This window comes from Mustelus asterias, chromosome 4, assembly GCF_964213995.1.
Source record: "Mustelus asterias chromosome 4, sMusAst1.hap1.1, whole genome shotgun sequence".
NCBI classification, from domain to species: domain Eukaryota; kingdom Metazoa; phylum Chordata; class Chondrichthyes; order Carcharhiniformes; family Triakidae; genus Mustelus; species Mustelus asterias.
This window is the reverse complement of record NC_135804.1, coordinates 142,703,604-142,775,692: the sequence shown is the minus strand read 5'-3', so window position 1 is coordinate 142,775,692 and position 72,089 is coordinate 142,703,604. Positions and strand designations below refer to the sequence as shown.

Here is a 72,089-nt window from a genome sequence, read left to right as displayed (position 1 = left end):
CTATTCGGCCCTGTTATGAGCACATTCCCTTACACTAGCTTCTTTCCATGCTGCTTTCTCCGAGACGTTCCGAACACATGAGCATATCTCACTTTCTTCTGTGACATCAACCAACCTGAAGAACAAGGATAACGCCACAAACTGCAAGTTCCTCTCCAAGTTGCATACCATCTTAATTTGGAAATCCATCATTGTTGCCTCATCGTCACTGGTTCAAAATCCTCGAGCTCTTTGTCGAACAAGGCCGTTTACCTATACAAGATGGTTTCCATTAATTCAAGAAGGTGGTGGTGTAAATAGGGACAGGCAAGAAATGCAAGCCTTACCAGCGATGCTTACATCCCATGAATGAGTAAAACTGGATGTCACTCCATTGAGTGATCTGAATCAATCATAAATACACTGAGAACTTGAAGTCCCAGCTGAGATCCTTGTAGGAATCCATTAGTCAATTCCATCAAATCTGAGTTCCCTGCAAAGAAACGTCTATGCTCCGAGCAACTCTACTTCTCTGCTCCCGAGATTGACTTTGCTTTGTAACCATTAATTGTGTGGGAAAATATCAGCTATCTTTCCCACTTCAAATGGGAACTAACTTATCTCTCCATGCTCTGTTCAAGTTACACCCCAGACACTAATCGCAGTTTATCTGAAGATGCCTTTCACTTCCCATGTGCAACGCAGCAGGACAGGTCGTGAATTAAATTGAATAGCCATGGTTCCTGATCAAGTAATTAAGAGCTGTAAGTGCTTTTGTCCGCATTTTAAGTTACTGGATTGATGAGTTTGGGTCTACAGTTTATAGATAGTTTCAAATTAGCATTGCTTTAGTTCAGGTTACTGGTGGCACAGTGGTTAGCACTGCTGCCTCACAGCATGAGCAGCCTGGGTTCAATTCCTGCCTTGGGTCACTGCCTGTGCAGAGTTTGCGTGTTGTCTGCGTGGCTTTCCTCCAGGTGTTCTAGTTTCCTCCCACAGTTTGAAAGACGTGCTGGTTAGGTGCATTGGCCATGCTAAATTCTCCCTCAGTGTACCCAAACAGGCGCCAGAGTGTGGCGACTAGGGGATTTTCACAGTAACTTCACTGCAATGTTAATGTAAGCCTACTTGTGACACCAATAAATAAACTTTATGCTTTGGAGATGGGATTCTGGAGTTGGCATTTCATTGTTTTGTGGCACTTTCTTATCCTGGAACCAGGCTCAGTGATCCGAGTCTAACTGGTGCCTGCAATACTTCCCACTTTAAATGAGAGAGGCTATAGGGAAGTTAAACTTAGTCACAAGAGATTTCAATACTTGTAAATAAACAGGACTGTTTATTTGTTTATCTGGGGCCGGCGATCAACAACATTTGCCAATTAAATTGTAGGTTTCACAACACTTAGCACATCAGTCCGCACACAGCAGAATTAGCATAGAACATCCAAAGCTGTTCCAGAGACATTGCTGATGATTTGAAAGATACCACTGAAATCCTGATTTTTGTTTTGAGCGGGGCAGCTGCAGGTTAGCAAACACATTCAGTGACTGACTAAAAAGTCGAACATCCGATTGATTTTTGCTCATTCTGTAAGCACAGGATATCCAGAAAACTCATTTCAAATGCTCTTGACATTTAGACGCTTTGGCATATGGGCATCATGTGCTCGGAATAACAACCCGAAACAACATCCCGTTCCTAAGCAGAACAGTTGCTGCATATCTTGCCTCAGATCATTCATGGCTCTCTCACTCACTATAAAACACCTCAGGCCGGAGCTAACAGCATGAGACAATCTTGCAGATCACCACCTGATAGTTTTTGGGGAGGATTGCCCATTTGAGTTGATTTTGATTTGATTTATTATTGTCACATGTATTAGAATGCAGTGAAAAGTATTGCTTTTTGTGCGCTATACAGACAGAGCATACCGTTCATAAAGAAGGAAAGCAGAGAGTGCAGAATGTAGTGTTACAGACACAGCTAGTGTGTAGAGAAAGATCAACTTAATGCAAGATTAGTCCATTCAAAAGTCTGATGGCAGCAGGGAAGAAGCTGTTCTTGAGTCGGTTGGTACATGACCTCAGACTTTTGTGTCTTTTTCCTGACGAAAGAAGGTGGAAGAGAAAATGTCCGGGGTGCGTGGGGGTCCTTAATTATGCTGGCTGCTTTGCCGAGGCAGCGGGAAGAGTGGACAGTGTCAATGGATGGGAGGCTGGTTTGAGTGATGGACTGAGCTACATTCATGACATTTTGTAGTTTCTTGCGGTCTTGGGCAGAGCAGGAGCCATTCCAAGCTGTGATACAACCAGAAAGAATGCTTTCTATGGTGCATCTGTAAAAGTTGGTGAGAGTCGTAGCTGACATACCAAATTTCCTTAGTCTTCTGAGAAAGTAGATGCATTGGGTGGGCTTTCTTAGCTATAGTGTTGGCATGGGGGGACCAGGACTGGTTGTTGGTGATCTGGACACCTAAAAACTTGAAGCTCTCGACCCTTTCTACTTTGCTCCCATTGATGTAAACAGGGACATGTTCTCCTCTACGCTTCCTGAAGTCGATGACGATCTCCTTTGTTTTGTTGACATTGAGGGAGAGATTATTGTCAGATGTGAATGTGAACAGAGGGCAAGTTTGGGGAAAGGGAAGGGGAGAATGGTTAAAAATCATTTTCTTAGCCCGCTGGTCAGTGTTGGTGCAGGTCCTAACTATGGTTTCAAGGCCTACAAGTGGTCCAGATGTTTTTTCTGGATGGCCTCACCTATGCGTATTTTGTACGATGCCGGTCCCGTCCTAGAGTCAACCATTCCTGGTAATCACGCGGGGGGACCATTGCTGTAATTCTTTACCGGTACTTTTTCCCCGGCCTCCAATTGTTTCTTCCAGCCGCTGTTTTTATGGTCTCTGCATTAGGTTTCTTGCTGCCTTTCTACCTTACCACCCAACTTCATGTCCTGACAATCCTTATAATATACAGATTGGGGACTCCCTGATTGGGCAGGCAATCATTACCTTAATCAGGGAGCTCATACTCTGAGAGGCCAAACTAATGGGCCTCTTTAAGGTCATTACACTTTGTTTCCACCAAAACCATAGAATCTTACAGCACAGAAAGAGACCATTTCGCCCATTGTGTCGGTGTTGACTCTTTGAAGGAACTATCCAAGTTCTCCCACTGTCCCTGCGCTTTCCTCATAGATGTACAATTTTCTTCCCGATTAGTGTCTATCCAAATTCCCCATGAAAGGTAACAGCTGAACTTGGTTCCTCCATCCATACAGCCAATTCATCCCACATCGTCAAAACCTGGTGTGTTAAAAAATTCTCCCCATCTCCCCTCTGATTCTTTTACCAATTACCTTAAATCTGGGTCAGTGGAAACAATTTCTCCTCATTTGCTCCATCAAAAATTACTTCCTAAATTACCAAATCTCCTTTGTGATTAGACAAAGTAATGAAAGTAAATTAGGGAAGTGATGGTCTAGTGGTATTATCATTAGACTATTAATCCAGAAGCTTAGCGAATGTTCTGGGGACCGGGATTCGAATCCCACCCTGGCAGATGGTGGAATTTGAATTCAATATTTTAAAAAATCTGGAATTAAGAATCTGCTGATGACCATGAAACGACCAGAAAAACCTATCTGGTTCACTAATGTCCTTGAGGGAAAGAAATCTGCTGTCCTTACCCGGTCTGGCCTACATGTGACTCCAGGGCCACGGCAATGTGGTTGACTCTCAACTGCCTTCTAAGGGCAACCAGGGATGGGCAATAAATGCTGGCCAGCCAGTGACGCCCATGTCCCATGAATGAACAAAAAAGAACAATTGTCTGAGCATTCAGTATTTAAGCGGACCAGGTTTGTGTAGTTTTCCATTTTCCATTTGCCACAAAACGCAACAAATTTGGGGATCAGGTTTAAACGTCTCCTGATTGGCAGCTCAATAATTAATCTGTCCTCCCGAGTTTGGATGCACGGCATTCTATCTGTCTGGCCAGCTGTGGTCGATTACTGGGAGGCCAATTTCAGAGCCGACATTTGTTCCAAATCTTCATTGTGATCATAGTTTTTTTTGCAGATAACAGCTGCAATGACGCAATTAAAAGGACCTATTTATTTTGAGTAACCAGTGAAATATGATGTTTGTACAGATTAATGGCTGAGAAGTTCAAAAAGCTTTGCAAGAAAGGAACAATTATTCACAAATTACTAAGCAACCCTTTGCCTTTGTCTTTAGGCTTGTTGTTCCAGTAGTCTATCATTAAATGTCTAATACATTTTCTTTAAATAGGTTTATTGCGTATTACAACATGGTCAATGCAATAAAACAAAGCAAATCTCATTTGTTTTTTGTTTCTTTGTTTCTTTGTTTTGGGGAGTGGTGAGGACATGGGGGTGGAAAGAAATATTGAACATATAGGTAGAAAAATATACGTTAAGGTTGCAACGCAGCCAAGTTTCCCTGCCAAATAGTCCCAATCTCATCGCCCCACTCTGTCACCATACCCCTTCTCAAGAGGCTGAGGAAACTCGGCATGTCTGCTACGACTCTCACCAATTTTTACAGCTGCACCACAGAAAGCATCCTATCCTACCAGCTTGGTATGGCTCCTGCTCTGTGCAAGACTGCAAGAAACTACAAAGTGTTGTGAACGTGGCCCAGGATGAGATGGATTAGCCATGATCATATAAAATGGCAGGGCAAGCTCGAAGGGCTGAATGACCTACTCTCGCTCCTAATTCCTATGTTCCGATATCTTGATTCCTTTTCAATAAGACATTTAACCCTCATAAAGATTTGATTTGATTTATTATTGTCACATGTATTAACATACAGTGAAAAGTATTGTTTCTTGCGCGCTATACAGACAAAGCATACTGTTCATAGAGAAGGAAACGAGAGAGTGCAGAATGTAGTGTTACAATCATAGCATAGGGTGTAGAGAACGATCCACTTAATGCAAGGTAAGTCCATTCAAACGTCTGACAGCACCAGGTAAGAAGCTGTTCTTGAGTCAGTTGGTATGTGACCTCAGACTTTTGTATCTTTTCCCTGACGGAAGAAGATGGAAGAGAGAATGTCTGGGGTGTGTGGGGTCCTTAATTATGCTGGCTGCTTTGCCAAGGCAGTGGGACGCTGGTTTGCATGATGGATTGGACTACATTCATGACTTTTTGTAGTTCCTTGGGCAGAGCAGGAGCTGTGATATAACCAGAAAGAATGCTTTCTATGATGCATCTGTAAAGGTTGGTGAGAGTCGTAGCTGACATGCCAAATTTCCTTAGTCTTCTGAGAAAGTAGAGGTATTGGTGGGCTTTCTTAACTATAGTGTCAGCATGGGGGATCAGGACAGTTGTTGGTGATCTGGACACCTAAAAACTTGAAGATCTCGACCCTTTCCACTTCGTCCCCATTGATATAGACAGGGGCATGTTCTCCTTTACGCTTCCTGAAGTCGATGACAATCTCCTTCGTTTTGAGGGAGAGATTATTGTTGCCGCACCAGTTCACCAGATTCTCTATCTCATTACTGTGCTCTGTCTCGTCATTCTTTGAGATCCGACCCACTACGATGGTGTCGTCAGCAAACTTGAAAATCGAATTGGAGGGGAACTTGGCCACACAGTCATAGGTGTATAAGGAGTATAGTAGGGGGCTGAGAACACAGCCTTGTGGGGCACCGGTGTTGAGGATGATCATGGAGGTGTTGTTGCCTATCCTTATTGATTGTGAGTTAGGAAGTTCAGGATCCAGTCGCAGAGGGAGGTGCCGAGGCCCAGGCCACAGTGTTTGGAGATGAGTTTCGTGGGAACAATAGTGTTAAAGGCTGAGCTGTAGTCCATAAATAGGAGTCTGACATAGGTGTCCTTGTTACCTAGGTGTTCCAGGGTTGAGTGCATGGCCAGGAAAATGGCGTCTGCTGTGGACCTGTTGCGGGGGTAGGCAAACTGTAGTGGATCCAGGTAGTCTGGGAGGCTGGAGTTGATTTGTGCCATGACTAACCTTTCGAAGCACTTCATAATGATGGATGTCAGAGCCACTGGCCAATTGTCATCAAGGCACGCTGCTTGGCTTTTCTTAGGTACTGGGATGATGGTCGTCTTCTTGAAGCAGATAGGGACCTCAGATTGTTGTAGAGAGGTTGAAGATGTCTGTTAATACCCCAGCCAGCTGATCCGTGCAGAATCTGAGTGCATGTCTGGGTATCCCATCCGGGCCAGTCGCTTTCCGTGGGTTGACCTTCGAGAAGACTGCTCTGATGTCGGCAATGTTGAATATTCATTCAAGGGATATGGACATCGATGACGAGGCCAGCATTTATTATTCATCCCTAATTGCCTTTGAGAAGGTGGTGGTGAGCTGTCTTATTGAACCGCTGCAGTCCATGTGGTGTAGGTACACCCACAGTGCTGTCAGGGAGGAAGTCTCAGGACAATTCCCTGACATTGTTGGGTAAAAAAGTACAAAGCCGCAATTGCCAAGGTCAGACCATTGCTCAGATTGAAAGTACAGGAGTGAGTCAGACTGCAATCTATTGAAATGTACCAACCATCTTTCATTTTTAGAAAGAGTCAAATGGCAAGCATTTGAATTGAACTATCTGCGTTCACAATCTGACATAGAGAAACAAGCTGAATCTTTTGCAGAAAAATCAGTAATTTGCTATTGAAATTTGTGCACTTTGCCAGGATTGTGAATTATTCACACAGTATAAATTGACAAAACGTCACCACAACAAAGAAATTATTAGTTTGATAACATTGGAAATAACCAGAACCAGGCAAAGCCCAGTTATTGACATTCAGAGGGAACTGGGTGTCCTTCAGCGTGAATCACAGCAAGTTAACTTGAAGGTACAACAAGAGGTGAGGAGGTAGATACAATCGGGGCATTTAAGGGGTTTTTGACCGTGCTAAATTCTCCCTCAGTGTACCCGAACAGGCGCCATTGTGTGGCGACTAGGGGATTTTCACAGTAACTTCATTGCAGTGTTAATGTAGGTCTACTTGTGACACTAGTGAATAAACTTTAAATCTGGCACTTGGGTTTCACGAATAGGACTTGACCTAGGGCCTTGTTTCCCATAACAACCAGTTCACACAGACTTATTGCCCACCCACCTGCCACATGTGATTGGGGACTCCACAATTAAGGGGACAGATAGGAGGGTCGGAACTAAAGGTAGGGACTCAGGGTTGGTGTGTTGACTACCAGGGGCTGGGGTCCGGGATGTGTCTGACAGGGTATTCAGGACTCTTAGGGGGGAGGGAGATAAACCACAAGTTATTGTACATGTGGGGACACACGACATAGGGAGGATAGGGGAAGGGGATATTAGGCAGGGATTTATGGAGTTGGGGTGGAAACTAAAGGCCAAGACTGACAGAGTGGTTATCTCTGGACTCTTGCCTGTACCACGGGATAGTTTAGAGAGGAATAGGGAGAGGGAAGGTTTGAATTCATGGCTGAGGGGATGGTGCAGGAGGGAGGGGTTCAGGTACTTAAGCAATTGGGGCTCGTACTGGGGAAGGTGTGACCTCTATGAGAAGGATGGTCTACACCTTAATCAGAAGGGGACCAATATCCTGGGGGGTAAATTTGCTAAGGCCATGCAGGGAGGTTTAAACTGATTCGGGGGGGGGGAGGGATCCTGAGTAGTGGGGCTGAAAGTGAGGGATGCATGGATGGGGACTGCAATGCACGGCATTGCAGAGGTGGGGTGGAGCAGGGTTTGAAATGTGTATACCTCAATGCCAGGAGTATTCGCAATAAAGTGGGTGAACTTGCAGCGTGGATCAGTACCTGGGACTTCGATGTTGTGGCTATTTCAGAGACATGGATAGAGCAGGGGCAGGAATGGATGCTGCAGGTCCCGGGGTTCAAATGTTTTAGTCGAAGTAGGGAAGGAGGTAGAAGAGGGGGAGGGGTAGCATTATTGGTCAGAGATTGTATCACAGTGTCAGAGAGGAGGTTTGATGAGGACTTATCTGTTGAGGTAGTATGGGCGGAGATTAGAAATAGGAGAGGAGAGGTCACCCTGTTGGGAGTCTTTTATAGACCTCCTAAAAGTTCTAGAGAGGTTGAGGAAAGGATTGCGGAGTCAATCCTGCTTAGGAGTGAAAGTAATAGGGCAATTGTTATGGGGGATTTTAACTTGACTAATATTGACTGGAATTGTTATAGCTCTAGCTCGTTAGAGGGGTCAGTTTTTGTTCAAAGCGTGCAGGAAGGTTTTTTGACTCAGTATGTAGACAGGCCAACTAGAGGTGAGGCTATATTGGATCTGGTGCTGGGAAATGAGCCAGACCAGGTGCTAGACTTGGAAGTTGGTGTGCATTTTGGTGATAGTGACCACAATTCGGTTACGTTCACCTTAGTGATGGAAAGGGATAGGCATGAACCTCGGGCCAGTGGTTTTAGCTGGGGGAAGGGTAATTATGAGGCTATTAGGAGAGAATTAGGAAACATAGGTTGGACTAGGAGATTACAGGGACTGGGAACGTCCGACATGTGGAGTTTTTTCAAGGAGCAGCTACTGCGAGTCTGTGATAGGTATGTCCCTGTCAGGCAAGGAGGAATTGGTAGGGCTAGGGAACCGTGGTGCACCAAAAAAGTTTCTTTGTTGGTTAAAAAGAAAAAGGAGGCTTATGTTCGGATGAGACGTGAGCACTCGGGTAGTGCACTAGAAAGCTTTAGATTGGCTAAGAGGGAGTTGAAGAGCGAGCTTAGAAGGGCTAAAAGGGGACATGAGAAGACTTTGGCGGATAGGGTTAAAGAGAATCCTAAGGCGTTCTATAGGTATGTCAAGAACAGAAGGTTGGTTAGGGCAAGTTTAGGGCCAGTTATAGATGGCAGAGGGAAGTTATGTGTGGAACCGGAGGAGATTGGTGAAGCATTGAACCAATATTTCTCTTCGGTGTTCACGCAAGGGGACATGAATATAGCTGAGGAGGACACTGGGTTGCAGGGGAGTAGAATAGACAGTATTACAGTTGATAAGGAGGATGTGCAGGATATTCTGGAGGGTCTGAAAATAGATAAATCCCCTGGTCCGGATGGGATTTATCCAAGGATTCTCTGGGAGGCAAGAGAAGTGATTGCAGAGCCTCTGGCTCTGATCTTCAGGTCGTCGTTGGCCTCTGGTATAGTACCAGAAGATTGGAGGTTAGCGAATGTTGTCCCATTGTTTAAGAAGGGGAACAGAGACTTCCCCGGGAATTATAGACCGGTGAGTCTCACTTCTGTTGTCGGCAAGATGTTGGAAAAAATTATAAGGGATAGGATTTATAGTTATTTGGAGAGTAATGAATTGATAGGTGATAGTCAGCATGGTTTTGTGGCAGGTAGGTCGTGCCTTACTAACCTTATTGAGTTTTTTGAGAAAGTGACCAAGGAGGTGGATGGGGGCAAGGCAGTGGACGTGGTATATATGGATTTTAGTAAGGCGTTTGATAAGGTTCACCATGGTAGGCCTCTACAGAAAATGCAGATGTATGGGATTGGGGGTGATCTAGGAAATTGGATCAGGAATTGGCTAGCGGATAGGAAACAGAGGGTGGTGGTTGATAGTAAATATTCATCATGGAGTGCGGTTACAAGTGGTGTACCTCAGGGATCTGTTTTGGGGCCACTGCTGTTTGTAATATTTATTAATGATCTGGATGAGGGTATAGTTGGGTGGATTAGCAAATTTGCTGATGACACCAAAGTCGGTGGTGTGGTAGACAGTGAGGAAGGGTGTCGTAGTTTGCAGGAAGACTTAGACAGGTTGCAAAGTTGGGCCGAGAGGTGGCGGATGGAGTTTAATGCGGAGAAGTGTGAGGTAATTCACTTTGGTAGGAATAACAGATGTGTTGAGTATAGGGCTAACGGGAGGACTTTGAATAGTGTGGAGGAGCAGAGGGATCTAGGTGTATGTGTGCATAGATCCCTGAAAGTTGGGAATCAAGTAGATAAGGTTGTTAAGAAGGCATATGGTGTCTTGGCGTTTATTGGTAGGGGGATTGAATTTAGGAGTCGTAGCGTTATGTTGCAACTGTACACAACTCTGGTGCGGCCGCACTTGGAGTACTGTGTGCAGTTCTGGTCCCCACATTACAGGAAGGATGTGGAGGCTTTGGAGAGGGTGCAGAGGAGGTTTACCAGGATGTTGCCTGGTATGGAGGGGAAATCCTATGAGGAGAGGCTGAGGGATTTGGGATTGTTTTCGCTGGAAAGGCGGCGGCTAAGAGGGGATCTTATTGAAACATATAAGATGATTAGAGGTTTAGATAGGGTGGATAGTGATAGCCTTTTTCCTCTGATGGAGAAATCCAGCACGAGGGGGCATGGCTTTAAATTGAGGGGGGGTAGTTATAGAACCGATGTCAGGGGTAGGTTCTTTACCCAGAGGGTGGTGAGGGATTGGAATGCCCTGCCAGCATCAGTTGTAAATGCGCCTAGTTTGGGGGCGTTTAAGAGATCCGTAGATAGGTTCATGGACGAAAAGAAATTGGTTTAGGTTGGAGGGTCACAGTTTTTTTTTTTAACTGGTCGGTGCAACATCGTGGGCCGAAGGGCCTGTTCTGCGCTGTAATGTTCTATGTTCTATGTTCTATGTTCTACATTGCCCCAGCCTTCCCTTACCTCTGTGAGGCCTTTACAAGGAGTCTGTGGCCCATTGAAATAAAAGCTACAACATACAAATATTATTGTTCGAAGTAAAAGAGATCAACATTTCTGTTGCATGTCCTACTCTTCACACTTGAGAGAGACAAGTTGTACCCAGAACGCTCTGCAGGCGAAGGATATTGTACTACTTAAATGAACTGTTCAGAATTTCAATCTCTATCCACACGCGTTATCCTTATTTTATGTAAAATAAATAGACTCTTTCCTTGAACCTGTTCTTTAGCCCAGAGACTATTAAATTTTAAGTCTCAAAATTAACTTCACTCAATATTGTCATGTAACTATGTTGCAAACTTTTGATCTTTCTGTAATGAGTTACTTCAATTTAACAGATACTTTTCCATTTTCAAATTAAAAACCTGCAAATATGTGAACTTCCCAAATGATGATACAATACTAAGGCGAGATCTATTGGAAGGTGAGATGATAAAAATGGCAATTGTCCAATGTCTAGATTATAAATATTGAGTGATCTGTATTGGTTAATGAGACATTGGATACATCAATCCCTAGTATCTAGGAAACTTCTTCTTTTGCTCTCAAGTCATAGATTATCCCATATCATTGCTGATGGACTTGGACCAATATAGTGTCATACTGAGCCATGCCAAATAGAATAGAATAGAATCCCTATAGTGCAGAAGGAGGCCATTTGGCCCGTCAAGCACCCAGGCCCTATCCCGGTAATCCCTTGTATTTACCCTGGGAATCCCCCTGACACTAAGGGGCAATTTGCCATGGCCAATCCACCTACCCTACACATCTTTGCAGTGTGGGAGGAAACCAGAGCACCCGGAGGACACCCATGCAGACATGGGGAGAACATGCAAACTTCACAAATATAGTGATCCGAGGCTGGAATTGAATCCGGGTCCTTGATGCTGTGTGGCAGCAGTGCTAACCAGCATGCCACCATTCTGCCCGAGGAGCCATGTTCAATCCCTGCTTTGTTTGGAGTTGGGGATGAATTTCCCCAGTCAGAGGGTGGTGAATCCGTGGCACCCATTGCCACAGAGGGCTGTGGAGGCCAGATCATTGTGTGTCTATAAGACAGAGATAGATAGGGTCTTGATCAATGAGGGGATCAGGGGTTACAGGAAGAAGGCAGGAGAATGGGACTGAGATTCATATCAGCCATGATTGAATGGTGGAGCAGACCCAATGGGCGAATGTCTTAATTCTGCACCTATATCTTATGGTTTTATGGTCTTATGAATGGGTGTACCGCAGTGAGGGTGACATGCTGGTACACTGCAGTTAATGCTTAATGTCACCAGGTTGGGGAACTACAAATTGGCTGAGGTTACAGCTCTGGAGGAGGTCTTGTGGCACAATGGGCAGTGTCCCTGCCTCTGAGCCAGAAACTCTGGGTTCAAATCCCACTCTGGGACTTGATGGACAAGGAAGGTGCATTCATAACATGGCTGAACAGGTTAAATATCAACATACAAATCCTTCCAACACACTCCTATGGCAGGTGGTAATTGTGGGAGAGATTCGTTGTCAGCTGTGTGACGGAAAGAAATCAAAATCTCCATAGCTCCAGGCGACAACATGCATATCAAGGTATACGTTGCCACAGCAACTCAGAGTCCTTTGCCGGAATTTTACCGCCTCGCCCACCCGAGGCTCGGAAGATCCTGCCCAAGGCCAATGGAGAATGCCGTTCTGCGAGCCTCGCCCACCCCGATTCTGGGGCGGGTGAGGCGGTAAAATCCCGGCCCTTGGGTGTGTGCCATCAGAAACTTATTTGTGAGAACAAAGAGATGCTCTGGCCACATGACATAAATTAGAGGCTGGGTTTTCTGCCCCTATCCGCAGCCGGGATAGTCCGCACCTGCCGAAAGTCAATCCACTTTTGTCTGGGTCGCAACGGGATCTGGTGCAACGGAGGCTCGAAAATCCCAGCCTAGGTTTCTGACAGAGAGAGTTAGTGAGGCTCACTTTGTCGCTTCTTTGGACACAGGTGAGGTCCCTGAGAATTGGAGGATAGCGAATGTGGTCCTGTTGTTTAAGAAGGGTAGCAGGGATAACCCGGGAAATTATAGGCTGGTGAGCTTGACGTCCGTGGTAGGGAAGTTGTTGGAGAGGATTCTTAGAGACAGGAACAATCTCATTAGTGACAGACAGCATGGTTTTGTAAGAGGGAGGTCGTGCCTTACAAATTTGGTGGAGTTTTTTGAGGAAGTGACAAAAACGGTTGATGAAGGAAGGGCCGTGGATGTCGTCTATATGGATTTCAGTAAGGCATTTGACAAAGTCCCACATGGCAGGTTGGTTAAGAAGGTTAAGGCTCATGGGATACAAGGAGAAGTGGCTAGATGGGTGGAGAACTGGCTTGGCCATAGGAGACAGAGGGTAGCGGTCGAAGGGTCTTTTTCTGGCTGGAGGGCTGTGACCAGTGGTGTTCCGCAGGGCTCTGTACTGGGACCTCTGCTATTTGTGATATATATAAATGATTTGGAAGAAGGTGTAACTGGTGTTATCAGCAAGTTTGCGGATGACACGAAGATGGCTGGACTTGCGGATAGCGAAGAGCATTGTCGGGCAATACAGCAGGATATAGATAGGCTGGAAAATTGGGTGGAGAGGTGGCAGATGGAATTTAATCCGGATAAATGTGAAGTGATGCATTTTGGAAGAAATAATGTAGGGAGGAGTTATACAATAAATGGCAGAGCCATCAGGAGTATAGAAACACAGAGGGACCTAGGTGTGCAAGTCCACAAATCCTTGAAGATGGCAACACAGGTGGAGAAGGTGGTGAAGAAGGCATATGGTATGCTTGCCTTTATAGGACGGGGTATAGAGTATAAAAGTTGGAGTCTGATGATGCAGCTGTATAGAACGCTGGTTAGGCCTCATTTGGAGTACTGCATCCAGTTCTGGTCGCCGCACTACCAGAAGGACGTGGAGGCATTAGAGAGAGTGCAGAGAAGGTTTACCGGGATGTTGCCTGGTATGGAGGGTCTTAGCTATGAGGAGAGATTGGGTAAACTGAGATTATTTTGTGCAATACTCTATTCCACAACAGTCTGGGTGTTCCTCCTTCTCTACTCCAACAATGAACAAAAGAACAAAGAACAGTACAGCACAGGAAACAGGTCCTGAAAAGACGGAGAATGAGGGGAGATCTAATAGAGGTGTACAAGATTATGAAGGGGATAGATAGGGTGAATGGTGGGAAGCTTTTTCCCAGATCAGAACTGACTATCACGAGGGGTCACGGGCTCAAGGTGAGAGGGGCGAAGTATAACTCAGATATTAGAGGGATGTTTTTTACACGGAGGGTGGTGGGGGCCTGGAATGCGCTGCCAAGTAGGGTGGTGGAGGCAGACACGCCGACATCATTTAAGACTTACCTAGATACTCACATGAGCAGCCTGGAAATGGAGGGATACAAACGATTGGTCTAGTTGGCCAAGGAGCGGCACAGGCTTGGAGGGCCGAAGGGCCTGTTTCCTGTGCTGTACTGTTCTTTGTTCTTTTGTTCATTGTTGGAGTAGAGAAGGAGGAACACCCAGACTGTTGTGGAATAGAGTATTGCACAAAATAATCTCAGGAGCCCTCAGGTACAGAATGATCATTTATTTGCCAACACATTGGGAGAGCTCACCTCAGAGAAAGGCCTCTGAAGCAGACTGAAGATCACATAGGCAGCATACTGTTTAATTTCCAACATTGCTTGTTTTAGATTCAGGTTAAACAATTAACAGACACCACGGGGCAGGGTGTCTGTTATTCCGAGAATTACCTGCCTTTCCTATCTCTTAGCGGCTCTTCCTAATCTCTTGTTTCTACCAGGGTTGGTTTTGCCCCACCAGCTTTGAAGCTGTACAGGGGTCACTAGGCATACTCGCTAGCTGCTTAACCGTGTGATCAGTCTTTGTTGCGATCAACATGTTCTTTTCCCCAGATTGTGGAAATTTACTTAAACCTTCTAACAGTTTTACAGTTTGATTGAAAGCGGGATAAAGGGTGATGGGGAAAAGGCAGGGAAGTGGAGTTAGGATGAGATGGAGATCAGCCATGATCATATAGAATAGCGGAGCGGGCTCAAAGGGTTGTATTGCCTACTCTCGCTCCTAATTCCTATGTTCCTATGCACATAGATTCCCTTTCGCTGAGACACTTAACCCTTATAAACATCCCTGAATAAAGCATGCTCGCTATGTGCCCTAATAAACTGTTGTGATAAACCATATTCATTATTTCCCTCTTACAGCAACCAATGTAGGAACAAGACTTTGCCTAACAACCAGCAGTCAGCAAAGAATCAGGTTGGTCTTGCCCACTCTACCTGACCAGGATTTCACAATGGGGCTTCAATATTACAGCTTGTCTGGAGTGGAAGAAGCGAAATCTGCTACTGCCAACAATAAACATCTTGCTAAAAGTTCCAGACTCTTCCTCAGTGGACCAACAAAAAGGATTTGGAGCCTGCATCGCTTCAAGCCTTCAGCCTCGGGGAGGCAATGGCCTGGTGGCATCGTCGTTAGACTATTAATCCCGAAACTCAGCTACTGATCTGGGGACCCGACTTCGAATCCCGCCACGGCAGATATTGAAACTTGAATTCAATAAAAAATGCTAGAAGTAAGAATCTACTGATGACCATGAAAGCCATTGTTGGAAAAATCCATCTGATTCATTAATGTCCTTAAGGGAAGGAAATCTGCTGTCATTACTTGGTCTGGCCTACATGTGACTCCAGAGTCACAGCAATGTGGTTGACTCACAACTGCCCTCTGAAATGGCCTAGCAAACCACTCAGTTCAAAGGCAACTAGCGATGGGCAATAATTCTGGCCAGCCACGATGCCCATGTCCCATAAATGAATAAAAAAGAGCTGGAAGAAGAACAAGTGTGACAAAGTACTCTTAAGGTCTGATTACATGCTGCTTTTGTAATTGCAATTTTCTCTTGCGTGTGTGTGTATATGTGTGTGATTGTATGAGTGGGTGTTGTTGTTGTACATCTTCAGGCGTTGAATAATAATCTTTAATCTATTATTTAAAATTTTTGAGAAAACCCGTCATTCGTTTGTTCTTTTCAGTTACAGCAATCAGGGGTTAAAACATTTTTTTTAGATCGCGCTGTCTTTGGCCAGTCAAGAGGTGGCCAGTAATAGCACCCACCTTGAGGAAAATCAATGAGTTCAGCAAGGACTATGGGAACATCCCTGGTCCATTTTCCTTTGCGCTCACTCCAGTTATGATTATCGGAATTTAACAGCAGGGAGTAAACCTTTCAGTGTTTTTCACAGTCTCACCAATTGTAGGCTCCTGTTTCCAACCATACATCATACAGCAATCAGGAGTTCAAACTTTTATTTTTAAATCACGCTATATTTGGCCAGTCAAGAGGTGGATAAAAGAGCAGTTATTCCTGAGAGATGAAAGTTTATCAGGATGGCACAGGGGCCTCACAGCGTCAGGGACACGGATTCAATTCCTGGCTTGGGTCACTGACTATGTGAAGTTTACACGTTTTCCCCGCGTCTGCGTGAGTTTCCTCCAGTGCTCTGGTTTTCTCCCACAGTCCAAAGATGTGCAGGTTGGTTACACTGGTCATGCTAAATTCTCCCTCAGTGTACCCGAACAGGCACCGGAGTGTGGCGACTAGGGTATTTTCACAGTAACTTAATTGCAGTCTTAATGCAAGCCTACTTGTGGCACTAATAAGTAAACTTAAACAGCACCGTAGGTAGCCCCTCAGCCCATTGTACATATACTAGCTCTTTCGAACAATCATCATTAGTCTCTGAAACTCTCTTCCTCAAGTCACAGTGGAAGCAGAATCTGAATATTTTTAAGGCACAGTGAAATAGATTCTTGATCAAAAGTTTAAAAGATTATTTATTAGTGTCGTAAGTAGGCTTACATTAACACTGCAATGAAGTTACTGTGAAAACCCCCAGTCGCCACACTCCGGCGCCTGTTCGGGTTACACTGAGGGAGAATTTAGCACGGCCAATGCATCTAACTAGCACATCTTTCGGACTGTGGGAGGAAACCCACGTAGACACGGGGAGAATGTGCAGGCTCCGCACAGACCCAAGCTGGGAATCGAACTTGGGTCCTTGGCGCTGTGGGACAGCAATGCCAACCACGGTGCCACCGTGCCGTCCCAACAAGGGGGTGAAGTTTAGGTGGGAAAGTGGGGTTGAGGTTACAATCAAATTAGCCATGATCTTACTGAATGGCGGCACAGGCCTGAGAGGCCGCGTGGTCTACTCCTGATTCAAATTCATATGTTTGTGAGAACTACCCATTTATTGCCCTGCTCTCCCCCCACAGGTCCCACATGTTCCCTTTTTGAGTACTGAAGCAACATTCGATAGTAGCAATCATAAAGTGTTAGACTGCAGTAAGGAAGGTAATGGAGGGTGGAGGTTGTGATTTAATATTCTTGTTTTGGAATACGTTTTGTATTGATTTGATAAAGAAGCTTCAATTTCAAATGCCACTAGAAGTTTTAGATGTTTGCAATAAAAAGTGGCAGGGGGAAACTAGTGGTGAAATGAGTCACCCTGCCTGAGAAAATTGAGGACAATCATAACAAGAACATAAAATTCAGTTAATTAAATCTTTTGTTTACTGAAGATAATAATAACAAAACAAAAGTAAAACACTGCAGTCACTGTACTTTCTGGACTATTTAATAACATGTTTCAAGTCAATGATTGACTGTAACTTGTAATCATTTAGTTGATGACTCAGCAGAGATATAATGAGGCAAAGTGTGAAAATAGAAAATACGTCACTATTAATACTTATACATGTCAATCCTGGCCTGTTTACTCGAAAGTTGCAAACCTACCTCAAACGTTCTTAGAAAGTTCACGCTTGAATCGATGTTCCATGCAGTGAAATAATTGAAGCAAATTATTAAATACCTCAGGGGGAGTTTTCTCATCCCGCCCACAGGAATCATAGCAGACAGGGGCAGACCATGCCAACGTCCGTTGACCTCGGGTGGGATTTTCCTTTTTGGGGCAAATGCGGCCAGAAAATTTCGCCCTTCATGTTGATTTAGAGACCAAATTAATTTTGCTGGTGATTACGCAGTGGGTATTTGCTTCAGATTCCCAGCTTGTGCCACTGTCTGTGTGCAGTTTGCACCTTCTCCCCGTGTCTGCATGGGTTATAAGAACATAAGAACTAGGAGCAGGAGTAGGCCATCTGGCCCCTCGAGCCTGCTCCGCCATTCAATAAGATCATGGCTGATCTTTTTGTGGTCTCAGCTCCACTTACCCGCCCGCTCACCATAATCCTTAATTCCTTTACTGTTCAAAAATGTATCTATCCTTGCCTTAAAAACATTCAATGAAGTAGCCTCAACTGCTTCACTGGGCAGGAAATTCCACAGATTCACAACCCTTTGTGTGAAGAAGTTCCTCCTCAACTCAGTCCTAAATCTGCTCCCCCTTATTTTGAGGCCATGCCCCCTAGTTCTAATTTCACCTGCCAGTGGAAACAACTTCCCTGCTTCTATCTTATCTATTCCCTTCATAATCTTATATGTTTCTATAAGATCTCCCCTCATTCTTCTGAATTCCAATGAGTATAGTCCCAGTCTACTCAGTCTCTCTTCATAAGCCAACCCACTCAACTCTGGAATCAACCTAGTGAATCTACTCTGCACCCACTCCAGTGCCAGTATATCCTTTCTCAAGTAAGGTTTCCTCTGGGTGCTCCAGTTTCCTCCCACAGTCTGAAAGACGTGCTGGTTAGGTGCATTGACCTGAACAGGTGCCGGACTGTGGTGACTAGGGGAATTTCACAGTAACTTCATTGCAGTCTTAATGTAAGCCTTATTTGTGACGAATAAATCAACTTTACCTTACTTTACAGCATTCTTTCAAAATGTAAATTTCATGTCCAAATTCCATTAGACTTTCCACTTGATGTGTCCTCTGTGGGGGTAATTTTGGCTTTGGACGGTTCTATCAATGGACAATATCAAGTCAACTAGTCATTATACATCTCTGCAGATTTTAGTTATGGGTGACATATATAATAACCATAGGGAGGTCTTGAGGTGCAGTGATAAGTCTCCCTATCTCTGCGCCAGGAGAACTGGGTTCAAGTCCCTTCAGGACTTGATGGCCATGGGAGGTTCTTTGCATAACATGGCCAAATAGGCTAATTACCAGCCTGTAATTCCCTCCAATTCACCTGATGGCGGGCGTTAAGAGTGGGAGAGTTTCCTGGTCAGCCACACTGCAGAAGGCAATGGCAAATCATTTCAATACGTTGCCAAGGGTAATCATGGACCAATCCAATTGAAATCTATGGTTGCCACTGCCCCTTTTGGGCATGGTACCTGAAACGGGAGGATATAATGGACAGCTTGATATTGCCCATGTTTACAATATCTATGCAAAGTCAAAACTACCCACTGCTCGTGAACAGGGTCCAAGCTTTGGAAGCTTCCCACTTGCAAGCCAAGATATAAGCCGGAAACCGTTTTACATGCTAGACATGCAAAGCAACCTTTTAACATCTGGCAGAATGCAAAGGGTACCCAGAACTGGGGAGAATGTGCAAACTCCACACAGACAGCGACCCAAGCTGGGAACCGAACCCAGATCCCTGGCACAGTGAAGCAGCAGTGCTACTGTGCTACCGTGCCACCCAGCATGTGGCTTTACATTTCTGGCTACTGGTCCTTACTAGTGAGAGCTTAGTTCCTCAATAGCCAGATGGCACTCAGCTCTGTCTAAAGAGGAAGAAGTGATGTGGAGATGCCGGCGTTGGACTGGGGTAAGCTCAGTAAGAAGTCTCACGACACTAGATTAAAGTCCATTGAATGGGTTAGCTGGCATACTGGCACTGCCTACAGATCATCTCAATTACTGTCATCTCCCAGTCATCAAGTGACTCTTCAGAGGTGGTTGATGTCCCTTTTGCTGTTGACATCATCATGCATGGGTGACAGCTCAGTTTTGGTCCAACAGATTTATTTGGTAGCACAAGCCACAAGCTGTCGGAGCGCTGCTCCTTCATCAGGTAAGTGGGAGTTCTGTTCACAAACAGGGCATATAAAGACACAAACTCAATTTACAAAATAATGGTTGGAATGCGAGTCTTTACAGGTAATCAAGTCTTAAAGGTACAGACAATGTGAGTGGAGAGAGGGTTAAGCACAGGTTAAAGAAATGTGTATTGTCTCCAGCCAGGACAGTTAGTGAGATTTTGCAGCCCAGGCAAGTCGTGGGGGTTACAGATAGTGTGACATGAACCCAAGATCCCGGTTGAGACCGCCCTCATGTGTGCGGAACTTGGCTATCAGTTTCTGTTCAGCGATTCAGCGAGCAGTGTGTCGTGAAGGCCGCCTTGGAGAACCCGTACCCAAAGATCAGAGGCTGAATGCCCATGACTGCTGAAGTGCTCCCCAACAGGAAAGAGAACACTCCTGCCTGGTGATTGTCGAGCGGTGTTCATTCATCCGTTGTTGTAGCGTCTGCATGGTCTCCCTAATGTACCATGCCTCGGGACATCCTTTCCTGCAGCATATCAGGTCGACAACTCAGCCAATGTTGTCTACCTGATACGCTGCAGGAAAGGATGTCCCGAGGCATGGTACATTGGGGATAATGCAGACGCTACGACAACAGATGAATGAACACCGCTCGACAATCACCAGGCAGGAGTGTTCTCTTCCTGTTGGCGAACACTTCAGCAGTCACGGGCATTCAGCCTCTGATCTTCGGGTACGGGTTCTCCAAGGCGGCCTTCACGACACACAGGATGTGAAGCATCCCGCCTCCAGAATCGCTGAGCAGAAACTGATAGCCAAGTTCCGCGCACATGAGGACGGCCTCAACCGGGATCTTGGGTTCGTGTCACACTATCTGTAACCCCCACCATTTGGCCTGGGCTTGCAAAATCTTCCTAACTATCCTGGCTTGAGGCAATTCACCTCTTTAACCTGTGATTATCCCTCTCTCCACTCACATTGTCTGTACCTGTAAAGACTTGATTACCTGTAAAGACTCGCATTCCAACCATTATCTTACAATTGAGTCCTTGTCTATACATGCCCTGTTTATCAATCCAACTCTCCACTCACCTGATGAAGGAGCAGCGCTCTGAAAGCTCATGATTCCAAATAAACCTGTTGACTTTAACCTGGTGTTGTGAGACTTCTTACTGTAAATATTGTTTGACATGGCTACTTCCATTGAATGGGTTAGCTGGCATACTGGCACTGCCTATAGATCATCCCAATTACTGTCATCTCCCAGTCTTCGAGTGACTCTTCAGAGGTGGCTGATGTCCCTTTTGCTGTTGACATTAGCATGCATGGGTGACAGCTCAGTTTTGGTTGTGTGAGAGTGCGTTATCTCTTATGCTGCCACTTGCATCATTGCCAATAAACAACATCACACCTTGAGGGACGTTTTCCTCCTGTTGTGCATTGGGTTTCATCATCGGAAGACAAATGGGCTAATCCTATCCTTGGGTTTTCCACTCTGTTAGGTGACATTTTGCTTCAGGAACACCACGTCGCCATTGAGCTAGGCAATAATCAGCTCACTAGAGACAGAGCATAGCATTTCTTTGGAGGAGAAGCAATTTTCCTCACCCGTCCCAGCTCAAGCCATTTTTTATATGGCCTTGTCCTGGGCCCGAATGGCCTTGGGTGAAATTTACATATGCACTTCTACCAAACTCATAGTCATCATTGTGAGGCCCACGGCAAAATTATATTTCCTCCCACACAATTTTTGTGCACTGGCATAGGGTTTGGAATCCCTAAAAAAATACACTTCCTTGGTGAGTTCATAACACTGGTGGAAGCCTGCTGAGGAGTTGGGAACATTCTGGCAGGTAAGTGCAAAACGTTTTGACACCTTCAAATATCACTATTAGATGCTGTATTGTAATATAGGTGTGTTCTTAATTCAATGATTCATCACAAGGATCTGTCCTGACAAGGTAAAAAGTTGATTATTACGTTGACCAGCATTGTGGAAGTATTGACATGCAGTACAGTATTTTATCTATTGGAGAAAGTGCCATAATGCATTCAAAAATGTAGAAAATTGCTAAACTCCCTTTTAATGCTTGTTGTTGTGATTTAAATGTACAAATAGCACTGAGTTTGAAAGAAAATTCCCTGCTGTTAGAAGTTGAACAAAAGCTAAGCACCAGCCCCTTTATAACCCCTTCCATTAACTGACAGGCAATCTGCTTTGCCATTTTGAATACTTGGTTGAGTTACAAAGTCTGAAATGGCCTGAACTGAGATGTTCTATTGACACAACTCCTCAGGAGAATGATTGGTAGTTTTAAGTGGATGTAATATCATAATCTGCTTTTGCTGTGACTTATGACTACATGATTATTTCTTTACACAATTTGACAGTCACTTAAGTGGTTATTATTTTTTATTTCGAAGTATGGGGTTTTTTTCAGTAGGAATAACAAATGTTTGAACAATCATTTTACAAGATTGTTGCAGGTTTCTTTTTTTTTACAAGTGTACTTAAAAGAATTTCCGTTGCAACAGCATGGCTTCCGAAGATTGTAGCTAATGGATACTAGGTGAAGGCAATAGAGGATACATAAGGAATGAGGTGGCATTGGTGATCTGAAGGAGCATAGAACATAGAACATAGAACATTACAGCGCAGTACAGGCCCTTCGGCCCTCGATGTTGCGCCAACCTGTGAAACCAATCTAAAGCCCATCTAACCCTACACTATTCCAATATCATCCATATTTTATCCAATGACCATTTAAATGCCCTTAATGTTGGCGAGTCCACTACTGTTGCAGGCAGGACATTCCACGCCCTTACTACTCTCTGAGTAAAGAACCCACCTCTGACATCTGTCCTATATCTATCACCCCTCAATTTAAAGCTATGTCCCCTCGTGCTAGCCATCACCATCCGAGGAAAGAGGCTCTCACTGTCCACCCTATCTAATCCTCTGGTCATCTTGTATGCCTCTATTAAGTCACCTCTTAACCTTCTTCTCTCCAACGAAGACAGCCTCAAGTCCCGCAGCCTTTCCTCATAAGACCTTCCCACCATATCAGGCAACATTCTGGTAAATCTCCTCTGCACCCTTTCCAATGCTTCCACATCCTTCCTATAATGCAGCGACCAGAACTGTACGCAATACTCCAAATGCGGCCGCACCAGAGTTTTGTACAGCTGCAACATGACCTCGTGGCTCCAAAACTCAATCCCGCTACCAATAAAAGCTAACACACCGTACACCTTCTGAACAACCCTATCAACCTGGGTGCCAACTTTCAGAGATCCATGCACATGGACACCGAGATCGCTCTGCTCATCCACACTACCAAGTAATCTTACCATTAGCCCATTACTCTGTATTCCTGTTACTCCTTCCAAAGTGAATCACCTCACACTTTTCCACATTAAACTCCATTTGCCACCTCTCAGCCCAGCTCTGCAGCTTATCTATGTCCCTCTGTAACCTGCAACATCCTTCCGCACTGTCCACAACTCCACCGACTTTAGTGTCTTCCACAAATTTACTAACCCATCCTTCAACGCCCTCATCCAGGTCATTTATAAAACTGACAAACAGCAGTGGCCCCAAAACAGATCCTTGCAGTCCACCACTAGTAACTGAACTCTAGGATGAACATTTCCCATCAACCACCACCCTCTGTTTTCTTACAGCTAGCCAATTCCTGATCCAAACTGCTAAATCACCCTCAATCCCATGCGTCCATATTTTCTGCAATAGCTTACCGTGGGGAACCTTATCAAACACTTTACTGAAATCCATATACACCACATCAATTGCTTTACCCTCATCCACCTCTTTGGTCACCTTTTCAAAGAACTCAATAAGGTTTGTGAGGCACGACTTACCCTTCACAAAACCGTGTTGACTATCCCTAATCAAATTATTCTTTCTAGATGATTATAAATCCTATCTCTTATAATCCTTTCCAAAACTTTGCCCACAACAGAAGTAAGGCTCACTGGTCTATAATTACCAGGGTTGTCGCTACTCCCCTTCTTGAACAAGGGGACAACATTTGCTATCCTCCAGACTTCTGGCACTATTTCTGTAGACAATGACGACATAAAGATCAAAGCCAAAGGCTCTGCAATCTCCTCCCCAGCCTCTCAGAGAATCCTAGGATTAATCCCATCCGGCCCAGGGGACTTATCTATTTTCACACTTTCCAGAATTGCTAACACCTCCTCCTTATGAACCTCAATCCCGTCTAGTCCAATAGCCTGTATCTCAGTATTCTCCTCGAAAACATTGTCTTTTTCCTGTGTGAATACTGACGAAAAATATTCATTTAGCGCCTCTCCTATCTCTTCGGACTCCATGCACAACTTCCCACTACTGTCTTTGACTGGCCCTAATCTTACCCTAGTCATTCTTTTATTCCTGACATACCTATAGAAAGCTTTAGGGTTTTCCTTGATCCTACCTGCCAAAGACTTCTCATGTCCCCTCCTGGCTCTTCTTAGCTCTCTCTTTAGGTCCTTCCTGGCTAACTTGTAATTCTCAAGCGCCCTAACTGAGCCTTCACGTCTCATCTTTACATCAGTCTCCTTCTTTCTCTTCACAAGAGATTCAACTTCTTTAGTAAACCACGGTTCCCTCGCTCGACCACTTCCTCCCTGCCTGACAGGTACATAGTTATCAAGGACACGCAGTAGCTGTTCCTTGAACAAGTTCCACATTTCAATTGTGTCCATCCCCTGCAGTTTCCTTCCCCATCCTATGCATCCTAAATCTCACCTAATCGCATCATAATTTCCTTTCCCCCAGCTATAACTCTTGCCCTGCGGTATATACCTATCCTTTTCCTTTTCCATCGCTAAAGTAGAGCATGGATGGGGAAGAGTTTAGTGGGGGCCTCGAAATGATGTTGGGAGCTGGGCGGCTGCCTCTGAGAACCAAGGCGGACCTTCTAACCAGCTGCCTTCACACTTGCATTCCATTGTGGCTCGCAAACTGAGCCCTGTGTGGGAAAAGAAATCCTGGTCAATGTCAGTCCTGAGTTAGTGTGTGTATTTCAGAAATTGGAAAAACTTATATTTTGTACAATCACCATGAAAGTTCAGCCCCCACCTCCTGTAAACTCCTGTTGTCCCTTCTACAGAGAGGATTCATCAGGATGCTGCCTGGAATGGAGCATTTGAGCTATAAATAGAAACTGGATAGGCTTGGATTGTTTTCTCCAGAGCAGAGAGGGCTGAAGGGCCACTTAATTGAGGTGTGTAAGATTATGAGGGCTATGGACAGGGTGAATGGGAATCAACTGTTCCCCTTGGTTGAGGGGTCAATCACGAGGAGGACATAATTTTAGGGTGAGGGGCAAGAGATTCAGAGGGGATTTGAAAAATCATTTTTTCACTCAGAGGGTGGTGGGAATCTGGAATGCAATACTTTGGGAGGTAATGGAGGCTGAAAATCTTACAACCTTTGAGAAGTATTTGGATGAAAACAGTTGAAACCTCATAGCATTCAAGGATATGGGAGAAATGCTGGACAATGGGATCAGAACGACTTTAGTGGTAGTTATTGTCAGTGCAGACTCGATGGGCTGAAGGACCTATTCTGCGTTCTATGTCTCTATGATTCTATGGTTGATACTTTACGATCTTGCTCGGGCATGGCAGCTGATCCACTCAATCCCAGGAGAAGCCTTGTATCAGTTTGCTGACAGCGGGAAACCCTCTCACATTTGAGTTGGAGGCAGGAAGGGGCCAATGCAAAAAACCTATCTGCACGTTACGTGATGTCAATTAATTTAATTGATGAGTCTATTGACAACAATTATCTCTAATCTCACTCGAATGTAATGCTGGCTCAGGGATTAAATGGGAGTCGCATGGCTTCCTTGTGCTTCCTGAAGGTCACCCAGCAAACCCTATCACAAGCTTGCGGGGATGTCACTTGTTGTCAAGCACTCTCTGCCCAATCAAGTGATTTAACATCAGTAACGAGGGCTGGGGGAGGTGGGGACACTGCTGAAAGCCACAATCCTGCCCTTATCTCCAACTCCCTTACCCCCTGAAAGCCCTTCCCCATCTGGCCCTTTCTCACATCTGTCCAGGGATCCGACCAAAATCCCTGGTGAAATCCTCAGAACATTAGTGGCAGCAGATAGCACTCCCAGTGGAAGCTGTTAGCCTCTAAATAACCAGCAGCTTCCAGTGGATGGGATTTCCACCGCTGGGATTTGAAATTCCAGGGAAGACCTGACGTTGACCAGCTGAGTGCCTGAGAGGTGTTTAATTTGGTTTGGACCTCCATCCCACAGAAGCGACTCAGATTTCTTGCCGTGTTCTCCAACAAATGGGCGAGACTTTCAACACCCACCTTAAATCCAGCCCAATATTTCCTATGTGGTTCTACTTTGATTTATAACGTTCATATGAAGTGCCTTATGGCATTTCATTACGTTAAAGGCATTATGTTGTTACGATCCCAGCGAATGTTAATACTGGACTAGTGAGCATAGAAGGTTCGTCCAAATGAATGTGTGGCTGGAGAAATGGTGCAGGAGGGAGGGCTTTCGATTTCTGTTACATGGGGGCCTTTTTTGGCGGACGATGGGACCTGTACAAGGCGGACGGGTTGCACGTGAACGGAAATCGGACCAATGTCCTTGCAGGGAGGTTTGCTACTGCTGTTGGGGAGGGTTTAAACTAAGGTTGGCAGGGGGTGGGGTGGGATCCTGCGAGAAGTCGGGGGAGATGCAAAGCCAAAATGAGAAGAGGCAGCAGGTGAGTCAGGAAGGCAAAGCAGTTACAGGCACCAAGGAGTTAGGCAAAATTGAATGCTATTTATTTTAATGCATAGAATCTGATGAACAAGGCAAATGATTTGAGGGCACAAATTAAAACATGGGGGTATGATTTATTGCTGTCTCTGAGACTTGGTGGAGCGAGGGGCAGGATTGGCATCTCAATATTGCAGGATCTTCACGTGAGACGGGAGAGGAGCTAAAAAAGGAGGGGGTGTCACAACTTTCTTCAGAGAATCAATTACAGCAGTAAAGGAGGGACGACATCTTGGAAGGTTCTTCAAATGAAACCATATGGGTCAAACTTAAAAACCAAAAAGGAGCAATCACATTGCTGGGAATGTTCTATAGGTCCCCTAACAATCTGAGAGAATTAGAAGAGCAGATATGTCGGCAAATTTCAGAGAAGTGCAAAAGTAATAGGATGGTGAGAGTGGTGGAGTTCAACTTCCCTCATATTAACTGGGGTAGTCATAGTGTGAAAGATTTGAAGGGAGTAGAATTCTTAAAATGTATCCAGGAGAACTTTTTAAGCCAGTACATCGAAAGTCATGCAAGGTGGGGGGAGGGGAGGTGAGAGGCGTGAGGAAGGAGAGGGGGGGAGGGGGCGTTCCTGGACTTAATTTTAGATAACAAATCCAGGTAAGTGGTTGAACGATCAGTGGGGAGCACTTAGCAGACAGCGATCATAACTTCATTAGATTCAATATTGTTATAGAAAAGGACAAGGATGGACCAGAAATCAAAGTTCCAACCTGGAAGAAGGCTGATTTTAATAAGATCAGATATGATTTGGCCAGAGTGGCCTGGGAGCAGACCCTTTTAGGTAAACCTGTGATGGAACAGTGGGACATATTCAAGAAGGAAATAAGGAGAATCCACGGTTGGCATGTTCCAATGAAGAAAAAGGGTGGGACCAGCTAATCCAGTGAGCCCTGGATATCAATATCATGATGTGGAGATGCCGGCGTTGGACTGGGGTAAACACAGTAAGAAGTCTCACAACACCAGGTTAAAGTCCAACAGATTTATTTGGTAGCAAATACCATAAGCTTTCGGAGCACTGCTCCTTCGTCAGATGGAGTGGAAATGTGCTCTCAAACAGTGCACAGACACAGAAATCAAGTTACAGAATACTAATTAGAATGCAAATCTGACGAAGGAGCAGTGCTCCGAAAGCTTATGGTATTTACTACCAAATAAATCTGTTGGACTTTAACCTGGTGTTGTGAAACTTCTTACTGTATCAAGGGATACACAGCATTGGATAAAGCTTATGGCAGACATCGAGGGCTCAAAACAGCAGAAGCCCTGGAGAAGTGTAAAATGTGCAAGAGGGAGCTTAAAAGTGAAATTAGGAGAGTGAAAGGGGACATGAAAAGATACTGGCAGGTAGGATAAAGGAAAATCCTGAACTGCTTCACAAGTGCAGTAAAGGTCAAAGGATAACTAGGAAAGAATAGGGCCCATTAAGGACCATAATTGTAATTAGTATGTGGAGCCAGAGGACAGAGGGAGGGTTTTAAATGAATATTTTGTGTCAGTGTCCACTCGTGAGAGAGACAATGAGGGCATAGAAATCAGGGAGAAGGACTGTTATGATTAAAGAGCATAAAACCAAAATGAAACAGATCCCTTTTACCTTTCTCAACAGACAAATATTTCAACTTCCATTATATATTTACATTGCTCGGATCAATATATTCTCCTATCCTGCTGCGCTGCTTTTGGGGCGCAGTGGGCCAGGAGTCTCAAGCGCAGGCCGTTTCGCGGGCTTTCTGCTGGGCACCACGGTTTCCGCGATTCTCCCAGTGCGGGATATCCAGCACCGTCTGCCCCCCCACCAGAAATCGGCGCAGAGCTGCATAATCTATCCAAATTCAAATTTAGATACAGTTTGAATATCATTGGCGAGCTCGGGACTGAGGTCTGTGTGCCCGCTAGCCTCTCCAGGCAGCCCACCCCCCCCCCCCCCCCCACCCCGCCACAACCCACCCCACTCCCCACCGCCCCCAACCAGGAGTGGTTCACTCCAGCAGGGTTTAGTATAGCTCCCCACTTGCGGGGAACTGGTGCCCCGACCCCGCTGGAGTGGAGGGGGGGCAATCAAGACCTCCCCAGAAGGTTGGGTGCTGAGGGGGATGCCCCTGGACATTGCCACCTTGGAAGAATCAGCCTGGGCCCCCGGCACTGCCCAAGCGGCAAAGTGCCAATGCCCGGGGACACATTGGCACTGCCCACTGGACATAGGGCAATGCCAAGTGGGTGATGCCTAATGAGGGTGGGGCCTCTGGTGGGTGATCAGTGGGGGTGGGTACTCTCGCTGCCACTCTGCATTTGGGATGAGTGACAGAGGGATGGACGCCAGCGATCACTGCTGACCATTGGAGTGGAGGGGGGCATCAGCCTGCTCGGGAAGGGTTGGGACTGCGGAGAGCTTGGTGATAGAGGCTGCCAGGAGGGGTTGGGATCGGGAGGATGGGATCGGGAGTTTGGGGCTATGGTGGGGTGGGGAGGTGGGTACATTGAGATGGGCTGGGGGCGGGGTATGTCGAGGCTGGCCCGGGCATGTTCGGGGGGCCAGTGATCAGGTTGCGGGGGAAATGGAGGGCGATACAGGGGTCGTGGGGCTGGCCAGCAATCGGGAGGTTGGCAATGTGGGGCCACTGCGCATGTGCCGACCCCGGCACCGACACCTCGGCGCATGCGCAATGGCCCACTCAGTGCTATGCTGCCAGTCTCTCCAGCAGGAACAGGTCCTGCCCCCTGATTTTTACAGTGATTCACATTGAGGCACTCTGCAGTGCAAAGAGTGTGGGAGATTCATTTTGAAACTCCCGCTGAAATAAGAGACACTCTAACCACCGCCCCTTGACATTCAATGGTGTAACAATCACTGAATCCCCCACTGTCAACATCCTTGGGGTTACCATTGACCAGAAACTCAACTGGGCTCACCACATAAACACAGTGGCTACAAGGGCAGGTCAGAGGCTAGGAAAACTGTGGCAAGTAACTCACCTCCTCACTCCCCAAAGCCTGTCCACCATCTACAAGGCAAAAGTCAAGAATGCGATGGAATACTCCTCACTTGCCTGGATGGCTGCAGCTCCAACAACGCTCGAGAAGCTTGACACCATCCGGGACAAAGCAGCCCGCTTGATTGGCACCACGTCTACAAACATTCAATCCCTCCACCACCGACGTTCAGCAGCAGTGTCTACTATCTACAAGATGCACTGCAGAAATTCACCAAAGATCCTTAGACAGCACCTTCCAAACCCACGACCACTTCCATCCAGAAGGACAAGGGCAGCACTTACGTGGCACCTTCTGCAAGATGCCCTTCAAGCCACTCACCCATCCTGACTTGGAAATATATCGCCATTTCTTTGCAGTTCCTGGGTCAAAATCCTGGAATTCCCTCCCTAAAGCATTGTGGGTCAGCCCACACCACGTGGACTGCAGCGATTCAAGAAGGCAGCTCACCACCACCTTCTCAAGGGCAACTAGGAATGGGCAATAAACGCTGGCCTGCCAGCGATGCCCATGTCCCGCGAGTGAATAAAAATAAATTAGCAGTGTGATTTACTTCAGTTTTTACACAGATTTGACACTTAGAATTATTTTGGGAGAATCCCCCCCACAATTTTGAAGAGAAAGGGAGTGCCTCAAAATGGAGGCGTCCTCTCTCCAACTACTTTAACCTTTATGTTAAAACTTCCCCACAATACTGGTCTGCTATTGTGAAGGAGCACACCATCTACAGAGAGGTCTGCAGCTGCAGCTGAGACCAAGCAGTTCAGAAGGGCCTCGAAGCCTGCTTGGAGTCCTGGGGCCTTGGTCTGCCACTGGGAGACTGCCTCCAGGCAACTGGTTTAGTCCCAGCAAATTCCAGTTGTCTTCTGACAAGAGACATTAATTGGCCTTCAGCAAGTGTCACGTGAGGAACAACATAGCTTGTGGGCAGGTAAACCTGCCAACCCCCCAATCCCGCCTCGGGGAAAATGGCTTGGGCAAACCGGTATGCGGGCTGGCGGTGCAGAATGTTACGCCCACCCGCCTCTGCATTCACCCCCACCTGGGATTTAAAAAATCCAGCGCCAAATACTGGAAACGGAAATTGTTCCATTGCCCCACACTAACATTCTTCATGTAATAAGCACATCAAAAAACCCACCAGCACTTTTGCTCTTGATAACTGACGCCAGCTGGAAAGAGTGTGTCAGAAGTCTTTTGTTCTGGTTAGGAGTGCGTTCGGGCTGTGAATGCCTGATGGTCTTGCCAATGTTCATTGTCAAGGCTCACGCAGGAAGAATGCCCACGCAGGCATTGTATTCTCAGGCACCTTTGGAGTTGCATTCCAGCATGATTCATCATGTTCAGGAGAGGTGAGAAAACTTGAAAGGGGGGGAAACAAAAGATTCTTATTCCCCGTCAACTGTCTAATCTGCCAAGTGTTCGCTCTCACACCTGCTCCTTGATGTAGAAATATCGAAATTGTGAGTCAGTCCCAGCTCCATCTGCTTATTAGAGTTCAACAGAGGTGCATTGAAACACCAAGTGACTTGGTAATAATCTCCTGCATAACAACATTCTGGCTGCTTGGAATTCGTCAGGTAAAATATTCAATGTTATCTAGTTGCAAGTAAAGTTACAACATTTTTGTGCCACCTCTTATTGTATGATATTTTTGTGATTGCAATTTGATTAATCTTTTTTTGAATGTTAGATCCCTACAGTCATTCAGCCCATCGAGCCTGCACTGACAGCAATCCCATCCAGGCCCTATCACCATAACCCCATGTATTTTCCTTGCTGATCCCCCAAACATTAAAGGATCAATTTAGCATGGCCTATCAACCTAACCTGCACATCTTTGGTCTGTGGGAGAAAACTGGAGCACCCGGAGGAAACCCACACAGACACGAGGAGAACATGCGGACTCCATACAGACAGTGACCCGAGGCCGGGAATCGAACCCGTGTTGAATGTAAAGTTTATTTCTTCTGGGGTGCAATGACAAGCTCCCCATAGTGCTTCCTGGGTCAAATTTGCTGTTCATACATTCTGAGCATGAGGTTACCTCTTGCTAAAATTTTAACATTTCCTCACGACATCAAGCTGTAGGATCGGGTGAAAGGTAAGGAAAATATGCAATAAAATTAAAGGATCAGATGTGTCAATTGACAACCTAAATAAAAGGAGGCAATGGCCTCCTGGTATCATCGCTAGTCTATTAATCCGGAAACTCATCTGATGTTCTGGGAACCAGGGTTCGAATCCAGTCACGGCAGATGATGGAATGTGAATCCAATCAAAAATATCTGGAAGTAAGATTCTACTGATGACCATGAACCACTGCCGATTGTCGGAAAAACCCATCTGGTTCACCAATGCCCTTTAGGGAAGGAAATCTGCCATCCTTACCTGGTCTGGCTACATGTGACTCCAGAGCCACAGCAATGTGGTTGACTCTCAACTGCCACTGGGCAACTAGGGATGGGCAATAAATGCTGGTCAGCCAGTGACACCCATGTCCCACGAATGAATAAGAAAAGCTTGGTAAACATGTGATTAGGAATGGGATTGAAGGGCATATGGCTAAGGGGGGAGAGATTTAAAAGGCACCTAAGAGGCAACTTTTAAGTTGAAGCTTATTTATTAGTGTTACAAGTGCACTTACATTAACACTGCAATGATGTTGCTGTAAAAATCCCCTCTCGCACAGAGGGCGGTGCGAATATAGAATGAGCTGCCAGAGAAAGTGGTTGACATCGGTACAATAGCAACATTTAAAAAGCATTTGAATGGGAAAGGATTAGAGGGATATGGGCCAAACATGGATAATTGGGACTAGCACCATGGTCGGCATGGACCAGTTGGGTTGAAAGGCCTGTTTCCTTGCTCTATGACTCTATGAGTCTATGAACAGAGACAGTGGAATAGAAAATATGACATGCAAGTAATGCTGAGTCCTGAACTGTCAAGGCCAAGGCGTGGTATAGCAAGGAAGGAATTCAGCAGGCATATATAACGTAGGCTACCTGTTTGCATTAGTATTCTGTTCATCTACTTGATATACTTACGGACAGCCAGCAATAACTTTGCAGGATCTTTCGGCAGGTAATTAAATTGTTTGAGTTAGATTGATGGTGTGCGTGACTTCATCCAATTACTCGTTTTCGTATGCTTATACAGCACTGTGACTGTCAGGGTGCATATGGGCCAGCCATATGCACACCAGGAAATATCTATGCAAAAACATGAGCTGCCAGATGGATTGCAATGCTAAATATTAAATGACTAACGTAAGGTAGAATTATAAAGTTGGCCGGCACATTTTCACATTTTTAACAGCATGAAAATGAATCTGTTTAATATTAATATAGTGTTCCAATTTCCCTCCAGACTGACTGATTTCAGATCAATAGCCCCTTGTCCACCATCCCCCTCCTTCCTATATCTGTGCAACACTGTATTCCAAATCCTCTGACGGTTCTGTTACAATCAGAGCGCACATAAATTCAATCTCTCAGTCACACGTTGTGTCATTTCACTCATGAACCATGAAGAAACAGGAATCAGTTATGGGGAATTATTTTGTCCCCAGTGAAATAATTAAGCTCCAGAAGTTTTCCTTGGAGTGTTTTCTTTTTTTTTTCCTGAACGCACTGGCTTCTGCTGGCGGTGACATTCTAAAGGAAGCCTAGGGTTGTGAGCGATCAATCAGGCTTAACCCAACTGAGCACTGGAAACTTTCACTGGGGCCAGGGGATTAAATTGGGGAAGTTGATAACCCGGTTCAGACTTTTTTTTCACACGGAAGGCTGAGACTATAAAAACAAGCTTGCCAGTGCCTTTACGTGGAGTGCCATTTTGCTCTGAGTACTTGGGAGCTAAGGCAAGCATGGGAGATCAGAAAATTGGAGGAAGGGGTATTGCTGTGACTTCATAGACTCCCTGCAGTGCAGAAGGAGGTCACTTGGTCCATCGAGTCTGCACTGACTCTTGAAAAGAGCATCCCATCCAGGCCCTATCCCTGTAACCCCACATCTTTACCCCGCTAATTCCCCTAACCTATACATCTTTAGACACTAAGAGGCAATTTAGCGTGGACAATCCACCTAGCTGCACATCTTTGGACTGTGGGAGGAAACCGGAGCACCCAGGGGAAACCCATGCAGACACGGGGAGAACGTGCAAACACCACACAACCAGTCACCCAAGGCCGGAATTGTACCCAGGTCCCTGATGCTGTGAGACAGCAGTGAAACCACTGTGCCACCGTGCCACCATGTTTTTTTCCTTACTTTGTCCACAGATCAGTGGGGACAGGTGCAGGCCAAGGCAGGTGAGCTGGGGCATAAGTTGCAGTAGCACTACAGTGCTGAGTGGACACATCTGGGTGATATCACAGGTAAGCCTCTGGTAGATGAGTCTTTCTCTCTTCTTTGAAAGTGAGGGCTAGGAAAACAGAAATTGCAAAAAGTAATAATCAGTGGTATAAGTAAAAACAAATCAAAATTCTAAATTAAATGAATTCGAATTAAATAAAATGTGGATGCAGGGCCAGATGATGTGTTGTAGCTGCAACAGATGGGAGCTGGTGGACCCCACTGTGATTCATAGCGACTATCTCTGCAACAAATGTTTGTTGCTCGAGAAACTTCAGCTCAGGGTTAGTGAGCTGGAGTCTGAGCTTCAGATATTGCAACACATCAGAGAGGGGGAGAGTTACTTGGATGCTGCGTTTCAGGAAGCTGTCATACCCCTTAGATTAACTGCCTTAAATTCTGTCAGTGGTCAGAGACAGGAGGGTGTGACTGCGAGTGAAGCAGGTAGAGAGATCCAAGAAATAGCATTGCAGGAGTCTCAACCCTTGCCCTTGTCCAACAGGTTCGAAATTCTTGCTCCCTGTGTGGACGAGAACGGGGACTGTAAGGAGGATGAGCAAAGTGACCACGGCACCATGGTTCAGGGAGCCATTCAAGTTGGGGGAGAAAAGACAAATGTAGTCATAGCTGGGGATAGTATAGTCAGGAGAATAGACTGTGTTCTCTGTAGCCAGAAAGCCTTGAAGGCTGTGTTGCCTGCCCAGTGCCAGGGTTCGGTGCATTTGCTCCATATTCTCTGGAGTTTAGAAGAATGAGAGGAAATCCAATTGAGGTGTACAAGATGATAAGGGGGATTGACAGAGTAGAAGTGGAGAGGATGTTTCCTCTTGTAGGGCAATTTAGAACAAGAAGTCATAGTTCTAGGATAAGGGACAGCAGATATAAAACAGAGATGAGGAGAAATTGCTTCTCCAAAAAATCATGAGTCTATGGAATTCACTACCCCAGTGGATGGTGGATGCTGGGGCTTTGAGTCAATTTAAGGAAGAGGTGGACAGATCTTTATTTAGAAAGGATTTGAAGGGCTGTGGTGGGCGGGAGGTAAGTGGAGTTGAGGCCGAGATGAGCTCAGCTATGATCGTATTGAATGGTGAAACAGGCTCGAGGGACTGAATGGCCGACTCCTCCTTCTAGTTTTTACCTTCTTGTGTATGGAAAAATCTCAGTCTGATTCTACCTTCACTTGAAATCCACTCCCTATCAGGAGTCAGGAGTGAGCGCTTTGGATCATTTGGCTTTTTAAGCATACAAGAATAGAAGTAGGACATTCAGCCCCTCGAGCCTACTCCTCCAGTCAATTAGACCCATGGTTGGCCTGTACCTCAACTCCATTTACTGTCCTAGCTTCAATCGCTTCTTGGCCAAAAATCTTGGGTGTCAGTTTTGCAAGCTCCAGGTTCCCCAGCATCCACAGCCTTTTGGGGCTGAGACTTTGGTGACTCCTTATGTCCGAAGGTGCTTCCCAATTTCCCTCTTAAATGATCGATTTTAAGATCATGACCCCTTGTTCTTAATCTCAACATGAGGGAAAATAGTTTCTCTGCATCTGGCCTATCAATGCCTTTTGAAAGCTTCCTTCTCTAGGGCCGCAATAGCAAATAGTGTTCCTCCTGCCTCCACCCTGGCTAAAATCAACTAATGCTACACAGACTGAGCGTCCAAACTTGGCATTTTCCAGTGTCTATGACCAGTTAAAAAGCAGCAATTGCCCAGTGAGTCAGAAGGACAATTTGAAAGGGATTTTTTGTTCCTTTGTGGGGCTGCCTGATGTCCGTCAGTGATCGTCCTGCCTTTGATGAGAGTTGACTCATTGTAATGTATTTTCTTCTGAGCTGTACGTCTAAAGGCATATTTTGAGCTGTTCCCCTACCCCATTGGCTGCATCCCACACCTGATCAGCTGATGTGTAAAAGTGGAACCTCCCATCACCCCAGCTGCTCAGTTAAAAAGGGCAGCAGAGATAGCACGAATCTTGACATTATTCAATATGAGGTTTTTTGTCATTCGTTCATGAGATGTGGGTGTTGCTGGCTGGGCCAGCATTTATTGTTCATCCCTGAGGGCATTTTAAGAGTCAATCATATTGCCGTGGATCTGGAGTCACAGGTAGGCAAGGCCAGCAGATTTAGTGAACCAGATGGGTTTTTACAACAATCAACAATGGTTTCATGGTCATCAGGCGTTTAATTCTGGCTTTTTATTGAATTCAAATTCCACCAGCTGGCGTGGTGGGATTCGAACCTGGGTCCCCAGAGCATTACCTTGGGTCTCTGGATTACTAATCCAGCGACAATATCATTAGACCAATGCCTCAAGTCCTGACTATATCTCAGTGGGTGACATTGGTGGTGAATGAAGTGAGGTCTTTAGTTACTAATGTGCTCTCTCATCTCAACATCTCCGCATGGGCGGCCCGGTGGCACAATGGTTAGCACTGCCACCTCACAGCGCCAGGGACCCGGGTTCAATTCAAACCTCGGGTGACTATATGGAGTTTGCGCGTTCTCCCCGTGTCTGTGAGGGTTTCCTCCAGGTATTCCGGTTTCCTCCCACAGTCCAAAGATGTACAGGTCAGGTTGATTGGCTATGCTAAATTGCCCCTTAGTGTCAGGGGGATTAGCAGGGTAAATACAAGGGGATAGGACCTGGATGGGATTGTTGTCAGTGCAGACTCGATGGGCCAAATGACCTCCTTCTGCACTGTTGGGATTCTATGATCCCCTGATGAAACGATTTTGGGGGCTGGGAATTGAGTAAAAGGCACTTTTTTGAGTTGAAATCAGGGGTTAACTTATTGTTTTTCCGGAGATTAATTGCAGGCAGCTTGCTACATCTAACCTTCAGAGAGCTGGGCTGGGGTTGGATGGGAGGGAAATTGTTAACAGCGAGAAATGACTGTGTTCTGAATTTTCTCTTTACAGAGAGCATTTGTATAGAACATTCATTACTTTGTGAACTGCGTGTCTGAAGTGAGACCTGTGTTGCATAACTTTTACAAATGTGACTGCTCTGTATTTGCCGCTGAGGGCTACAATGAGAGGTTTAACAGTCGGTAATTTTAATTGAAGGCTACTTTTCATTCATTGGGAAGCATCTTGCTGGCTGGCTGGCTGAATTGGGATTGGGGAAAGGGATGAAAGTTCTTGGACCAGTTTTTTCTGCTAAGGTGATACAATTCGGAGGCGGATGGAGCACTTGGATTGGCTGATTGGTTGCCAGGAGGCGATCCGATTGGTTGCTGTCGAAACCCCGCCTCTTGTTTGCAATTTCAGCCTCTGTATAAATGAAGGTGAGGGTTAGAAAGCCGCAATGCTCCAGAGAGAGGGGATAGGGTCTACAGGACAGGGGCATGTTTCACCCCATCACGGCAGATTTCACAGAGTAAGGGGATGTTGTAGCGATTTATTGCATTGTAACAGACAGCGAGGGAGAGGCAGACCCAGTCACTTTGCAAAGCTGTGGATCTGATGGCTGCACAAGACCCCGGGATGCCTCCAAGTTGCTGAAAGTCTTGTCTCAACGATCGCAATGAGTCGCTATCTGTGGCTGCCCTTGCCTTACGTGACCAGCTCCTTCCGAAAGGGCTCGGAGGAAGGCAATGCCAGTGACTTTCTCTCGGCGCTTTACGGTCTCTCCAACGCCTCTGCCTTCTTCAACTGGCGCAACCTGACCATCGAGGACTGGGGCATCTTCAGCAACCACACCAAGTATGAAGCCGAGTCCCAGAACCCCACCGTCAAAGCTCTGCTGATCGTGGCTTACTCTGTCATCATTGTCATCTCCCTGTTCGGGAATGTCCTGGTCTGTCAAGTGGTGATCAAGAACAAGAGGATGCACACTGCCACGAGCCTGTTCATTGTCAACCTGGCAGTAGCAGACATCATGATCACCCTTCTTAATACCCCCTTCACTTTGGTAAGCCTGAACGCCAAAAACATTCTGGAAGTCTCAAGAATTAATAGGAGCTAAGATTGCATGCAGACAATTTTTCACTCTTAAGGACAAAGTATTTCAGCTAACCTTTTATTTGGCTTGGGGGGGGGGGGGGGTTGGTGCTAGGGAAGAGTTGGGGATCTGCTGTCCTTGATACATTGACAGACAGAAGTGTTTTAAATTGCCCCATGTTTTCTAATTGTTTTTTAAAAAAATGCTAATTAATCTTGGTTTTTCAACAAATCCATTGCTCACTTCTAAGATCTTGGCAGCGGGGTATTGGTTTTTCAAAAAGCAAATGCAAATGAGGAATTATTTGAATTGATAAATGAGTCACCCAGTACATTTGGGATGTCTCTGAATTCTCAGAGGAGAGAGCGTAGGCATTTTATTACATATTAATGCCATATCCCTGCTGCTAACTGCTAGAAAGCTTGATGGGAAGGAAAGTGAACCCTGAAATATTTAACAGTCAGTGCTGCCAGGCTGAGTTTTGGGGAGTGCGTGAACACAGCTCTCGGAGATTATGGAGAGTCGGGTGTTAGCACACTTGGGGATTATTCGGTGATGCTCAAAGGGATGGTGGGTTATAGAGACAAGGCTGCAACACTGATTCCCTGAAGCACATTCTCTTTGAATGTGACACCCCGCTTAGATTGAACGGTTGTTGAATTCCCCATTAGGTATAAGGTATCTCCATCATCAATGCGCACATCAGTGCTTGATTCTAGTGCCAGTTCTATGTCTGGCAGACACCCAAGATTTTAGGATAAAACCATTCCCAAATACTTTTGATATGTAATGGTGTTATAATCCCAAAGTCCTCCGGGATATTATATTGTGTAGGTTGGGTGGATTAGCAGGGTAAACATATGGGGTTATGGGAATATCCAGGGTAAAATGCTCTGTCGGAGAGTCGGTGCAGACTCGATGGGCCAAATGGCCTCCTTACGTGCTGTAGGGATGCTGCGATTCTATGATTGCCTTAATGTTACTTCACCTTCCTCCAGAGCCCAATCAAATCTCCAAGAATTAGTCTTGATCTGCGCATGTGAGGTTTTTTTACTTTATTTATCAGTGTCACGAGTAGGTTTACATTAACACTGCAATGACGTTACTGTGAAAATCCCCCAGTCGCCACACTCTGGCACCTGTTCGGGTACACTGAGGGAGAATTTTGCATGGCCAACGCACCTAACCAGCACGTCTTTCGGACTGTGAGGAAACCGGAGCACCTGGAGGAAACCTGTACAGACACGGGGAGAATGTGCAAACTCTGCACAGAACAGTGACCCAAGCCGGGAATTGAACCCGGGTCCCTGGCACTGTGAGGCAGCAGTGCTAACCACTGTGTCACCATGCCGTCCTTCGTGCAAAGTGTGGCAGTGACATGTGGCATCATTGTCAGTGAGAGTTTGCACATTAAAACCTGACGGTTAAAGTGAACAGTGACCCAGAGAATAATTCAAACAAATGTTGCATCTTCCTGCAGTCTAAACCCTCTCGATTTTAAGGAGTATATTGCTGTTGGAAATAGCCCTGTTCTTCTCAGCCTGCTCCCATGTGCTGGATCTGACAGTCTTTAACATTGTCTTAAATTGGGACAGGAATAAGCATTCCAGGCTTCTACTTCCAATTAAATCAACTGATGTCACTAATTAATAATTAACCTTTAATTAAACTCTGAGTGCCTTTCACAACTGCTTCCTCACTGGGAGGGTCCAGTACTATTCATAGAATCATAGAAACCCTACAGTGCAGAAGGAGGCCATTCGGCCCATCGAGTCTGCACCGACCACAATCCCACCCAGGCCCTACCCCCACATATTTACCCGCTAATCCCTCTAAGCTACGCATCCCAGGACTCTAAGGGGCAATTTTTAACCTGGCCAATCAACCTAACCCGCACATCTTTGGACTGTGGGAGGAAACCGGAGCACCCGGAGTAAACCCACGCAGACACGAGGAGAATGTGCAAACTCCACACAGACAGTGACCCGAGCCGGGAATCGAACCCGGGACCCTGGAGCTGTGAAGCAGCAGTGAGAACCACTGTGCTACCGTGCCGCCCATTATTATTAACGGGTCCAGTTTATCAGTTCAAGATCACAACTGTGCTGCAGTTTTCAGATTACTCGCAATACCTGAAAACACTGATTCATTTTTTTAAATGATTTATTTTGCGACAGAATCTTTGTCAATTATTCATGAGATTTCACTGCTTACTGGAGAAATTTGCTAGCTGGCTTTGCAAGGTTGATTTTGGTTCATAGCCCATGTAATACACTGCTGTGTACTGAATCTGTCTGCCTGACTTTATTTTCAGCACTTCAACCGATTTGAGCTCATCTGATCTGTCCATCTTCATAGAATCCCTATAGTGCAGAAGGAAGCCATTTGGCCCATTGAGTCTGCACAGACTCTCTGACAGAATACCTTACCCAGGCCTTATCCCCATAACCCCACGTATTTACCTGGTTAATCCCCTTTTGGACACTAAGGGGCAATTGAGCATGGCCAATCCACCTATCCTGTATATCTTTGGACCGTGGGAGGAAACCGGAGCACCCGAAGGAAACCCACACAGACACGGGGTGAACGTGCAAATTCCACACACAGTGACCCAAAGCCTGAATTGAAACCAGGTCCCTGGTGCTTCGAGGCAGCAGTGCTAACCACTGTGCCACCGTGCCACCCATGTTAGATACAAACTTGCAAGCGCACAAATTAGGAGCAGGACTCGTCCTGTTGGCCCCTCAAACCTGCGCCACTGCTTGATAAGATCATGGTTGATCTCACTGTGGCCTCAATTCTGCTTCCCTCTCTGCCCCAATAACATTTAACTCCCTTCTCAGTCAAGAATCTATCTAACTTGGCCTTAACAATATTCAATGACCCAGCCTCCACCACTATCTGGAGAAGAGAATTCCACAGACAAAGACCCTTTGAGAGAAAATCTTCCCCAATCTCATAGTGTCCCTGGTTCTAGTCTCTCCAATAAGGGGAACATCTTCAGCATGTTGTGGTATACTTAAAGCACTGTTTCAGATTACTGAGTAAGAAGTCTCTCAATACCAGGTTAAAGTCCAACAGGTTTATTTGGTAGCACAAGCTTTCGGAGTGAGCCTGAAGAAGGAGTGACACTCTGAAAGCTTGTGCTACCAAATAAACCTTTTGGACTTTAACCTGGTGTTGTGAGCCGCCTTACTGTGCTTACCCCAGTCCAACGCCGGCATCTCCACATCAGATTACTTAGCCAGCTGCATGTTACTTAAGGCTGCTTGTCTGCAATCTTCCTTTCTCTTGAAGTCTGCAACCTACGATCCTATAAGACATAGACCTTCAGACCTGATAATATGCTTCACCACATTAACTCAGCGTGGCTTTCTATTTTTTTAAAGCAAATTAATTTTTTAAAGACTTCTCTAACAGCACAGTTGGGGGTAAATGTACCATTGAATGAGGTAATGAAGTTTACAGATTCCAAAGGTCTGGCCTTTAATTTTTGGTTTTGGCTGTCTATTTCAAAACTTCTGTCGGCACAGGCTTGGTGGGCCGAAGGGCCTGTTCCTGTGCTATAACGTTCTTAGTTCTTTCTTTGCCATTGTGTTTCTGCTCCAATGAAAGACTGGGTTCCTACTCCTAAATTTTAACTGGAATCTCCTGCTGGAATTGCATGTGTATGGATGTTGAGTAAAGATAGAGGCCGGAGTTCTCTGGCCATTCACGCCCTGATGCCAGCGAGGATGGAGAATTTGGCGCTCAGCCTGAAATCTCCATTCACTGCAGCGGGACTGGAGAATCCCGTTGGCGTGAACGGCCGGAGAACTCCAGAATCTGGCTCATGATTGAATAAACTGCTGATGTTCACATGTTAACAATGGCAACTTGAGTAAAATGCCAATGGGCTTTCTGAACTCTCTGGAGTGGAGCTGTACCCCAAGTCTGTGCCTCCAAGTAGGTGAAGTTGAGGTATTAAATTAATGATAACTCAAATTGGATATTAGAAGAAACTTATTTATTCAAAGAGACAGGAATGCTTGAGGCAAAATCACTGAAATCCAGCAGGATTCTAGGTCGACTTGAATATCAAAAGGTGGCGTGTCAGTGGGCAATTAGGCTGTTTATTATCTTTGACTTGCGTTTATGTAATTGCCGATCAATCTCCTATGCCAGTTCTCACAGTAAATCAGAGTATATCCTTCATTAGACAGCAACATGCCAGCTACAATATGTTCCAAAATGTGTCTATACCATCATATAGGACACTTTGAGACTAGGATCCGAGGGCACAGCCTCAGAAATGGACGACCCTTTAGAACTGAGATGAAGAGGAATTTCTTCAGCCAGAGGGTGGTGAATCTGTGGAATTCATTGTCACAGAATGCTGTGGAAGCCAGGTCATTGAGTGTATTTAAGACAGATAGGTAGGTTCATGGTTGGTAAGGGTTGCAGGGGAAAGGCGGGAGAATGGGGTTGAGATACTTATCAGCCATGATTGAATGGAAGAGCAGACTCAATGCCAAATGGCCTAATTCTGCTCCTATATCCTATGGTTTTATGGTCTTGTATATATATATTGGGGTGGCACAGTGGTTAGCACTGCTGCCTCACAGCACCAGAGAGCCGGGTTCAAATCCCGGCTTGGGTCACTGTCTGTGTGGAGTTTGCACATTCTCCCCATGTCTGCATGGGGTTTCCTTTGGATGCTCCAGTTTCCTTCCACAGTCTGAAAGATGTGTGGGTTAGGTGGATTGGCCATGCTAAATTGTCCCTTAGTGTCAGAGGAACTAGCTAGGGTAAATGTTATGGGGATAGGGATTGTGGTTGGTGCAGACTCGATGGGCCGAATGGCCTCCTTCTGCACTTGGGATTCTATGATTCTATAAATTCTTGGTGTTGAAGGACAAAATATCCATTGGAGATTTAATAAATATTGCAGAATGATGATTTCCTGTTTCTCTTGCAGGTCCGGTTCGTAAATAGTAACTGGGTATTTGGGAAGTTGATGTGTCACGTCAGTCGGTTTGCACAGTACTGCTCTGTACATGTGAGTGTGTTGACCCTCACTGCTATCGCATTGGACAGACATCAGGTACAGTATCCACACTAAAGGACACAAAATTAATATAAAGCAACCTCCTGCTGTTGGATAAGAATTCAGGGTCTTTTCCCACTATGATGGAGGATTCAAATAATAGAATCCCTACAGAGCAGAAGGAGGCCATTCAGTCCATTGAGCCTGCACTGGCAACAATCCCACCCAGGCCACAACCCCATGTATTTATTTACCCTGCTAATCTCTCTGACATGCTTGTTTGCAAGCTTTTGGCGAGGCTCCAAGTTAGCCTGGGTGTTTTGTTTGATGTTTCAGTCTTGTGTGATATTTTTGTGGATGGAATTCATTAACGGTTTTCACAGCAGCTTGTACTGGAAGAGAGTCTCCACCTTGAGCAGTTTACCACCCCAATAAACCTGGGAGCCGCAAGTGGGAAAAAGAAAGGTTTTTGTTGTAAATTTTCATTGACAAATTTTCCCTCACCATTGACATGGTGAGAGGAACTCCTCCATTGGATAGGTTAGGGTATGGCAATGAGCTTTCACCCTGGCAGCTCTTTCCTTGGGGCTTAGATTCTCTGGTTCCATTGGCCCTTTGGCTGCCATTGAGAAGCCACCTCAATGGAGTTTCCAGATTCTGCATTCAGCCATCGACTTTGGAAAATTTACCTGCACTCCAGAAGGTTGTACACTGGCAAGTGCTCAGAATTGAGTTGAGATTGTCCAAGCATCATCAGCAAATAGAACATATGTGTTCTATCATCTTGGCTGAACACCACATTTTGCAGTTATTGTGGTTTCTGTGAAGATAGGCGTGCTAAACATTGTTTTGCATTGAAACAAAGCCTGATTGCATGTTCATTAATGTCCACCCACGTACAGTTCCAGCAGAGACTAATTAATAGTATCTTTTTTGATGCTCGCCCACAGTAAAGACTGGATTGGTGAAGTCCTCAGGATGGAGCTCAGTTCCACTGGGTGGTCACAGACCTGAAAGGCCAACTCTGTTTCTTGCTACACGGATACTGTCTGACCTGCTGAGCATTTCCAGCATTTTCTGTTCTTTTTTCAGATTTCCAGTATTTTGCTCCTGCCATTCCGATTTACATCAAATGGATGTTCCTGCTCCTATATTTTCAATGCAACTCAATTTTTAAAATTTGCTTAGGCAATGAATAATAGAAATGTGAAATATTAAGTACAGCCCACACCTGAAAAAAAGCATGGTTCTGATGAGAGGTCATTGATTGAAACAAAAGGTTGAATCATTTGGAGACTCAATCAGGGACACTGTCAGGCAGCACAACCTCTTGACTGCTGGCACCCTGATTGGCCATCAAGGGTTCCTGATATGGGAGACCCAATTAGAGAGCCCTGTGGCCAGCAGTATATACATACTCTTGCAACTCGGCCAACGTTGTCTACCTGATACGCTGCAAGAAAGGATGTCCCGAGGCATGGTACATTGGGGAAACTATGCAGACGCTGCGACAACGGATGAATGAACACCGCTCGACAATCACCAGGCAAGACTGTTCTCTTCCTGTTGGGGAGCACTTCAGCGGTCACGGGCATTCGGCCTCTGATATTCGGGTAAGCGTTCTCCAAGGCGGCCTTCGCGACACACGACAGCGCAGAGTCGCTGAGCAGAAACTGATAGCCAAGTTCCGCACACACAAGGACGGCCTCAACCGGGATATTGGGTTTATGTCACACTACTTGTAACTCCCACAGTTGCGTGGACCTGCAGAGTTTCACTGGCTGTCTTGTCTGGAAACAATACACATCTTTTTAGCCTGTCTTGATGCTCTCTCCACTCCCATTGTTTTGTTTCTTAAAGACTGGATTAGTTGTAAGTATTCGCATTCCAACCATTATTCATGTAAACTGAGTCTGTGTCTTTATAAGTTCTGTTTGTGAACAGAATTCCCACTCACCTGAAGAAGGGGCTCAGAGCCTCGAAAGCTTGTGTGGCTTTTGCTACCAAATAAACCTGTTGGACTTTAACCTGGTGTTGTTAAACTTCTTTTTGTGTTTACCCCAGTCCAACGCTGGCATCTCCACATCATGGCCAGCAGCCCCACCAGGAAAGCTGGACGCTGCTGAATAGAAAGGCAATCTTAAGGGTGCCTCAACACCCTTGGATGTCTTTTGCAATTTGGAGAATGAAGAGGCCTACCACAAGTTGGGCCATTGACATGGTGAGAGGAACTCCTCCATTGGATAGGTTAGGGTATGGCAATAAGCTTTCACCCTGGCTGCTCTTTCCTTGGGGCTTACATTCTCTGGTTCCATTGGCCCTTTGGCTGTCATTGAGGAACCACCTTGATGGAGCTTTCAATTCTGCATTCAGCCACTGCCTTTGGAAAATGGTGGCTAATTGGGTCCTTAATTGTCCTAATTGAAACAGGCTAATCACAGAATCCCTGCAGTACAGAAGGAGGCCATTCGGCCCATTGAGCCTGCACCGACTCTCCAACAGAGCATCTTATCCAGGCCCTATCCCCGTAACCCCATGTATTTACCCCACTAACGCCCTTGACATTAAGGGGCACTTTAACATGGACCGATCCACCTAATCTGTACATCTTTGGACTGTGGGAGGATGTCCCGAGGCATGGTACATTGGGGAAACTATGCAGACGCTGCGACAACGGATGAATGAACACCGCTCGACAATCACCAGGCAAGACTGTTCTCTTCCTGTTGGGGAGCACTTCAGCGGTCACGGGCATTCGGCCTCTGATATTCGGGTAAGCGTTCTCCAAGGCGGCCTTCGCGACACACGACAGCGCAGAGTCGCGGAGCAGAAACTGATAGCCAGGTTCCGCACACACAAGGACGGCCTCAACCGGGATATTGGGTTTATGTCACACTATTTCACATAAATATTTCTGCTTTTTTCCTCCTGAGTCTTTATCATGCGATCCTAGAATCAGAATTTATGTCACACTATTTGTAACTCCCACAGTTGCGTGGACCTGCAGAGTTTCACTGGCTGTCTTGTCTGGAGACAATACACATCTTTTTAGCCTGTCTTGATGCTCTCCCCACTCCCATTGTTTTGTTTCTTAAAGACTGGATTAGTTGTAAGTATTCGCATTCCAACCATTATTCATGTAAATTGAGTCTGTGTCTTATAAGTTCTGTTTGTGAACAGAATTCCCACTCACCTGAAGAAGGGGCTCAGAGCCTCGAAAGCTTGTGTGGCTTTTGCTACCAAATAAACCTGTTGGACTTTAACCTGGTGTTGTTAAACTTCTTACTCTGTGGGAGGAAACCAGAGCACCTGGAGGAAACCCACGCAGACATGGGGAGAACGTACAGACTCCACACAGACAGTCACCCAAGCCGGGAATTGAACCCAGGTCCCTAGCACTGTGAGGCAGCAGTGCTAACCACTGTGATCACCATGCTCCCGGCCCACCCTGGGAAAATCCCCTGGAGGTGGGATGGCACCAGTGAGCCATCCTGACCCGACTTCTGCCGACTGCCCCGACCTCCCTCCAGCTCCAAATCCGACTTGCATTGGACCAGGAAAACTCAGTCCAATATCCAGAATTTTATTGCTCTGCAAATGCTGCCGGACCCGCTGAGTGTTTGGATCATATTTTTGCTTTCCCTGCCTGCACTGCCATCGATGTGACTCATTATTCTTCAAGTGGGAATTGAATAGTTTAGCACAGTTTAGCTAAATCTCAGTGATTCAAGCAGTACCCTTTTGTGTTAGAGATGATCTTAAACCTCTATTGAGGCAGATTATACATTTCAGGATGTGTGCTCGAGCAGTGAAGTCAGAACAAATCTGGCAGCCTCTACAGATTGAAAGGGAGAGTAAAACTGCCTGATTGGAAATACAATATCTCATTTATCACTGTTTCGGCAACGAGAACAAAAACTAACCGGTTCACCTTGCATTGCAGCTGTGGACAAAACAGCACGGGCTTTTTCTCCTTGCAGAGCTGCTGAAGTACCGTGTCACACCGCAATTTCTGCACCGCAATTTCATAATTACTTGCCACTTAGCAGCCGTTTGGAAGTCACACGTAATTGATTTCAGAGCCCTTTGATTGAGGGAAAACCACTGCCATATCTCGCTGTTCACCACAGCTGTGTATTCCTGCATGTGAACATTTGTTAACAGCTGTATCGGCCCTGATGTCCTGTCTGGTCAAATTATCCACAGCTGCTTCCCAGACATGCGAAGAGTAGTTTCCTGATTGAGGTTTGCCATTGGTAGTTGGCATCTGTGAAACCGTGCCCCAGCATGCCGTGATGCGTCTAGCAGATGGTGGAGAAATATTGAAGGAAGAAAGGGTAATTAATTTGCATCTGGAAGCTTTGTACACAGGGGTATACATTGCCTGTCTGTTCCAGGGTGCATGGGTCACTGGTTGTAGAGGTTTGATTCCCTTGTGCTTTGCTTTGCACAGGTTATCATGCACCCACTGAAACCTAGGATGTCTACAGCTAAAGGAGTCATCTGCATCATCGTCATTTGGATCATGGCAACCTGCTTCTCTCTCCCACATGCAATCTTCCAGAAGCTATTCAGAGTTGAATACAGGTGAGGCAAAAAGCAAAGCCGACCAGGGAATATTTACCTTTCATTATATCCCATTTCACATTAGTGCACTGGAAATATTTGGCCAGGATTTTGAGATTGTAATGAAGTGACGTCGTGGCAGTGCTGCAGTGGTATTGTCGCTGGATGAGCAATCCAAAGACCCAGGGTAATGCTTTGGGGACCTGGGTTCAAATCCCACCACGGCAGATGGTGAAATTTGAATTAAATAAAAAAAATCTGGAATTAAAAGTCTACTGATGACCATGAAACCATTGTCAATTGTAGTTAAAAACCCATCTGGTTCACTAATGTCCTTTAGGGAAGGAAATCTATCACCCTTACCCGGTTTGGCCTACATGTGACTCCAGACCCACAACAATGTGGTTGACTCTCCAATACCCTCTGAAATGGAGGGCAGTTAGAAATGGGCAATAAATGCTGGTCCAGCCAGCGACGCTCACTCCTGTAAATGAATTTTAAAAATTAACCTATGAGAGGTGATGGCCTAATGGTATTTTCGCTAAACTATTAATCCAGAAACTCAGTTAATGTTCTGGGGACCCGGGTTCGAATCCCGCCACGGCAGATGGTGGAATTTGATTTCAATAAAACATATCTGGAATTAATAATCTACTGATGACCATGAAACCATTGTCGATTGTCGGAAACGCCCATCTGGTTCACTAATGTCCTTTTAAGGAAGGAAATCCTCCGTCCTTACCTGGTCTGGCCTACATGTGACTCCAGACCCACAGCAATGTGGTTGACTCTTAAATGCCCTCTGAAATGGAGGGTAGTTAGGGATGGGCCAGCCAGTGACGCCCAAGTCTCACAAATGAATTTAAAAAAATAACAGCAACTTATGTTATCAGCACATATATAGAACCCAGAAGCTGCTGCTAGCAATTCCCTGCTTCTCCACCAGGTGCGCTGTTGAAGTCCCTGCAGAACTTTTTATTCATTGAACTGGCAAGAACATCCCCTGTATTGCTATAATATCACTATAAAATAACCTGGAAAAAATACGCCTCATAAATGCTTTACATATGGGTTTTTAACAGTCTACTGTGTCATAACTGCTGCTAAGCATCCTTTCTGGCCCTGGAAAACTAATTTTATATTTGTGTAACATCAAATTTTCCAGCATGATAAACATTCCATACTTTTTTAATGTAATTATTTTTTTTGGAAGTTTGTTTATGATCATTCAGCTTCCAATAACTAATGTGTTTCATACCCTGGTTTGCTGTCTGTGAGAATTCTTCAATGTGATTGGCTTTTCGCCCTGCTTCTCGACATTACTAAACACCTGTCCCTCTGACCTGGTGCCGGAAATAAAGTGTCATCAAGAAAGAGGGAATACCACAGCACAGGGATTGCTAGGTCTTTGTGACCAACTTTCTTCAAGGTCAATGGTCAACACCATTGATTTACTGATGACCCCCAAATTCAGGCCATGTTTAGTTTTGTTTATTCACAAACAATCAATGAACGGTGATAACCAGACCAAAGACATTTGTTTTAAAGGGCTCACTGAGATTTAAAGAATAAAAAAGCACAGTACCAGTCACCAAGGGCGGGATTTTCCTCCCCATAGAATCATAGAATCCTTACAGTGCAGAAGGAGGCCATTCGGCCCATCAGGTTTGCACCGATCAGAATCCCACCCAGGCCCTATCCTGATAACCCCATGTATTTATCTCAATACTCTCCCTGACACTAAGGGAGAATTTAGCATGGCCAATCAACCTAACCCGCACATCTTTGGACTGTGAGAGGAAGCCGGAGCACCCGAGGAAACCCACGCAGACACGGGGAGAACGTGCAAACTCGACATAGTCACCCAAGTCTGGAATGGAACCCTGGTTCCCGGCGCTGTGAGACAGCAGTGCTAACCACTGTGCCACCGCGCTGCCAGCAGACTCTTGCCATCCCGCTGAAGTTGACCCTCGCCCTTGGTTCCCCAGTGGTGGGATGGACAAACTGTGCAAAATGCCTCAGACTTTAATGGGACAAGAAGACCCCACCGAGGGCCAGTGACAGCCTTTGCTTTGTATTCATTGTATTCCCACAGTGCAGAAGGAGGCCATTCGGCCCATCGTGTCTGCACCAACTCTCTGACACAGCATCTCACCCAGACCCTATCCCCATAACCCCACATATTTAATCCCCTAACCTACACATCTTGGGACACTAAGGGGCAATCTAGCATAGCCAATCTACCTAACCTGAACATCTTTGGCATGGGGAGGAAATCGGAGTGCCCAGAGGAAACCTGTGCTGACACGGGGAGAATGTGCAAACTCCACAGTCACCCAAGGCTGGATTCGAACCCGGGTCCCTAGCACTGTGAGGCAGCAGTGCTCAACAGTGTGCTGCTTATTGGCATTATGTTTCATCATCTGCCAAATTTAGTTTAAGTTGGCACCTTTAGGAGAGATGGGGCGAAATCTGGGGAAGGGAAATCTATAAGTGATATTGTCAGCCAGTCCCAATGATTCTCATGGCAGAGAAGCTGAACTGTATGGAAGGGAAGTGTTAGCACAGGGAGCCAAGCTTGCAAATAATTACACAAAATCTGTATGACTGGAGTGTTGCTTCACTGAGGACAATTCCCGAGAAAATAGCAGGCGAGTGGGGATGCACCTTTCAGTTACTCTTCACCCAATCCAATTGCAAGATCAAAGAATTGGAAGTGCACAGCAATCAAATCAGTATAAAATCTTCAAAGTATCTGTGTCACATCATAGCCTTGATGGTCTTAAGTTGAAAATGGTGTCTCAGGTAAAGACACAATAGTAACTGGGTGGCATGGTGACAGTGGTTAGCACTGCTACCTCACAGCGCCAGGGACCCGGGTTCGATTCCCAGCTTGGGTCACAGTCTGCGTGGAATTTGCACATTCTCCCCGTGTCTGCGTGGGTTTCCTCCGGGTGCTCCGGTTTCTTCCCACACTCCAAAGATGTGCTGGTTAGGTGGGCTGGCTTTGCTGAACTGTCCCTTAGTGTCAGGGGGACCAGCAGGGTAAATGCATGGGGTTATGGGGATAGGGCCTGGGTGGGATTGTGGTCGGTGCAGACTCGATGGGCCGAATGGCCTCCTTCTGCACTGTAGGATTCTATGATTCTATCAATCCAAATAAAGACCCACAGCCACATTCTGGCTGCGTGTCAGCTGACCTCTCAGAGGAGGCTGCACATTTTGGAATGTTGTAAACACGGCACCAGATAAAAGATTGCAACAATTGACACGAAGCTCGTGAGGGAGGAGAGGTGAATCCAACAGCAGGAAGAGCTCGCAGGTTCTCCGATGCATCAGATGCAACAGAAATAAAGTCAAAGAGGAACTGAGGGAGGAAGCTCATAAATGGGTTGTGCAGGTGCAATGGTCGGAGGTGACAGAGGCAGCAATGCTCCCTACATCACCCCACATACAGTCACAGAATGCTGAATAGTCTTGATACCCATGAAGTTGGTCATGTTAAATGAAGGCACAACTCATCTTATTACCGACGTACCTTTACAGTGTCAATGATTGAGTGAATGTAAAGTTTAGTTTTCTAAGTTTATTTATTAGTGTCACAAGTCGGCTTACATTAACGCTGCAATGAAGTTACTGGGAAAATCCCCTAGTCGCCACACTCCGGCACCTGTTCGGGTATACTGAGGGAGAATTTAGCATGGCCAATCCACCTAACCAGCATGGGGGGAGGGGGGGGAGGGGGAGGGGGAGGGGGGAGGGGGGGGGGGAGGGGGGGGTGGGGGAGGGGGGGGGGGGGGAGGGGAGGGGGGGGTGGGGGGGTGGGGGAGGGGGGGGGGGGTGGGGAGGGGGGGGGGGGGTGGGGAGGGGGGGGGGGGTAAAGTGTTGCCACAGAAGTAGAAACCGTCACAATCGGAACGTTATCAGCACCACCAAATCCTTCAGAGTCACAGAGGAGAAACGATGGGAACAGTGGGAAGTGAGATGCCAAGGACAAGTTATTAAAGACCGGGACACGGTCCAGCACAGTGGGTTGTTGTTGTTACTCAGATGTTCAAAGTTTACAATAATAAATAAAAACAAAGAAGAACATCTTGGACCGATACAGCAAATCTGGCAGCAACTGTGGAGTGAGAAAGAGAATTAACATTTCAGCCTGAAACAGATGCTGCCAGACTTGCTGTGTATTTCCAGCATTTCCTGTTTTTGTTTCAGCTTTCCAATATGTGCAGGACTTTGTTTTTGTAGCTGTTACAGCAGCTTACGCTACTGAACTGTAACATCTTTGATTGGATTTATTACTGTCACATGTATTGGGGTACAGTGAAAAGTATTGTTACTTGCGCACTCTATGAACAGTATGCTTTGTCTGTAGAGTACATAGGGAAGAAGGAAAGGGGAGGTTGTAGAATGTAATGTTAGAGCCATAGCTGGGGTGTAGAGAAAGATCAACTTAATAAAAAGCAGCCAGCATAATTAAGGACCCCCACGCACCCTGGACATTCTCTCTTCCACCTTTTTCCAGTCGGGAAAAAGATACAAAGTCTGAGATCACGTGCCAACCGACCCAAGAACAGCTTCTTCCCTGCTGCCATCAGACTTTTGAATGGATCTACCTTGCACTAAGTTGATCTTTCTCTACACCCTAGCTATGACTGTAACACTACATTTTGCACTTTCTCCTTTCCTCCTCTATGAACGGTATGCTGTGTGGAGTTTGCACATTCTCCTCGTGTCTGCGTGGGTTTCCTCCGGGTGCTCCGGTTTCCTCCCACAGTCCAAAGATGTGCGGGTTAGGTTGATTGGCCAGGTTAAAAAAAAAATTGCCCCTTAGTGTCCTGGGATGCGTAGGTTAGAGGGATTAGCGGGTAAAATATGTGGGGGTAGGGCCTGGGTGGGATTGTGGTCGGTGCAGACTCGATGGGCCGAATGGCCTCCTTCTGCACTGTAGGGTTTCTATGATTTCTATGATTTCTATGATTTGTCTATATAGCATGCAAGAAATAATACTTTTCATTGTATACTAACACATGTGACAATAATAAATCAAATCATTCCAAAGTCTGGTGGCAGCAGGGAAGACGCTGTTCTTGATTTGGTTGGAATGTGACCTCAGACTTTTGCATCTTTTTCCTGATGGAAGAAGGTGGAAGAGAGAATGTTTGGGGTGCATGGGGTCCTTAATTATGCTGGCTGCATTCCCGAGGCAGCAGGAAGTGTAGACAGAGTAAATGGATGGGAGGCTGGTTTGCGTGACGGACTGGACTATGTTCGCAATCCTTTGTAGTTTCTTGCAGTCTTGTTTGGAGCAGGAGCCATACCCAAGGTGTGATGCATCTGGAAAGGATGCTTCCTATGATGCATCTGTCAAGAAAAGTCTGATGTTACCTCATCAAATTCGTAAATGAGGTCTTGGATGCCTTTAGCTTCAGTCACTGCCTGAGCTGTGTTAACTAACAGTACACACACATTGCTGCGGAGGTGTATTAACTGATCACTACCACAATGGTACCATCAAATTACTGCCTGGGCCTTCAATCCACAAAATACTACCCATTCTGAACTGAGATTGTTTGTTACTGGCGCAGGGATACCTGAAATAGCAAGGTGCTCCAGTGGCAACACTGAAATTAACAATGGGAAATAGGAGTCAATAGTCAATTAACCAACCATATAGTAATTAAATGGTCTATATATCACGACTATCATGTTATTGTAGGGAAAAGTCACTGAGGTCACTTCGCAGGTTTTGATCAACATCCTAGTGTAATGTCTGATAGTCACGTGTACCCAGAAATTAAATAGAGGCAACCTACATAGAAAACATAGAACATAGAAAACTACAGCTCAAAACAGGCCCTTCGGCCCCACAAGTTGTGCCGAACATATCCCTACCTTTTAGGCCTACCTAGTTTAGAAGGATGAGGGGGGATCTTATGGAGACTTATAAGATAATGCGGGGGCTGGATAGGGTGGAGGCGGAGAGATTCTTTCCACTTAGCAAGGAAGTTAAAACTAGAGGACACAGCCTCAAAATAAAGGGGGGTCGGTTTAAGACAGAGTTGAGGAGGAACTTCTTCTCCCAGAGGGTGGTGAATCTCTGGAATTCTCTGCCCACTGAGGTGGTGGAGGCTACCTCGCTGAATATGTTTAAAGCGCGGATGGATGGATTCCTGATCGGTAAGGGAATGAAGGGTTATGGGGATCAGGCGGGTAAGTGGTACTGATCCACGTCAGATCAGCCATGATCTTATTGAATGGCGGGGCAGGCTCGAGGGGCTAGATGGCCTACTCCTGCTCCTATTTCCTATGTTCCTATAACCCTCCATCCTATTAAGTCCCATGTATTCATAGAAATCATAGAATCATAGAAACCCTACAGTACAGAAAGAGGCCATTCGGCCCATCGAGTCTGCACCAACCGCAATCCCACCCAGGCCCTACCCCCAAATCCCGACATATTTTACCCGCTAATCCCTCTAATCTACGCATCCCAAGACACTAAGGGGCAATTTTAGCATGGCCAATCAACCTAACCCGCACATCTTTGGACTGTGGGAGGAAACCGGGGCACCCGGAGGAAACGCACGCAGACACGAGGAGAATGTGCAAACTCCACACAGACAGTGACCCAAGCCGGGAATCGAACCCAGGTCCCTGGAGCTGTGAAGCAGCAGTGCTAACCACTGTGCTACCGTGCCGCCCTCATCCAGGAGTCTCTTAAAAGACCCTATTGAGTTTGCCTCCACCACCACTGACGGCAGCCGATTCCACTCGCCCACCACCCTCTGTGTGAAAAACTTCCCCCTAACATTTCCCCTGTACCTACACCCCAGCACCTTAAACCTGTGTCCTCTCGTAGCAGCCATTTCCACCCTGGGAAAAAGCCTCTGAGAGTCCACCCGATCTATGCCTCTCAACATCTTATATACCTCTATTAGGTCTCCTCTCATCCTACGTCTCTCCAAGGAGAAAAGACCGAGCTCCCTCAGCCTATCCTCATAAGGCATGCCACTCAATCCCAGCAACATCCTTGTAAATCGCCTCTGCACCCTTTCAATCTTTTCCACATCCTTCCTGTAATGAGGCGACCAGAACTGAGCACAGTACTCCAAGTGGGGTCTGACGAGGGTCTTATACAGCTGCAAGTTCTAAAAAGTTGTGCCTTTACTCTGAGGCTGTGCCCTTGGATCCTAGTCTCTCTTGCTAATGGAAACATCTTCCCCATGTCCACTCTAACCAGGCCTTTCAGCATTCTGTAAGTTTCAATGAGATATTCTTTTGAGGTCTGTGGGACTGTACAGTGGGTGTAGAATGGGTGATCCGTGTGATACCACCCAGGTTGAACTGTTATCTCCTTCCTCATGTACTCACCCATTTATCTACTCTGCATTCCAGGAAAGAAAAGGTACGAAGTTTATGCCTCCACAATTTCCCGCAGCCAGCAGATCTGTACTGGAAGTATATGGACCTGTCTACCTTCATCCTCCTCTATGTTTTGCCACTTTTAATTATAACTGTGGCCTACACAACAGTTGCAAAGAAGCTGTGGTTACGGAACGCCATCGGGGACATCACCGTGGAGCAGTACTTTGCTCACCGGCGCAAGAAGATAATGACGCTGAAGATGCTGATGCTGGTGGTGGTGGTGTTTGCTGTCTGCTGGTTTCCCCTGAACTGCTATGTGGTCCTCGTCTCCAGCAAGGCCATCAACACCAACAATGCAATATACTTTGCCTTCCACTGGGTGGCCATGAGCAGCACTTGTTACAACCCCTTTATCTACTGCTGGCTGAATGCAAACTTCCGAGCTGAACTGAAGTCCTTGTTGGATATCTGCAAACGGAGGCGAGCCGCTCCCCACGCCCAGCCCCTTTCCTACACCCCCCCTCCCTACAGAGAGGCGTGGATTGAAGGCAGGAGCCAGAAGAGAATCAGTCAAGTTCAAAACTTGAGGTTTAAACCCAACTCTGCAAGGACCGATATCTCCATTGTTGAACCTATTGTGACTGTAAACTAAACTGAAAAGGGAGGACATTTTAACTGCCACAAGTCTAAAACCAGAATATGCCCAGAGTTTCCTCACTTAAAAAACAAAAATCCTTCTTGGGATGTAAGCATCACTGGCCAGGTTGGCATTTATTAGCCATTTGTTAGCCCTGAGCAGGTGGTGATGGATCACTGTAATGAGGTGATCCACCGAAAGTCTTGCTGGACCCCTTCGGAAGTCAGACTCGGTACAAGACAGTGGGTCACCTTTCCTGAACGACAGTGGTGAATCAGTTGGGATTTTAGGAACTTCATGCGCACTTTTTACTGGTACCAGCTTTTTACAGTGTTTCCATTTTTACTTTAGAAACTGAATTCAAATGCCCAAATTTGAGCTCATTAGTCACCTAGGCCTCTGGAGTGAAGTAGTGGACTGGTGTTGTGAGACTCCTTACTGTGAAGTAGTGTAACCACTGCTCTATCCTTCAAATGAGGAATATGGCCAATTAAGACTGATGGGCATTTAATATTGACCCAGTTTCCCAGGAGATTATGGGAAACTGGTTGAAAGGTTGAAAAGATTCTTGACTTACTGTACCTGGCTCAGAAAATATGACCAAAATCTGGTGAAAATTTGTATTTTGTTCATTGGACCCATGCGTCTTGCTGGAATTCTATGTTGGGTGTTGCAAGCTTATTTATTATTGCACTAAACCACTGCAGTTTTCATCAAGAAATCATATAAACAGCATTTAGAGAGAGATAGTTCAAATGTTCTCTTATAAAATTTTGCATCATATTCTGTGATGTGGTCGTTTTTCTTGGTCAAAAGAAATATATGGAAGTTATTGGCTGAGATTAGACTGCATGACTGAGCGGCCACATTAATCAAATAATTTTATTACTAAGTGTGTCCAGCCTCCATGACCACATGTACAAACTGGAAGCAAGCACGCATATTAATAACCTGCATACCTGTACCTGTTGTTTAATCCTATGAATAATTTTCGGTTTTATCTCTGGATCTTGGATTTAAGTCTTCTGTTTCTGTTCAAACAAATGATCAAAATTTGGATTTCAAAAATCATCATCATTGATTGATTTTGAGGACAGAATACTACAAAAGAACGAGGAAGGCCATTCAACCCATTAAATTTATCCTTAATCATAGAATCATAGAGATATACAGCACGGAAACAGGCCCTTCGGCCCAACTTGTCCATGCCAATCAGGTTTTCTAAACCGAACTAATCCCATTTGCATGCATTTGACCCATATCCCTCTTAAACTTTCCTAGCCATGTACCAGTCTGAACAATCACACATTTGGCCCATGCCCCTCTCAACCTTTCCTACCAATGTACCGTAGCAATCTACAGCCAATCTCCCCAAACCTGCAAATTTGACCAACTCATGTTGTGCTTTTGAATCGATGCCCTTTAGGTAGATTTCAAAGAATGAAGGCTCTGGCCTGAGTCCATAGGGCTTAGTACGTCACTAACCAGGGTACCAATGGCCTCATATGTGGCCTTTCACCTCGGGAAGGTGGGAAGGTATACTGGAAGGTGGGAATTGTGGGAAGATATACTGGAAGTCCAGGTACACTGTGTCCTCCAGTATCTCGGAATATCACTTCCTCAAAATGATCCGGGAGGCTGGATCTCTGCAACTGCAAGAGTTATTTTCAACTCACAAGCCACAATTTAAATTTTGGGAGGTAAATAAGGAGGGGACTATATTTGTCGATCTCAAATGAAGAAAACCAACCAGTGTTTTAGACCTGAAGGTGATTACAATTGTAGTTTTAGTGTTTGTAAGAAATTAGTGCTAAAAACATAGTTGCACTAAGAAAGGGTAAACCAGTCATTGCTTGAGCTTAGCAGTGTGGTTAAGCATGACCCTGAATCTACCGTATTATTGTTTCACTTGTCTGTAATGTAACTTGCATTAAAATAAATGCACATGGGATATCAGGATTAATTATTCTAATGTTTTAGTCAACATTAGCAATGTGCACCATGCAATGCATGAAAGCATTGGAGAAGCTTATTCTGCAGAGTGGAGTCCAGGGGACAAAGGAAATCCCACTTCAAACATTAGACCATCAAACATTTTTGAAGGAGAGAGAGCAAGGGACCACGTGGCAAAGACAAGGATCCACAGAAGCAGAGATTCCAGAGATACAGCAGCCTCAAGTGAAGACACTTCACCTTGCCTCAGTCTCAAATGATTGAGATATTTGTTACCACCTCGCCTGTCTGAGGTTCGTAAAATCCCGCCCGAGGCCAATGGAGAATGCCAAACTGCGAGCCTCGCCCACCCCGGAATCGGGTAAAATTCCAGCCCTCAAAGCTACACCCCGGTTCGAGATTCGAGTCCAGCTGAAGAAACAACCCTCCCAACACTTATCCTGTCACATATTCTAAGAAGTTTTATATTTCCATGAGGTCATATATCATCCTTCTAAACTTTCTTTTGTACCTTTTGGTACTTAATTCCTAATCAAAAAAGTCAATTAAGTCCGGCCAGAGTCCCCAAACGAGACACAAACCAGATCCAAGCTGACAAGACAAGAATATACATCCCAGAACGAAAACAGAAAATGCTGGAAAGTCACAGTAAGTCTGACAGCATCTGTGGGGAGAGATAGAGCCAATGTTTCAAGTCTAGATGACCCTTCGTCGGAGCTCTGACTAAGGGCCTAATCAATTCAATCTCTCCTCTCATTCTGATGAAGGGTCATCTAGACTCGAAACATTGGCTCTATTCTCTCCCCACAGATGCTGTCAGACTTGCTGAGATTTTCCAGCATTTTCTGGTTTTGTTTCAGATTCCAGCATCCGCAGTATTTTGCTTTAAATATACATCCAATCTTGCGCTTGATCAAACAAGATCCAAGCTGACAGGATGAGGCATTACACCCCCTCCTGGTCTTGATCTAATGCTTCATCTTAGCCAGAAGACCGAGATGGCTTTGAAAGATTTCATCAGATAAAGCCTCAGTTTAACCTCATTGGCTATCCTGATCGCCGACTCGACCCTAGCTCTGGGAAACCATGATCACAGACATCAACACACCCAGAGTGCAATGGGCTAGCCATGTCCCTGCCTGATCCTGGTTTCGCCCCTGCAAGGTAAGTATCCTTCTAAATTCCAGAGAATACCCCCATTCTAGGATTTATTGCGTCCTGTCTAAAGGCAAGTATATCCTTCCTTAGTTAAGGTGGCCTAAGCTGTAGACAGTCCTGTAGATATCGCCACACTGAAGTCCCATCTAATTGTGGCATGACTTCATTAGTCTTATATTCCAACCTTCTTGCAATAAAGGCTATCACACCACTTGCCTTCCTAATTGCTTACTCCTGAAGATTAACTGTGATTCATATAAAAGGACAGTCTGAATACCAACATTCACTCATCCCTCAACCTTTAAAAATATATTTTGCTTTGCCATTCTTTCCAGTAAGGTGGATAATTTCATGTTTCCCCTGAATTTATTCTGTCAGATTAATTCTTACCCAATCATTTCACCATTTTACACCAAACAAAATACTGCATAAGTGGAAAATCTGAATTAAAAGCAGAAAATACTGGAAATATTCGGTGAGTTTGGCAGCATCCATGGAGAGAGAACAGAGTTAAACAGCGGGATTGGAAATTTCCACCAAAGTCAATGGATGCTTGGCTGTCTGTCTGAATTCTGCATCACGCCCACACGGCAGGAATGGAAAATCCCAGCCAATGTTTCAGGTTTGTGACCTTTCACCAGATCTCGACCAGTTATACTCAGCCATTCCAAGAATGGCCCATTTATTCCTACTCTTTGCTTTCTGCCCATTAACCAATCCTCTATTCAGATAATAATATGAAAAGCCCGAACCTTGTGTAGCAACCTATTTTGTGGCATCTTCTGAAAATCCAAATATATTCACCAAAATCTTCTCCCGCTCATGCCGCTCACCCCCTTACGGTCCGGCCAACAACGCACTCCTGCCATGGGTTTCCCGGCAGCAAGTGGTGCGTTAAATGGGAAACCCTGTTGACAACAGTGGAACCATAAGATTCCGCCACTGCAGAGCATTCCACATAGAAGGAGAAAAGTCCCACCCATTATTTCCCATTCATAAAGCTATGGAAACTCTGTCTACTCTTATTGTGATTTTCCAATTTGCCTGCTGGCATTTCCTGAATAATAGATCCCAGCATTATTTCTACTACTGATGACAAGCTAACTACCGTATAGTTCCCGATTTTCTCTCTTCCTCCTTGCTGAAACATCAGGATCACATTTGCTACATTCCAGTCAAATCCATATGGACCATTCTGCAATCTGAGAAATTTTGGAAGATCAAAACCAATGCATCTGCTATCTCGACAGACTGCAGATCCAGGGGTCTGTAAGCTTCTGTTTAATACTTTTGCATTTCCTTATTCCCCAACATAATGGACAGAATTTTACTATGATTTGTCACAATGTCAGGCTCTGACTGAAAACTAGTGTGTGTCTCTCCAGAGGCACTGTTGAGTTTTCAGACCAGATCTCTTAACGCACAGAAAATCTGGCAGCTCGGTTTATGCCGTCACTCTGGGAAGCCGGACCTGATAGATGAGACAAGGCATGGTGTGGCACAGTGGTTAGCACTGCTGCCTCACAGTGCCAGGGACTCGGGTTCGATTCCCGGCTTGGGTCACTGTCTGTGCAGAGTCTGCAATTCTCCCCGTGTCTGCATGGGTTTCCTCCGGGTGCTCCAGTTTCCTCCCACAGTCTGAAAGACGTGCTGGTTAGGTGCATTGGCCATGCTAAATTCTCCCTCAGTGGATCTGAGCAGGCGCCGGAGTGTGGCGACAGGGGGATTTTCACAATAACTTCATTACAGTGTTAATGTAAGCCTACTTGTGACACTAATAAATAAACTTTAACTTAAGGCCAGTTCCACAGAGAGTGGGTTGCGATCTTTAAAGGGCACCTGATTAAATTTTCCCCCAACCCCCTCCTGCCCACACAGAGGCAGCGGTTAACACAGCTTTCAGGCTGTCAAGTGCCTGCTGACTCTCCACCATCCACTGAAATTTGCTACACTTCTTCAGCAGGTCAGTCAGTGGAGCAATGACACTGCTAAAATCCGGCCGAATTTCCTGTAAAATAACACTCAGGCCCAGAAATCTCACTATTTCCCTTTTCATCGATGGTATTCGAAACTCCCTTTGTCTTCACATCCTGTGGGGCCATCTGGCTATGTCCAATTGTATGGCCAAGAAATATGACTTGGGCTTTTCCAAACTCACTCTTAGCCATGTTTGCCACCAAGCCCGCCTTTTGTAGTCAATCGAACAATTCAGGTGCTCCAACTGTTCTTTCCACAAGTGACTAAAAATCACCAAATCGTCTATGTACACCACATAATCGGGTAATCCTGTAATGACCTTGTTGGTTAATCTTTGAAATGTGGCTGGGGCATTTTACATTCCAAATGGCATGGCTTTGAACTGGTATAAACCATTTGGTGTCATGAAAGCTGAAATCTTCTTCGCCCTTTCAGATGAAGATACCTGCCAGTAATCTTTGAGTAAGTAAAGTTTGAAGATAAAAGTCGCTTGCCTTCGCAATGCAGTCCTCCAACTGAGGAATAGGTATGAATCTGACTTCGTAACTGCATTAACTTTCCTATAGTCCACACACAATTGGTGGGTACCATCTGGTTTTGGTACCATCACTATAGGTGATCTCCATTCACTGCAACTCACTTCAATTATGGCATTTTTAAGCATGCTTCCAATCTCCTTTTGAACCCGTGCTAACTTTAAAAGGTTAAACCTTTAAGGATGTTACTTAATTGGAACAGCATTTCCTACATCTACATCATGCATAACTATTTTAGTACTTCCCAGCTTATTCCCACATACCTGCCCATGTGATTTTAATGACTCCTTCAGATCATTTTGATTTCCCTCCAGATGGCAACTCAATAATTTATTCCAATTTCTGATAACTTCCTCATTATCCAATTTAATTTGAGGAATGTCAAATTCAGAATCATCTGGATTTGGTTCTTCACTTTGAGTTGTAACCACTAACACACTCTATTCCTGCTTTCCTTCCCCATCAAAATACTCTTTGAGCATATTCACATGACACACTGAGTTTTCCTTCTATCTGGCGCTCTTATCAAATAATTCACCTCACTCGATCTCCTTTCAATTTGATTAGGCCCACTAAACCTTGCTTTTAAAGGTTCACCTATCCCTGGTGGCAATACTAAGCCTCTATCCCCACTAGCAAACCAACAAATTTTTGGTTTCTTATCCACTTCCTGTTTCATCACGTGCTGTACCACTTTTAAATGTTGTTTAGCCAACTCATCTGCTCTATTCAATCTTTCACTAAAATTTGGCACTTAGTCCAATAAAGTAGTCTCAGAACACTGCCTCAGCAATTTCCCTTTAATCAATTTAAGTGGTCCTCTTACCTCATGACCAAAATTCAATTCAAATGAACTGAATTTAGTTGCCTCATTAGGTGCATCCCTAATTGCACAAAGTACAAATGGAATTCCTTTATCCTAATCCTCTGGATAATCTTGACAATGAGCCCACAACATTGTCTTTAAAGTTCGATGCCACTGCTCTAGCGCTCCCTGCGATTCTGGATAGTATGCAGTTGATTTAAGTTGTTTCACTCCTAAACTATCCATAATCTCCTTGAATAACTTTGATGTAAAATTTGACTCTTGATCTGATTGTATTTCTGTGGGTAGTCCATGTCTCATAAAAAATTCATGTAACTCCTCTAAAATACTTCTAGCTGCAATGTTACATAATGGAATGGCCTCTGGAAATCTATAAACATATCCATTATGGCCAATAGTTATTGATTCCCACTTTTCATTTTAGTGAGGGGCCCTATGCAATTAATTAAGACCCATGTTAAAGGTTCCTCAAACGCTGGAATGGGCATTAAGGATGCTGGTTTTATCACCGCTTGAGGTTTTCCTATTACCTGACATGCGTGACATGAAAATTCAATCTCATCTTTATGCAGTCCAGGCCAATAAAAATGTTTCTGTATTTTAGCTTGAGTTTTCCTTACTCCCAAATGACCTCCTACTGGTACCTCGTGTACTACAACACCTCCTTTCTATAACCCACTGGTAATACCACTTGATAAACTTCTGCCCATTTTCCATCACCTGACTATGTAAAGGTCTCCATTTCCTTATTCAGGCATCGTTTTTAAGGTAATAACATTTTGGTATACATGCAGATTCTTCTTCCGTGTATACTTTCTGATATAACTGTTTTATCTCTATATCTTTCTGTTATATTTCTGCCAACTTCACTGAACTAAAATTATCTACTTCATCCTCCCCCTGTTCTTATTGTTTCTCAACTGTCTGATCAAAAATGTTTACTGATAATTGAACTTCAACTTCTTTATCTTCAGTCTTTGATTTCTCCTCTTCATAGAATCCCTACAGTACAGAAAGAGGCCATTCGGCCCATCAAGTCTGCACCGACCACAATCCCACCCAAGCCCTACCCCATATCCCAACATATTTACCCACTAATCCCTCTAACCTACGCATCTCAGGACACTAAGGGCAATTTTAGCATGGCCAATCAACCTAACCAGCACATCTTTGGACTGTGGGAGGAAACCGGAGCACCCAGAGGAAACCCACGCAGACACGAGGAGGAAGTGCAAACTCCACACAGACAGTGACCCAAGCCGGGAATCGAACCCAGGTCCCTGGAGCTAACCACTGTGCTACCGTGCCGTCCTTGTCTTCTTGCCTTGCCTCTTGTCTTAACCTGTGGCTTTGTGACCTTGTTACTACACAAGCAGGAAAAATCCCAGGGGTGTTATTCGGGAGACACAACAGAAATTCATCCCAAGGAGGAGGAAACATGCTAAGGGGAGGACGAGGCACCCATACTGACGAGGGAAGTCAAGGACAGCATAAAAGCAAAAGAAAAAGCATACCCTTAGTGTCCCAAGATGTGTAGGTTAAATGGATTAGCCATGGTAAATGTGTGGGGTTACAGGGATAGGGTGGGGGAGAGGGCCAGGGTTGGATACTCTGTCAGAGCTTTGATGGAGACATGATGGTTCGAATGGCCTCTTCGGCACTGTAGGAATTCTATGATTACATCACTGAAACTTTTCAAGCACTGTATCGAGGAGTCTGGGACCACACTGCTGCTGTTAACCACCTCTGCAATCTCCAGCCATGCCTTCTTGTTCTCTGAGCCAGGCTTCTCCCTCTGCATCAGCAGATATGACTATCTCCACATGCTGCAGCACCAGGCTTAGGGAGGCACTTGTGAACTGAGTTGCAGTCTTAGCACATCAGGAAGCCCTTCATCGAGTTGCTTCCTCTGTCCCTCCATTTCCACAATACTTCAACTGTCATCTTCGCAGGTGCCTCTACATCATTCAGCCTAAGAGGACTCATCATCATACCTGTTTGCACCGGAAAACTGGAAGTCAGCTGTAAATGCCGTGGCTGAGTGAAGAAGCCACTGACAGATTCACTGCAGGTTTCCTACATGCTACAGGACTGCCTCTGCATTCAATGGGACAAAAGATTTTTAAAAAACTCCCCCTCCCAAATATAACTGGGCAGGTTTGCTGACGACACCACGGTAGTGGGTTGGATCTCAAAGCAATGACGAGACAGAGAACAGAAATGAGATAGAGAATCTGGTGAACTCACGCAAGGACAATAATCTCTCCCTCAATGTCAACAAAACGAAGGAGATTGTCATCAACTTCAGGAAACTTAGTGGAGAACATTCCTCTGTCTACATCAATGGAGGTGAAGTAGAAAGGGTCGAGAGCTTCAAGTTTTTAGGTGTTCAGATCACCAACATGTCCTGGTCCCCCATGCCGACGCTATAGTTAAGAAAGCCCACCAAAGCCTCTACTTGCTCAGAAAACTAAGGAAATTTGGCATGTCAGTTACAATTCTCACCAACTTTTACAGTTGCACCATGGAAAGCATTCTTTCTGGTTGTATCACAGCTTGGTATGGCTCCTGTTCTGCCCAAGACTGCAAGAAACTACAATAGGTCATAAATGTAGCCCAATCCATCACGCAAACCAGCCTCCCATCCATTGACTCTGCTAACTTCCAGCTGCCTTGGGAAAGCAGCGAGTAAAATCAAGGACCCCACGCACCCCGGACATTCTCTCTTCCACCCTCTTCTGTCGGGGAAAAAAAACAAAAGTCTGAGATGTGCGGGTTAGGTTGATTGGCCAGGTTAAAAATTGCCCCTTAGAGTTCTGAGATGCATAGGTTAGCGGGATTAGTGGGTAAAATATGTGGGGGTAGGGCCTGGGTGGGATTGTGGTCGGTGCAGACTCGATGGGCCGAATGGCCTCCTTCTGCACTGTAGGGTTTCTATGATTCTAGATTCTATGAGATCACATACCAATCAACTCAAAAACAGTTTCTTACCTGCTGTTCTTTTGAATGGACCTACCTCACATTAAGTTGATCGTTCTCCACACCCTAGCTATGACTGTCACACTACATTCTGCACTCTCTCCTTTCCTTCTCTATGAACGGTATGCTGTGTTTGTATAGCGCGCAAGAAACAATACTTCTCACTGTATGTTAATACATGTGACAATAATAAATCAAATCAAAATCAAATCCCTTCACACTATGGGACCTATAGTGAAAATCTGTGCGTTGGCTTTAGCTCTGAAGAACAGGAGGATTGACTCTAGAGACCCAGGAATGCCATTGCCTCCAGCTGATCAGTGATCGGGCGGCACAGTGACACAGTGGTTAGCACTGCTGCCTCACAGCGCCAGGGACCCGGGTTCAATTCCCATCTTGGGTCACTGTCTGTATGGAGTTTGCACATTCTCCCCGTGGGTTTCCTCCGGGTGCTCCGGTTTCCTCTCACAGTCGGAAAGATGTGCTGGTTAGGTGCATTGACCCGAACAGGCACCGGAGTGTGGTGCCGAGGAGAATTTCACAGTAATTTCATTGCAGTTAATGTAAGCCTTACTTGTGACTAATAAATGAAATAAAAACTTTAAATCTTTGCCTAAAGGAATCTTTTAATTGTCCTTGCAATTGTTCATTCCTTTTCACTTGAAGGAAATTTATGGCTTGCCGACAGTCTGACTAGGAAGTTTCGTTCTTTCTGTGGATTTCAGAAGAATTGAATCAGTTGAAGCAAGGTGACAGTTCCAAGCTCTCTTGACTATTTCTTGTCACTCATTTCCTTCAAGTCTCGAACTACATGGTTGTGTTGATACGTTCTTACCTGTGCAGCTTCCTCCATTTTAGGGAGTAATTGAGCTGCAGGAAGAGGCAAGAGAAAATTGGTCAAACCCATTGGGATTTGGGTTATTCTTGCTTTACGTCAGAGATGTGCCTGCAGGGGTTAGGCTTTATTAGTTGGTTTCCCACTGAAACCACAATCAGACCATCAGTGAGCGCAGACCTGGCACCAGCTCCGAGAGAACTTGTGAGTTTTCAGGATCCATGTGTTTCCTCTTACTCTTGAAGTGTTTTCAACGAATATATAAAAATGTAAGGTCATTGGCAAAAGAAGCAATGGCGACATGAGGAAAAGCTTTTTTATGCAGAAGGCAGTTAGGATCTGGAATGCACTGCCTTAGAGTCTGGTACAAGCATGGCTTTCAAAAGAGAATTGGATATGCACATCCAAAGGAAAAGAAAATACTAGGCTTTGGGGAAAGGATGGGGGGCGGGGGTGGGGTGTGGGGAGGGGAGGGGTGGTGTAACACTACCTAAGTTGCTCTGACAATGAGCTGTCACGGTCAATACAGACAAGGACAATTCGAGATGGGCAACAATGCTGGCCCAGCCAGAGAAGTCTACACCCCTTGAATAATTGAAAAAACATGTAGCCTCCCCTTATGTAACCATTTTCTGTGTCAAGATTTAAAATCAAGGTTAACCATGAGTAAGAGATGGGGGGGTGGAGGGGAGAGGGGGGGAACTGAACATGCTCTACAAGAGGGATGAAAGATATTTGGTCAATGTGAACAAAGAAATTCCTTCTCACAATTGACGTTTGTTTTTGAATTATTTCGACACAGGCAGATTATAATTTCACTTTTGGAATTTGAGTTCGACTCAAGGCCAGAATGATAGGAGATTGCTCATCTCAGTGGTTGGAAAAGTACAAGCAGAAGTGAGAGTCCAATCTGAAGATTCCGCGGGTGGGATTTTCCAGCCGCACTCACCCCAACACCGGAAAATCCCACCCGAGGTCAACGGGCCTTTGCACGGTCCATCCCCACCCACCCTCTCCACCCCCCGGCCCACCCATTCTGATTCTCATGGCGGTTGGGACAGAGTGTGGCAACTAGGGAATTTTCACATTAACCTCATTGCAATGTTAATGTAAGCCTACTCATGACACTAATGAATAAACTTAAACTTTTTGATTCAGAGGCCATCATGATGTGAATGAAAGTTAAGTGATGGGTGGCACGGTGGCACAATGGTTAGCACTGCTGCCTCACAGCACCAGGCACTCCAGGGTCAATTCCAGCCTTGGGTCATTGTGTGTCTGTGTGGAGTTTGCACGTTCTCCCCATGTCTGCGTGGATTTCCTCCGGGTGCTCCAGTTTCCTCCCACATCCAAAGATGTGCGGGTTAGGTAGATTGGCCATGCTAAATTGCCCCTTTGTGTCCCAAGATGTGTAGGCTAGATGGATGAGCAATGGTAAATGTGTGGGGTTATGGGGATAAGGCCTGGGTAAGATGCTCTATTGGATAGTTTGTGCAGACTTTATGGGCCGAATGGCCTCCTTCTACACAGTAGAGATTCGACTGTTTCATGAAAGCCACCTGGAAATATTGGATCGTCTCAATTTATATTGATCAAAACTACCACCAATCAGTATCCTGTCCTGATCATCCTGCAACTCTGGTTGGGTAGACAATGATATTGGGGAAGAAGAGGTGGGCCTGGATCAGCTGCAATGCCTTCTGTGCTCAAATAAGCACCAGTCACCATTGTAATGGTCCATATTTGAAGACTGGCCATGTGGTGGAAATAACAGAGCGCCCTGTGGGCCTGTGATCAGCAAAATGTCGTGCCTTTGGGAAAGGGCCCAGTTTCTGGGGACCCGGGTTCGAATTTCGCCACGGCAGCTGGTGGAATTTGAATTCAATAGAAAAAAATCTGGAATTAGGCATCTACTGACGACCATGAAACCGGTATCGATTGGTGGAAAAACACTCTCTGGTTCACTAATGTCCTTCAGGGAAGGAAATCTGCCATCCTTACCCGGTCTGGTCTACATGTGACTCCAGAGCCACAGCAATGTGGTTGACTCTCAACTGCCCTCCAAGGGCAAATAGGGATGGGCAATAAATGCTGGTCCAGCCAACGACACCCATGTCCCTTGAATAAATTAAAAAAGGATTTTAAAAATAAAGGCTTAAAAGTAGTTTAGGTCAAAATTGTTTTGCAACATATATTATTCTTGGAAATTGGGAAGATCACTCCTTGAATGTTTGCCACGGTGTTAAATATTTCTGTTCAAAGAGGACAGCTAGTGCCAAGAACACTCTCAGTAATGGTTTCTGCCTCTAACTATTCGGTTTTTGACGCAAACATTAATCTTAACATTAAACCAATCCAATGTGCAGCCTCATATTTAACCAGCGCTTTGAATGGAATGACCCCATGGTGGAGCAGTTTCCATCACTGGGAGTCAGGTTCACAGGTTGGAATATTATTTCTGAGGGAGCGCTTGTGGTGAGTTATGTGTCAGCAATTGAGGCCTCGTGATTAGTGCATGGTTAACACAACTATTAGTCATAATCACCCTGATAAACATGAAAATTAAGTCTAAATTCTTCTTTGGTTAGTACAAAATACCTTGAGCCAAAATAAATTACATTTTTATGTGCCATGCAGCACATTTAAATGAATTAAAATCATCCACTTCTGATTCATAGGACATGTGAACTGATTGAAGACTGATCAAATCCTTTACAGAAATAAATCTCCCAAAGAAAAACAGTCTCTGTTTGGCCAATTTGCTTCAATTGTCATTAATTCTTCACTCTGCTAATTCAAATAGACTCACCACCCAGCCTCAGTCTGGCTTGCTGTAAATCCAGAGCTTAAACAGGGACAGCTCTCTCACAACCTGCCAAGTATTCAGCTTTGATCATTCCTCATTGTCCGGCACAAATGTTCTTGACCTACTTCTCTTTTTTAACAGCGCAGTTGAATCTAAATGATCAATAAGAAAAGCTGAAAGCGATTGCCGACATGACCAGCGCTGGTGACCTGGATGCTGCCCATGGCTGCCCAGTGGGGAGAGGGGGGTGAAGTCTTGCCATCCGTCGTCTGGCATAGGACCAGAGCAACTACTCCTAAGTAAGTACGTTATTTTTAATTCATCCGTGGGACATGGGCGTCGTTGGCTGGCCAGTATTTATTGCCAATGAACCCACGGGGGTGGCACGGTGGTACAGTGGTTAGCACTGCTGCCTCACATCGCTAGGGACCTGGGTTCGATTCCCGGCTTGGCTCAATGTCTGTGTGGAGTTTGCACGTTCCACCCGTGTCTGCGTGGGTTTCCTCCGGGTGCTCCAGTTTCCTCCCACAGTTCAAAGACGTGCTGGTTAGGTGTATTGGCCATACCAAATTCTCCCTCAGTTTACCGAACAGGCACCGGCTTGTGGTGACTAGGGGATTTTCACAGTAACTTCATTGCAGCGTTAATGTAAGCCTACTTGTGACATGAATAAATAAACTTTAAAAAAAGATGTGGGGTTATGGGGATAGGGCCTGGGTGGGATTCTTTTTGGTGCAGGCTCAATAGGCCGAATGGCTTTCTTCTGCACTGTAGGGATTCTATGATTCTATGATATGCAACAGTTGCCAATGATAGTGCAACAGACAATGTGAATTATACTTTTGACATGTCATACAGCCTCAAACTCATAGTGGAGTGGGTGGCACCCCTGCTTCTGAGCCAGAAGTACTGTGTTTGAGTCTTACCCCAGGGCTTGATGGCCAAGGAAGGTGCTTTCATATAGGCCAAGAACCACACCGCAAATTCTTCCAACACATGCCAATGGTAGATGGCAAGAGCAGGAGAGATTCCTGGCCAGCCAAATGATGGGAAGAAAGTTGGAGTGGTTAGCACTGCTGCCTCAATTCCTAGCTTGGGTCGCTGTCAGTGTGGAGTTTGCACTTTCTCCCCGTGTCTGCGTGGGTTTCCTCCAGGTGTTCCGGTTTCCTCACACAGTCTGAAAGACGTGCTGGTTAGGTGCACTGTCCGTGCTAAATTGTCCCTCAGTGTACCCGAACAGGTGCCAGAGTGTGGCGACTAGGGGATTTTCACAGTAACTTCATTGCAGTGTTAATGTAAGCCTACTTGTGACACTAATAAATAAACTTAAACTTTAAACCGTCGATACCCATAGCTCCAGAAAACAGCATGTATTTAAAACTACAACTATAGCAACCTGGGTTTTCTGAGTGAACTGTAACACACTGCCACAACCTCAGGTCGAGGGTACCTGAGTTTACAGCCTTTACCCTTCACAATGTCTTCATCTCACAGCCACACCATGGCTCTGTGAATTATTAGAATATAAAATGACTTTGATTTTGCGGATAGGTTATAACTCTGAGAAACAAGTCCGAGTGAGCTACTCTTCCATCATGTCCTTGCACCTTTCACATCATTAAATAAGCATTGTTGATGGAAAGCATTCCCACAGTGGTGGGAATAACCTCTTTATCTCCTAGCCTCATAAAAATAAATCCAAACTGATGATCTGGGTAGCCCCTCACTGGATGTTGAGTTGGGTCGTGTGTGCAGTGCACTGTCTATTCAGCACTGCCCTCAAATTGCTATTGGAATGCATTTCCCACCACAGGACCCCAACGTTCACACTTATGGTCGACCTTGCCCACTAGGCCCTGAGGGAGGGAGGGGCAGTAGCAGTCACAATGTTCAACCTCAGAATTCCTGAGATCAATCAATCTTAAAATTGTTTTCTGCTAATTTAGATATAAGAATATGCAATCCAGAGTGCAACAGGGTGAAATTCCTCGGAAGATCGCATGCAATGGACATCATCTCATGGAATGAACGCAGCTGTCCAAGAAATAACAAGACGGTTAAGTAACAGCAAAAATAACACCAACCGTGTGGAGTTTTAATCAAAAAAATTAACAGCCTGATTGGCAACGTTTACAACAGGTTTTGAAAAGTGAAATTCAGTCGAGGGGCTTTCCCCCCGCCTCCCCCACCCCCAGGGGCTCAAAGGTAAGTATAGCCCCCAGGGGCAGAGGGACATTCCCGGGCAGACCCTCTCCCATGGCACTGCCCCCAGACAGGCTGGCACTTCCAGGTTGGCACTGTGTCGAACTGGCAGTGCCAACTTGGCAAGTGTCAACCTGGCAGTGCCAACTTGGCAACTGTCACCCTGGCAGTGCCAACTTGTCCCAGGAGGCAGTGCCAAGGTTGGCCCTCTGGCAGCCCCATGAAAGGGTCTCCCCTTATGTGTGTTGGGGAGGGCTGATGCTTGTGAGAGGGGAAAGTATCCCTGAGACTATAATGGTACTGGGGGGAGGTGGGGGGGGGGGGGGGGGGGGGGGGGGGGAAGGTGGTTGCCGTCACCCCAGTGCCTACGAGGGGCATTGGTAATGGGGAGGGCCACCCAATGTCTGTGAAGGAGTGGGACCAAAGTTGGCATTGTGGAAACGAGGGAGAGCCCTGTCGCTTCTGCTGCGGTGGAGGTGTGGGGGAGCCCCCTCTGCTTGTGAGGTTTACATGGGTGGGGGGTTGCTGAGGGCCATTCAATTTCTGTGCTGATCAGGGCACCCTTTGAAGATGGCATCGCAATCCCTGTGGAGCCTTTGTTGGCTCTAAGAGTCCCCGTCAACCCAGAGTGATTGCGTAAACCTCACCCACTCACTTTCTTTACTCAAAGAGGCGCAAGATCCAGACTAAAAGCTGGTCTGTGCAGCTGAGAAGCTACACGCCGGTTTTCAGACTAAGCCTGACACTTTGAAACAATATGGGAAAATTCCTCCCCTCAACATCGAAAGTCTTTGATAGTAAATTTGTAACATTGTCAATGAAAGATGACAGGAATTTATTCTGCAGTGGATTACTGGGAAATGTTCCACTGATTTTACACAGTTATATTGCTTTCCATTCCATCCTCCTCAGTGGGTGTCTTTGTGCAAAGACAGTTTGCCTGGCATACCCGATGGCCAGTGTAATGTGACAGTGTTAATAAAATTGTGGTAGCCTAGCCCATTTAAGAGATGATCCTTCGTGAGCCATGAGACTGGGCCGGAGCCCATAGAGTGTGAGTGTGTGAACCTGGGCCAATCGGGAGGGAGGGCGGACATTCCCAGGGCTGGAGGGGCTTCAGTTGGAGTCAGGGCGTTGTTAGGAGCGGACCTGTATGAGTTATGCTGTATTGTATTATATAGTTCTTCTTATCAATAAATCCTTTAGTTAGTTATTTGCCACATTGAGTGGCCTCGAATACAGAAATAAAAACCCATTTCAATTTGATGATGTCCACACTTGCTTTCTTCACCTTCTATCCATCTCTGTGCCGGAAAAGAGACAAATGAATTATTTTGAGGCTGACAGCAAAGAAAAGTGTAGCAGAGAGGAAAACATTCATTAATTTTCTATTCCTGAGCAACAACAGAAAATTTGAAATCAGCTTCCACATGACTAGTTCTGTGGATAAATTA

General features: G+C 45.6%; 1 protein-coding gene across 1 annotated transcript; it reads left to right on the top strand.

Moving 5' to 3' along the window:
- Positions 1-37,349: 37,349 nt before the first annotated feature.
- LOC144492406 (G-protein coupled receptor 83-like) lies at positions 37,350-55,378 on the top strand. The gene is made up of 4 exons (XM_078210415.1): positions 37,350-37,736; positions 42,724-42,849; positions 47,246-47,379; positions 54,757-55,378. The coding sequence occupies exons 1-4, from the start codon at positions 37,350-37,352 to the stop codon at positions 55,376-55,378; spliced, it is 1,269 nt and encodes a 422-aa protein (XP_078066541.1).
- The last annotated feature ends 16,711 nt before the right edge of the window (positions 55,379-72,089 follow it).

Excerpts from the sequence above, each read along its gene's own strand:
- LOC144492406 (XM_078210415.1), top strand. The coding sequence starts at position 37,350 with ATGAGTCGCTATCTGTGGCTGCCCTTGCCTTACGTGACCAGCTCCTTC. Across the intron at positions 42,850-47,245 it reads TCGCATTGGACAGACATCAG|GTTATCATGCACCCACTGAA; the intron begins GTACAGTATCCA and ends TGCTTTGCACAG. Across the intron at positions 47,380-54,756 it reads CTATTCAGAGTTGAATACAG|GAAAGAAAAGGTACGAAGTT; the intron begins GTGAGGCAAAAA and ends TCTGCATTCCAG.